Source organism: Nicotiana sylvestris, chromosome 7, assembly GCF_000393655.2.
Source record: "Nicotiana sylvestris chromosome 7, ASM39365v2, whole genome shotgun sequence".
In the NCBI taxonomy this organism is placed as follows: domain Eukaryota; kingdom Viridiplantae; phylum Streptophyta; class Magnoliopsida; order Solanales; family Solanaceae; genus Nicotiana; species Nicotiana sylvestris.
Window position 1 is genome coordinate 90724647 of NC_091063.1, and position 72089 is coordinate 90796735.

At 39.2% G+C, this 72089-nt stretch overlaps 2 protein-coding genes across 3 annotated transcripts; both read right to left on the reverse strand.

The window, feature by feature from the left end:
* Positions 1 to 20516: 20516 nt before the first annotated feature.
* On the reverse strand, positions 20517 to 21056 carry LOC138873423 (uncharacterized). Its single transcript, XM_070151893.1, has one exon. The coding sequence runs from the start codon at positions 21054 to 21056 to the stop codon at positions 20517 to 20519; it is 540 nt and encodes a 179-aa protein (XP_070007994.1).
* A 29517-nt stretch (positions 21057 to 50573) lies between these two features.
* Positions 50574 to 54827, reverse strand: LOC104248717 (probable protein phosphatase 2C 10). 2 transcript variants are annotated; one of them, XM_009805020.2, is made up of 6 exons: positions 54536 to 54827; positions 54336 to 54438; positions 53118 to 53351; positions 52706 to 52982; positions 51127 to 51281; positions 50574 to 51027 (listed from the first exon to the last, which is right to left on the reverse strand). In XM_009805020.2, the coding sequence occupies exons 2-6, from the start codon at positions 54372 to 54374 to the stop codon at positions 50887 to 50889; spliced, it is 846 nt and encodes a 281-aa protein (XP_009803322.1). In that variant the 5' UTR covers positions 54375 to 54438; positions 54536 to 54827; the 3' UTR covers positions 50574 to 50886. The 2 variants fall into 2 exon arrangements, with proteins under 2 accessions (XP_009803322.1, XP_009803323.1); XM_009805021.2 differs by having other exon boundaries at positions 50837 to 51027; positions 51104 to 51281.
* Between the last annotated feature and the right edge of the window lie 17262 nt (positions 54828 to 72089).

The window sequence follows — 72089 nt, forward strand, 5'->3', positions numbered from 1 at the left end:
AGTGGGGGATAAAACCTTCGCCATTTTCAAATGTGTCAGGATCACGGGAGTATGATCTAGACGTAGTATCTCTTGACTGCATCTGCATTTACTGCTGTGTCGGGGTCATTTCCTTCGATATCACCTAAATACAAGGCTCCTCTCGGCAATATCTTCCTTACGATGTATGGGCCTTTCCAATTTGGGGCAAACTTTCCTTTTGCTTCTTCATGATGCGGCAGAATACGCCTTAGTACCAGCTGACCTACTTCGAAATTCCGGGGTCGGACTTTCTTGTTGTAAGCACGGGCCATCCTTCGTTGGTATAACTGTCCGTGACAAACTGCGGCCATTCGCTTTTCATCAATCAACGTCAATTGCTCCAGTCGAGCCTTGACCCAACTGCTGTCTTCGATTTCTGCTTCGACAATGATTCGAAGCGAAGGAATTTCTACCTCTGCCGGTATTACAGCCTCGGTCCCATAAACCAAAAGATAAGGAGTCGCTCCTACTGATGTGCGTACCGTAGTGCGATACCCCAATAATGCAAAAGGTAACTGCTCATGCCACTGTCGGGAACTTTGGATCGTTTTCCTCAAAATCTTCTTGATGTTTTTGTTTGCCGCTTCCACAGCGCCATTGGCTTTTGGCCGATAAGGAGTGGAATTCCTATGCGTTATCTTGAATTGCTCGCATACATCTCCCATCAAGTGACTGTTCAAGTTTGCTGCGTTATCTGTAATGATAGTCGCAGGAATACCGAAGCGACAGATAAGATTTGAGTGTACAAAATCCACCACAGCTTTCTTAGTGACCGACTTGAGAGTGACAGCTTCTACCCATTTTGTGAAGTAATCGATGGCAACCAGTATAAACCTGTGTCCATTCGAAGCCTTCGGTTCGATTGGTCCAATGACGTCCATGCCCCATGCGACAAATGGCCAAGGTGCGGACATGGGATGCAACTCCGTGGGAGGTGCATGAATCAAATCACCGTGCACCTGACACTGATGACACTTCCGGACAAAGCTAAAGCAATCTTTTTCCATGGTCATCCAGTAATAACCTGCTCGAAGGATTTTCTTCGCTAAGACATACCCGTTCATGTGAGGTCCGCACACACCTGCGTGTACTTCGTGCATGATCTTTCTCGATTCCTCGATATCGACACATCTTAGGAGATTGAGGTCCGGGGTCCTCTTATATAACAATTCACCGCTTAGAAAGAAACCACTTGCATGTCGCCTAATGGTCCTCTTCTGATCTCCAGTAGCATGCTCGGGGTATTCTTGCGTCTTCAGGAATTTCCTGATGTCATGGTACCAAGGCTGCGTATTTGATCCTGCCTCGATTACATTGCAGTAACCGTGTCTTTCCTTGATTTGGATTTCCAAAGGATCGACGTGGGCGTTGCCCGGGTATGGTAGCATTGAAGACAAAGTAGCAAGTGCATCTGCCAGTTCATTGTGGCACCTCGGAATATACCTGAACTCTATTGATGTAAAGCGCTTGCTGAGGTCCTCCACATGTTGTCGGTATGGGATAAGTTTGACATCCCGAGTTTCCCATTCGCCTTGAGCTTGTCGGATGATCAGGTCAGAATCCCCCATAATCAGTAAGTCTTCGACATCCTGATCGATTGCCATATGCATGCCCATAATGCAGGCTTCATACTCAGCTATATTATTTGTGCAAAAGAAACGCAGTCTAGCTGTGGCGGGATAATGCTGACCGGAAGGCGAGATCAAAATTGCCCCAATCCCCACACCCTTGGCATTCACGGCTCCGTCAAAGAACATCTTCCAAACATGAGCTTCCTCCGAGATCACTTCTACGGTGTTTACTTCTTCATCTGGAAAGTAAGTATCCAATGGCTGGTATTCCTCATCGATCGGATTTTCTGCCAAATGATCTGCTAACGCCTGGGCTTTCATTGCCGTGCGAGTGACATAAACTATGTCGAATTCTGTAAGCAAGATTTTCCATTTAGCCAGTCTCCCAGTAGGCATTGGTTTCTGAAATATATACTTCAAAGGATCCAACCTGCTTATGAGGAAAGTAGTGTGGGCTTGGAGATAATGTCTCAGCTTTTGAGCAACCCATGTGAGAGCGCAACATGTCCTTTCCAACAGTGTGTATTTGGCCTCGTAGCCGGTGAATTTCTTGCTCAAATAGTAGATTGCTTGCTCCTTCTTTCCGGTTACGTCGTGTTGCCCGAGGACGCAGCCGAAAGAGTTCTCCAAGACTGTTAGATATAAGAAAAGTGGCCTTCCCGGTTCTGGAAGAACCAAGACCGGGGGATTCGAAAGGTATTCTTTGACTTTATCAAAGGCTTCTTGACACTTAGTTGTCCACTTAATCGCCGCATCTTTCCTTAATAGCTTGAATATGGGCTCACACGTGCTTGTCAGCTGGGCAATAAACCGACTGATGTAGTTCAACCTGCCCAAAAGACTCATCACGTCTTTCTTTGTTCTTGGGGGAGGCAGATCTCTGATGGATTTTATCTTAGTTGGATCTAGCTCGATACCTCTCCTGCTTACGATGAAGCCCAAAAGTTTGCCCGACGGAACTCCGAAAGCACATTTGGCTGGGTTTAGCTTCAAGTCATACTTCCTTAGCCTCTCGAAGAATTTCCTCAAGTCTTGGATGTGATTATCCTGCGTCCTGGACTTGACTATCACGTCATCCACGTACACCTCTATTTCCTGATGCATCATGTCATGGAAAATGGCAGTCATGGCCCTCATGTAAGTAGCCCCAGCATTCTTCAAACCAAATGGCATAACCCGATAACAGTAGGTGCCCCAAGGCGTGGTGAAAGCAGTTTTCTCGGCATCCTCTTCATCCATCAGTACCTGATGATACCCAGCGTAACAATCTACAAAAGACTGTATCTCGTGTTTGGCACAATTATCAACGAGGATGTGGATGTTGGGCAGCGGGAAATTATCTTTAGGACTTGCTCTGTTCAGATCTCGGTAATCTACACATACCCGAGTTTTCCCGTCCTTTTTCGGTACTGGAACCACATTTGCCAACCAAGTTGTATACTGGACTACCCGAATCACTCCCATTTTCAGTTGTTTGGTGATCTCCTCTTTAATCTTGTCACTGACCTCAGTTTTGAACTTTCGTTGCTTTTGTTGAACTGGAGGACAATCAGGATGAATCGGCAATTTATGAACCACTAGATCAACACCTAGTCCCGGCATGTCATCATATGACCAAGCAAACACGTCTTTGAATTCAAAAAGAAGTTGAATTATCGCCTCTCGCGTTTTCTTGTCCGTGTGAATGCTTATCTTGGTCTCCCGGATTTCTTCCGGGGTTCCTAAATTTACTGGTTCAGTGTCATTCAGATTTGGCTTAGGTTTATTCTCGAAATATTCCAACTCTCGGTTTATCTCCCTAAAAGCCTCTTCCGCATCATACTCTGGTTCTGGGTTCATTAATTCACAGTTAAATAACTCATTGTGATCTGGGCGTGAAGTCCGCAAGCATGTCATATTTAAAGCCGCATTATTAGGACTGAAAAGAAAGATAAAAGGCAAAATAACAAAAAATTAGAACAAAAGAAAGAATGGGAAAGCAATGATGATTTTTTTTTATTTTCTTTGGAAAGTTGGAAGACAACAATGTTTACAACTAGGGATTCAAAACAACAAAAAGAAGAAAACGTTCAAGTTTTGTCCTGGAGATAACTTGTGACACAGGAAAGGTGGCAGGATAGGTCTACCCGGACTTCCGTCTAGTCGGGAATGGCGTGGCCTCCCAGTTTTGGAGTTTGGCGTTTGGCCCCATGTACATCATCTCAGCAGTGCTTGTGACTTCACCTGGTTGAACCATGTGGACCTCGTAGAGCATTTCCCTCATTGCCCCACATATCTCCTCGATTTCCTCAGCTGTGAAGACCTCATCATCTTCTTCAACGTACCTTGGCCTGATGAAAGTTGCATATAAATCCGGCAGTGGTTGAGGTAACTTCCAACCCTCATTTCTCCTTTTCTTTGCCCACTTCTTCGTCTGCTGGAGTAGGTTTGAAACCTAGTCCAAAAGGTTTCTTGATGACTGGCAAAGTAATGGGTTCTGTTATTCCCTGAAGGGTTCGTCCAAGTCCCTTTCCTGGCCTAAATCCATGCTGGATCATCTCTTTGGCCACCATGACCGAGGCGTTAGACAAGAAAGGCTGGGGCAGGGTATTCTCTCTTCGTGCCGCTCCGCCCATACAATCTCAAAAGCTTGATAGACCGTATGTTCGCTCCCTTCTCTCGGTTCAAGGTACGGGATGGATGGGTCCCGATAAATGGCATGCTCATCTTCCCCATGGACCACGATCTCTCGGTCTTCGTACTCGAACTTCACCATCTGGTGAAGAGTGGAAGGCACGGCTCCTGCCGCATGGATCCAAGGTCTGCCAAGGAGAAAATTGTAGGATGTGTCCATGTCGATCACCTGGAAGGTTACTCGAAATTCGACTGGTCCTATGACCAACAACAGGTCTATTTCTCCCATGGTATCTCTCTTGATGCCGTCGAAAGCTCTTACGCAGACATTGTTGGGTCGGATTCTTCCGGTCCCAATTTCCATCCTTTGTAGCGTGGAGAGCGGGCAAATGTCAACACCTGATCCCCCATCCAACATTACCCGCTTGACATAGTAGTCCTCGCATTTAACTGTTAAATGCAAAGCCTTGTTATGTACCGCTCCTTCCGGGGGTAAATCGTTCTTGCTGAAAGAGATTTGGTTGACAGCGAAGAATCTTTCTGTCATTCGCTCTAGTTGTTCCACCGAGGTTTCAGTTGGTACATATGCTTCATTCAGGGTTTTCAATAGGATCTTTTGATGCTCGGTCGACCTCATCAATAATGACAGCATGGATACTTGTTCAGGGTACTTGAGCAGCTGATCTATCACTTCGTAATCTGGCATTTTCATTTGTTGGAAGAACACTTCCGTTTCTTCAACACTCACGGGCTTCTTTGGCGGGAAGCGCCTTTGTGTGGCGTTGTTCAGTTCTTGGGTATTTGAATACCTTCTGATGAAAGTATTTTCTGGAAGTTCTCCCATGACCTTTTTACCTTTGTACATTACCAAAGTCTTTTGATAATTCCACGGCACTGTGGACGGGTTGGTCATTGGCTTTTGTGGCACGCGTCCGATAACCACTGGCTCATTCAGCCGAGGTGGGTGAATCGTCCCCCGGACCACATCGGCCCCTTTTGGCACGTACATAGGTTTTGTCTTTTTGATCCCGAAGTTCTGCGCCTTCTCAGCTCGACCGCGTGGTATGTAAAGAACTTCATTTTTTACAGGTACCACTTTCTTCTCTACCTTCTTTTCAGGCTTGTTCTTTATAGCCTTGACCTGTTCCCCTTTTTCTGGTTTCTGGTCCATTTCGTGCCTCTTCCCCGTGTCGACAATGGCAATTATAGCTTTCAAAGCAGAATCGAACTCTTTGTCTTCACAAATCATTCCGATCAGCGGCCCATTATTGTGAGCAGGTAATGGATTGTTAGTTACGTTCAGGATTTCTTCGTCCCTTAGCACTATTTTCCCTTGCTCTATCAAATTTTCGACCACTCTTTTCAACGACCAGCAGTCATTTGTATCATGTCCCTCGGCCCCTGAATGATAGGCGCATCTGACTCCGGCTTTGTAAGAAGGTGATGTTGGGTTTTGCCTCGTTTGAGGGATTGGTTGTAAGAAACCCAACTGGACTAGCTTCGGGAACAAAGTAGAGTATTGTTCACCGATGGGCGTGAAAGTTCACCTTCGAGGTGGCTCCTGAGGGCGAAAGTTATTCTGCGGGGGTTGTGGGTTATAGTGGTTGCGGTAAGGAGGCTGATTTCTGGGAGGTGGAGCTGGGCCTCGGTTGGCTTGTTGTGGTGGATGGTTATAAGGTTGGGCATTCATGACCATATAAGGTTGATGAGCATATGCCAAATTTGAGTGGGGGTAGTAGTGTTGTGGGGCTCTTTCCGGAAAATGGGGCCTGGGATGACGATACTCCCTTGCTTCAGAGGCTGCCATAGTCGTTTCTTCCTTCTTCTTCCCCCTTGTCGTTCCTCCGGACCCGCTTTGGACGGCCTGGGAGGTCGCCCTTATGGCTGCTTGACTCAGAATCCTACCTGTTTTCAAACCATTTTCCACCATCTCTCCAATCTTGATCGCTTCCGCGAATGGCTTACCCATGGCTGACATCATGTTTTGGAAATAGTCAGACTCTTGAGCCTGGAGAAAGGTAGTGACCATTTCCACTTCATCCATGGGAGGTTTCACTCTCGACGCCTGTGCACGCCACTTAATAGCATACTCTCTGAAGCTTTCCGAAGGCTTCTTCTTCAAATTCGACAGAGAGTTTCGGTCTGGCGCAATGTCGATGTTATACTGGAATTGTTTTACAAAATCTCTGGCGAGATCATCCCATATATGCCATCGGGACATTTCCTGATCCATATACCATTCCGAAGCTATCCCTACTAGACTTTCCCCAAAATATGCCATTAGCAGTTCTTCTTTTCCGCCGGCTCCCCGCAATTGGTTGCAGTATTTCTTAAGATGTGCAATGGGGTCACCGTGCCCATCGTATTTCTCGAACTTGGGGGTCTTGAAACCCGTTGGCAGGTGCACGTGAGGGAACATGCACAGGTCGGCGTAAGAGACGCTCTTTTGTCCGCTCAATCCTTGCATATTCTTCAAACTTTGTTCAAGGCTTCTCATTCTCTTGGCAATCTCATTTTGTTCTGCAATTCTGGGGTTCTGATCCTGTCCCGGTGCAAGCTCGCACTGAGGCGGTAGAGGATTAGTGCTGGTAGCGAACCTGGTTGGTTCCATTGAGAACGATGGTGCTTGGAATGTAAAGGAGGATGAGTCAAAGCTTGGCTTGTATGTGGTAGGTTGTGCCGTAATCGGGCAAGGCGATGCAGTAAAGATGTTCATGCTTGCATCGGTGGCTGACATTCGGGGATGAGGCTCAGAAGGCGATCCAGCAGAGAAGGCTAAGGTGGCTGGGTACCCGAATGGGGTAGCAGGATAATTTATGGGGACATTAGAAGTCCCACTTGACCTGGAGAATAATTCAGGGAATCCGGGGACGACACTTAGCGGCTCTTTCCCATTGTTCCAGTCGTCCAGCATTTCCAACATGCGGAGTCGTAGGATTCTATTTTCCTCCGCAGTTGCGGACTCAGGTGCGAGGACGGCTGAGATCGAGCTTTCCTCGGAAACAGGGATTGTTTGCAATGGAATTTCTGAAGACATTTCCACCCTTCCTTTTGACCTGGTGAAGTAAGTGTGAGTACTGCTTCTGGTCCTAACAACAGGTAGTTGAACACCTCTCCTTGACCTCGTGAAGTACGAGTGTGAGGCCAGACTTTCACCAAACCAACCGTCTTTTCAAAAAACCCTGGATATACTCAACGACAAACGCTCGGTTAATTTGTAGCAAATAACAGATAGTTAATCTCACGTTGGGCATGATGCACCTATACAGTTAAGTGGATTACTATATGTTTGCTACGAGAGCATGCGTCGTTCCGGTATTTTCCTCTCATTAGTTTTTCTCTTTTTTTTTGTTTTTCTTTTATGTTTTTTTTTTATTTTTGCAGTAAAAGAAATGCGACCGGATCCGATGAGGATTGCCTACGTATCACGATGCCTACGTGAATCAGATCATTACGTAGTTCGAAAAAACCAAATGATCGTAAAAGAAACAACCTCTTTATTGTTGAAAATGTTCTATTACAAACTACATTTGCAAAAGAAAAACGAACTTTGAAAATAGACCTAGATTCAAAAATAGACTAAAAATCACCCGGATGGGAAAAACAAGCAGAAGATGCTAAGATACAGATTTGACCTATGAATGCATTATGGTTTTGAAAATTGGTGTCCGCGGGGCATCGTTCGGCCTTGCCGCGGTCCTAGGCGTGAGATCCCTCTCAAGTTGCTCCAGCTCGTGCATAGTATGCTTGACATAACCCATTACTGCTGAGAGGACGGTAACGCTGGACATGTTCTCACATCGTAGACATCGTCTGGTGATGGCATGGGCAATGGCCTTGACCCTATTTCTGGTTTGCTTCTTCTCTACGAGTAGGCGTTTTATCTGATCGCTGCATATCTTGAAGACTTGAACATCTTGTTCATGCTGATGCTTCAGTCGCCGTACTTCCAACTTCATCTGGGCTATTGAGTCGTACCAGTATGTGCTCTCAATTTGGAAATCCTTGGCCTGATTAGCTGCTTTGATCTCAAGTGTAGCCATCTCTCTCTTCATTTTAGCAATAGTTTTCTCGTAGTCGCCTTCCAATTGATTCAGGTATCGACGATGCTTATCTGCTCTTGTATCCCACTGTGCCCTGAGCTCTGCTATGATGTTTTCAAATTTCTCCAAACCATCTTGCCATTCCCTGATTTCACCTTTTAGCCTTTTTATTAGCTGCTCGTCTGATAGACGCCTTGGTTGTTTATCCGCATCCACCCTTATTTGTTTGATCTGGGCTCTAAGCATTTCATTTTCTTGAATTAACCTGTTCCGCTCTCCTAGATTGGTAGCAACTTGCACGTTGTGTTCATATTTCAAGCTTTCCACTTGTTGTTTTAAACTGCTGATTTCGGCGCAATAGCCTCTTTCCTTTGCTAACCAATCCCACTGCCTTTGTGATGATTCAGTAAAATTCCGGATGTGGGGTCTTTTAGCCGGCCTTTCATGCTCGAATTCCCTTCTATACCATGCAAGGTAACCTGGCGCCGTCTCTCCTTTGGCTCGATCCCGTACGCGAGTATCTGATTTCAAATATTGACACTCACTCCAGATTTGGCGAATCTTTGCTTCTGGGAATTGTCCGTTAGGACTTATCTCAACTGCTTGAGCGCTAAGATCTTCCTCATGAGGTACTGTCTGGCATCTTCCGAACTGTCTCAAAACTTGGCAGGGTGCGTAAGGTTGAATGCTCTTAAGCCCCATCAGCAAGAAATGAGTTTTAGTTGCCGACATATATAAGATCTCATCGACAGGCAACCATCCCAACGTCCATTGTATTTGGCTGGCAGTAAGAGCTTGAAAAAACAAGGTCCATGCCAGGACTCCTTTGGGCAAAATGATCTCTTTGGTTCTCGTGTAAGATTCTTCTATGCGGGTCTTTTCCGGGGAACCATGGCTCAAAATCTCGGAATGATGGCAGAGGTGCTCGGTCATCCATATCTGTAGGAGCAAGTTACAACCTTCGAAGAAATTTCCCCCAGCTTTACAAGCTGTGAGAGCCCGAAAGATGTCAGATACCACCATTGGCGCGAGAGTACTGTCACTTTGCGTGAGTAAAGTGCTGACGACCCCAGATATCTTCAAATCAATGTTTCCATCTTTCCTTGGAAATACCAGAAGGCCCAGGAACATTATCATGAACGCTACCCGTCTGTGCTTGTCCCACTTCTGACGAACTCCTTTGCTGCACAGTTTGTTGATTGGATTATTGAATCCCCCTCGTGACCGTACCTATCATATATGAAGCATGGAGTACAAAATCCGGCTGCCAGATCCGGGTTGTGGACTGTTCTAGGTATCTTCAATGAATCTAGGAACCGATGTACCGTGACGACTCTTGGGGCGACCAAGTATTTTTCCCTCAAGGGAAGTTCAGTATTCCCGATGTATCCGGCCATTTCTTCCAAAGTCGGGGTGAGTTCAAAATCAGAGAAATGGAAAACATTGTGCGCCGGGTCCCAATAGGTAACCAAAGCTCTTATGATATCTCCCCGAGGCTGGATTTCCAATAAACCCACAAGACCTTTCAGATATTTCTTAACCTCATTTTGTCCTTCAACACCTAGATCATTCCACCATAGCCGTAATTTGACAGGGATTTTGGTCATTATTGAAAAATGTTCATTTTGCATCGTGCTCATCCTGCACATTTATTAAGGTGATTTTAACAAAAATGACTGACTCAAAATATTTTACAGAGGGGATCAAGTTTTGAACACGGCCTTTAAACACTTCGGGGACGAAGATTTTAAGGCTGTGTGGGTCCACCGGATAAAAATGCTAAATAAGACCCAAAGGTGGCTGTTTACGCAAAGTCAGCCTTCCGGCGCCCCTTTCGGTAACATTCGGCTATTTATGACAAAACAGCGTCACCCGATTTATTTACGACTCTTTTTTTTTAAGGTTTGAAACGCATTTTTTTTATTTACTTATTGATTTTGTCTATTTTAGCAAAAATGGGGGTTGAACCCGACGAGGGTTGCCTACGTATCTCACATCCGGTGAGAATCAAACCGGCGTAGTTCGGGCATATCAGGAATAGAGAAAATCAAATAAACCTAGAAATCAAGAATAAGTATTTTTTTTTATTTTTGAAAAAAAAAAGATAAAGACTAAAGAAAATATTTATTATTTTTTTTTAGGCAATGTTTGGACTATTAGTCTGAATTTATAAAATGGGTAATATGAAAGAAACAACATTTTTTGAATTATGAATTTTCCGTTTTTTTTTACTTTTAAATAAATACCTTCTTTTTTTCTTTTTTTTTTTGATTTTGGAAATGATAAAAAAAAGAAACTTTTTGTATTATTTTTTGATAATTCAAACTAAGAAGACAAATTTTGTTTTTTATTCTTTTTTTTTTTAGAAAAATTTCGGCGAGGTTTTGACAATACTTGGACATTTATTTTCCAAAATAAGTAATTATCTCCCCTACGCTGCCATTTTTCTTTTTAGGAACCGGTCGACATGCGGAACCGAAGCAAATAAATGCATGAAACAAATAGGATGCAGCAGGAGGGTCTTTTCATTTCAGGTTGCATGTCCTAGACGGGCTCAACCCCTGTGTTGAGCCCCCTAAGTCAAATGCAACATGATGCAAATAAGCGTTCCTACTAGGGATCCGGCATGAAGTTTCATTATACTAGGTTTATAACCTGGGCATTTGTTCTAGACTGTGTACCCGAGCGGACAACTCGAGTCGAGGAGGGGGCTACGTACCGGGGACCCGCGAGATCGTCCGGCTTTGTAACTTGTCCGACCTCTTTCTTATTTCAGGTATAGACACTAACAGAATAGGGAGTCTCGACCAGCGAGCTTCTCCCCGGAGGTAAGAAGAGAAGGATTTCGGCACAGTTTATATACAGTTCAAATAATATCAAAGCGGTAAAAGACAACATTTAGCACGTTATGCAAAAACATGTAATAAAGATCAGATAATAAAGCCAAATATAACAATTGTTCTAAGCTCGAATTCTTGAACCCTGAACCAGTGGTTCTGGGTTTAGTCCCCAGCGGAGTCGCCAGAGCTGTCACACCTCCTTTTTGCGCGCCCGGCCCCGAAGGGTTAAATGCGCGGGTGGAGTTTTTCCAATTTAAGTGACAATATTCGAAATGGGATTATTTATTTAATTCAGAGTCGCCACTTGGGAAAGGTTTGGCTTTTGGTGTCCCAAGTCACCGGTTTATCTTGAATCCCAAATCGAGGAAATTTTCGACTTTTCCAAATGAAGTTTGCGAACCAGAAATTCTAAGTAAGGAATTTTGTTGACCCGAGGGAAGGTGTTAGGCACCCTCGAATCCCGTGGTTCTAGCACGGTCGCTTAAATTGTTATAATGGCTAAATATCTGATTTAAATACATGTTATGACTTACGTGCTTTTATTAAGTTTAAACCGCTTTTATCATTATCACTTATTTTTATAGAATTGCAACGTCGTGAAAATGCATCTCGAACCACGTCACAATCAATGCGCCCGTGATCGTCAACACATTTTGACTTCGTTGAGATTTGGATTTGGGTCACATCAATGTGCACCCGAATTTAAGAATATGATTTAATTATGTCGCGCCTCAAGAGTCTAACGTGTTATTATTTTTGTGGAAGGCCATGAAATTCGCTAAACGGCCTATCCTGGACTCTAAATAATTATTATGGTTATTTATTGAGGGCCACGCAATTTTGCATTTTTGTTTGGCGAGGCTCGCCTCTATTTTAGAAAAGGATATCCTAAAGTGGCTACATTTCTAACTATGTTTGTCTATAGGAAGATAAAGGAGAAAAATACTAAACTTACTTGTTTAAGCAACTAACATACTAAATCCCTACTATATATGATGAATCCAAATTTTTGCTTGATCGCCTAATTGGTTGTTTATGAGGTAAGAACTATCTCATGCCTCGCCTTTAAGGAGTGAATAAGTTTTGTTAATTTGCTAAGGGGATTGCAAGCAACTAATAACGTACACTAAATTTGCATTAAGAAACGACCTTCCAGTTCGGATTGCAGAACTAGCCCATTTGGTCTTGATAAATGAGATTAGTTGTTTATTAGGAAAACCACTGTTGATTGAACTCAGAAAAGTAGTCGCGTTATTTCGAAACGATGAATCTATATTGAAGCTCGTATCGAAACTATGTAGAAAACAAGTAGTCCAGTAGAAGGGTCAGCATACATTATTACCTTGTTAATGTAACGCTGCAAGAGAATTAGCTTGGGGCACATCTTATCTTGGAGTCAAATAGAAACGAATGTAGCAGATTCGATGGTTCAGAAATCTAGGCAAAAATACATACATGTGCTTGCTATGATTCTATGTTTATGGTATCATAACTGAAACAAAGCTAACGATCGCATGCTTTAAAACACATCTGATTTATCAAGCCAATGTTATCTACTTGTTCATCTCGACTTAGAATACATGTTAATTTATACAGAATGTTTGCAGTTTGCAGTTAAACAAATATAGGCCCAACTAACATTCAACCTATTTTTAACACCAATGTTATAACATAAACAGATGTTCATTTCTTTATTTCTGCTTCAACTTCAAACTTTCAACAATACATGGTTTCAGAGGTTGTGTACCTGGAAATATTTGACAATTGAAGAAGAGGGCAATCAGCAGAGTAACAATGACAATAAGTGCAGCAGCAGTAACAGCAGGTAACAAAATCCCAATGCAAGATGCAGTTATAGCCAATGGGAAGAGGTAACAAAATGACAGCACAAGCAGGGGAGTGGGCTCAGAACTCAAACGGTCTAACTCCAAAAGAAAACAAACCAATAAGAACCAAACAGCAGAAACCTGACTGATACTTGAGAGGAAATCAACACTTATTTGAAACAGGTCAAACAAACTGGGGATCGAACAATTAGCAGGAAGAAAAGACAGTTTATGCTTTCTGTATAGCCACCCTCTATCTCCTTTCTTTCCAGAATCCAAAATCAATGTTCAGTTTTGAACTTATGCTTGAATTATCAAAAGAAACCTTTTCCAGTTCCCTCTATCTCCTTTCCTAACATCAGGTGGTATTCTTTTCCTCTCCTCCTATATTGTCTGTCTGTGTCTGTTTGTATGTATTTCAGCTCTCTCTTTCAAAAAAATTCCTCACAGTGTGCTTCTGTCTATGTGTGTATCTCCCCCTCTTCTCCAGGTCTATCCTCCTTTTATAAGCTTTTACATTACCCCTTTTAACAGCCTGTTTAGAATATCACAACACCCCTCCCATGTGCCTTCCATTTTCAGATTCCAATTGGCTAATTAAGTATGAACAAAACCCATGATATTCCCTGGCAGACTCACTTTAAGTAATGTTTATTATTTCTGAGGTTAAAGTAGAGTATGGGCAGCAGAATGTATCTGACAGCATATGCTGTCAAACCATTTTTAAATCCAAGGCCCTTTTATGCAGGAAACAGGCTGTGCATAATGCACATGCTGTGCACAAGTGCACATACCATAAACTCAGATTTAAATTAACAATCTACCCTCAAATTCAAATATAGCAACTATAAGTGAACCTACTTGATCCTTACTTTGATTCAAACAAAGTTGCAGCAAGCAACAGGTGCAATTGTTAACATTTGAACTACTGGAATTAATTGACGACATTTGTCGACTCGACTATACTAGTTATAACTCATACAGTCGTAACCAAAAATTAGATATTTTAACAGTATCGACACATGATTCGAATTATACTGACTGAGCAAAGTGGTACTTGAGGAACCAATTGATCAGTCAACATTTGAAGCTCAATCATTCGCACAGCATATACACACGCATTATCAGAATAAGAGAGGGATAAACACAGTGGTTCAGGCAAAGTGGACAAACAGAAGTTGGTAAAAATTCGAAGACACAAATTGAAACAAAACATGAACAGACCTTTAAATCACTCACATGGATCAACAGAAATAAAGAAAAGAAAGCAAGACTCACCTCAAATCTCGAAAAAAAAATCAAAAATCTTAACTCGGACTCGGTCAGGCCTTTCTTAAGGCTGAACGGACTTTAATCGAAGTGTTTCTCAGATGAGAAACACTTCGATTAAGGTCCATTAGACCTTAATCCTTCGGTTTGAACAAAACAACGGACCAGTGACGAGGAACCCTAAGGTTCGAAAACCAGATCCGGGATTCATGCTTCCCTGGTCAGATTCGGACCAAACCAAGTATGGTTTGGTCACGAGGGGGTCTGGGGAGTGTCTGGTATGAATTTAGGGCAGATCGGTGTAGATTAGGTTCCGACTCGAATCTTCAAATGAAGATTCGAGAAGGTGGGATAGGATTCGAGGTGTGTGGTTGGTAGATTTGGGTTCAGGACGGCAAGGGGGTTCTATGGTGTTAAGGGCGAGGTCACCGGCGTTCATGCCGCCGGTTTTCATGGTGGAGGATACAGGGGCGGCTCTAGGGTTTGATGGGGATGAGGTTGAAGACGGAAGCTGGGGTATCAGACGGGGGGCAGGGTAAGGTTAGAGACTTATATAGTTAGTGGGTGGGCGGATCCTGGCCGTTGGATGAGATGTGATGAAGGGCCAGGATCCTTCAGCTCGAAAGAAACGGTGTCGTTTCAAGGGTAAAGGGCTTGGGTTGATCCGGGTGGAAACGGGTCGGGTTCCTCAGTGGGTTATGGGAATGTGATCTTGGCCGTTGATCAATTTGAGATCAACGGCCCAGATCAACCTGTATTAATACGACGTCGTTTGGACTCTCTGGGTATCAGCTGGTGCGGACCGGGCAGGCCTGGTTTGAACATTGTTTGTTTGGGCCAATTTTAATAAATTGGCCCAATCTGGAAGAAGAAAAGATTTTTCTCTTTTTTTTTTATTTTAAAAACAAAACTAAGCAAAAAATCAAATTAAAATTAAACACACACTCAATACAATTATTTCCACACACACCAAAATATTTCAAAACAGGTAAAATCAAACAAATCAAAATCACGGACGAAGATGCTTTTTTATGATTTTCTATTTAACGACTGGATTACGGTTCGAATTATGCATGACACACACATTTTTTGTATTTTGTTATAATAAAGTAAAAATGGGCAAAATTGTAAATAACCGACCAAGTGCCATGTAAAAATCCAAAATTTGTACAGCAGGATCAATTGTCGTTATTTTTTATTTCTTTTGGAGCGATTGTCCCGTGAAGCAAAAATCACGTGCTCACAACTCTTAGCAGTGATAGCCATGATATTCATAAGACCGGAGACCTATGACTCCTGAGGAGTAGCACTTTTGGTTTGTTGAGAAGAAGAAAGAGAAGTAGGGTTTGCAACACATGGAAGTGAGACAGGGTTTGAAGGAGGAGTAGAGATGAAGAGGAAACCGGTATGGGTACAGTAGTATCAGGGATAGTAAAGAAGTGGGTTTCTGGTGGTGGTGTTAAGGGAGGTGGAGATGTGGGAATGGTGTTAATGGTAGGAGAAGGAGACGATTGTTCGTTGGCCATGGTGAGAGAAGTTGTAGAAAGTTCTGAAGGAAAAATTAAAGAGATGCAAAGGGAGATAATTTTCAGAACTGCTTGGAGTGTGAGGGTCTTATGGAAAAAAGAGCTAATGATAAGAGGGGAGATGAACGGGTTCTGAAGAGATTTTGAAACGACGGCAGGTTTGTGGGAATATATAACGTGCAGAGGAAGTGAAAGGATTTAAGAGACAAGGTGTGTTATGCAGACTCTGAAAAGTCGGATGATGTGGTAGTTGAATTAATTTTGCTATCCTTTTGAATAAGCATGCGAAAAACACATTACTACTAACTTGTGGTATATGAACCAGGTTCCTGACCTATTTTTGTAAAAGGATTTTGTAGCTCTCCTCCGAAGTTCAACACTGTACCTTTAGCTTCTATGATCATCATGTGTGTTTACCTGCAACAGTATAGATGTGAGTTAGGCCTAGTCAGAAAATACTTTAGCCAATTTTACCTTAGTATGACTATCATAGTCATGTTAGTAGAACCAGGTTCTCAATTAGGTTTAAGTAACCTCAGTGACATCCTGTTTCTTAAGGTGTTCCCTGCTCAGAGCTTTAGTGAACATATCTGTAATTTGATCTTCTGTGCAACAAAATCTTATAAAAATAAGACCCTTTTCCATATTGTCCCTGAGAAAATGGTATTTGACATCAATGTGCTTGGTTCTCTTGTGTTGAACTGGGTCCTTTTCCATGACTGGTGTTGTCACATAAAAGCGGTACACAATCAATGCATACACCAAAATCTTCCAATTGTTGCTTGATCCACAGTGAATGAGCATAGCATGAGGCCGCTACAACATATTCTGCTTCAGCTGTTGAGAGAGCTACTGAGTTTTGTTTCCTTATACCCCACGAGATAAAACATGATCCAAGGAAATGAGCCATTCCAGATGTGCTTTTCCTGTCCACCAAATAGCCTGCATAATCAGCGTCAACATAACCAATAAGGTTGAAATTTTCACCTGAATGATAGTTCAGAACCAGGTTCTGTGTGCCCTTAAAATATCTCAAATTCTCTTAGCAGCCTTCAGATGAGATTCCTTATAATTTGATTAGAATCTTGCACATAATCCCACACTAAATACAATGTTTGGCCTACTGGCAGTAAGGTAGAGTAAAGATCCAATGATTCCCCTATACATTGTTTGATTTATAGGTTATCTAGAATCATCCATGTCCAGCTTAGTAGCAGTAGCAATAGGGGTATCGGTCACCTTTGATTCTTCCATATCAAACCTTTTTAAGAGTTCTTTGATGTGTTTATGTTGACTGATACATGTTCCCCTTATGGACTATTTCACTTGAAGACCCAGGAAGACATTAAGTTCCCCCATCATACTCATTTCAAACTCACTTCCCATGATTTTAGCATATTCTTCACTTAATGAGTCAGTTGTAGCTCCAAATATGATGTCATCCACATAAATCTGAACAATGAGCAGGTTCCTTCCCCGTTTCTTCAAAGACAGTGTATTGTCAATCTTTCCTATTGTGAAGCCATTTTCCAAGAGAAACTTGGATAGTCTCTCGTACCAGGATCTAGGGGCCTGCTTCAATCCGTACAGTGCCTTATCCAATTTGAATACATGTTCAGGATGTACATAACGTTAAAAACCTGGAGGTAGCTTGATATAGACTTCTTCCTTAAGAAAACCATTCAGGAAGGCACTCTTCACGTCCATTTGGAATAGGGTGAATTCCATATGTGAAGCAAAGGTAATGAGGATCCTAGTAGCTTCCATGCAAGCTACTGGGGCAAAAGTTTTATTATAATCGATCCCTTCCTCCTGATTGTATCCTTGGACAGCAAACATTGCTTTGTTCCTTATAGTATTTCCATGTTCATCCAGCTTATTCCTGAATACCCACCTGGTCCCTATGATGGTTCTGTTTGAGGGTCTAGGTACCAGGTGCCATACCTTGTTTATTTCAAATTGATGTAGTTCCTCTTACATTGCAATGGATTTCCTTGCACTCCTTATTCTGCTACTTGTGAAGTTCCTTGCACTGCATCTCCAACTCTTTCTTCAGCTTCAGTGGTAGTAATTGAAGTACCAGGTTCCTCTTGAGAAGTGGAAGAGGATGTTGCATTGTCTTCACCTGTCTCCTTCATCTGACTCATCATATCAGCCTTCCCATTTGAAACATCAGATATTTCCCAGGGACCAAAAGTGGTTTTTTATGTTGATCATCATTGTTTCCTCCTTTGTTAGAGGAGGGTGTCTCGTTGAATAGCACGTGAATACTTCCTTCCACAAAGTGTACCTTTTTGTTGTAGACTTTGTGGGCTTTGCTCTGAGGGGAGTATCCCAGAAGGATTCCTTCATCACTTTTTGCATCAAACTTCCCAAGCTGGTCCTTCCCGTTGTTGAGAACATAGAATTTGCATCCAAAGATTCTCAGATGAGTTATCTTTAGTTTTCTTCCATTGAGAAGCTCATAGGGGGTTTTGTTAGGAGGGACCTGATCATACAGCTATTCACCAAGTAGCAAGCAGTGTTTATTGCTTCTGCCCAAAACATTTTGGCAATTCCACTGTCAATGAGCATTGTCCGTGCCATGTCTTCTAGAGTTCTGTTCTTTCTTTCAACAACATCATTTTGCTATGGAGCCCTTGGTGCTGAGAAGTTGTGAGTGATCCTATTTTCGTTACAAAACTTCATCAAATTTGGCGTTGTCAAATTCTGTCCCATGGTCACATCTGATGCATGCTACCTTCAATTCCATCTTCACTTGGATCTTCTTGACAAAGGCCAAAAATACCTTGAAAGTCTCATCCTTTGTTATAAGAAATAGTGACCAGGTGAATCTTGAATTTGGTAGATGACGAACCACGTCCTTCTAAATCAATTTATTCAGAAGTGAGAAGCTTGCATGCCCCAATCTTCTATGCCAAAGTTCTGCGTCATCATCAACTAACTTCAAGCATCTCATATCAGCAGCTTGTAGAGATTCAAAGTCAGCAACGTAGATGTTCTTATATCTTTTGTCTACTAGGACTACTTTGCCAGTTACCAGATTAGTAACTGTGCACACTTTAAACAAGAACTCTACTTTGTTCCCTTTATCACAAATTTGAGAGACACTCAAGAGAATGTACTTCAGGACATCAACATAGTACACGTTCTCAATTGAGTATGAAAGAGACTTTCCAACCTTTACGACACCTAGAATGTACCCTTTTTTTCATTTCCAAAGGATACATTCCCTCCCTGCAGGGCTTTCAGTGAGAGAAAATCCATGGTATTTCCAGTCATATACTTTGAACATCCACTGTCCTTAATCCATTGCAGTCTGCTTCCTCTCACTGTTCCCTGCACATATAAATTATGGGTTAGATTTAGGAACCCAAACTAGTTTAGGTCCCTTGTAATGAGAAAATGGATGAATAAGAGCTTTTCTAATCTATGCAGGCAGCATTCATTTTTTGCGAGTGGTACCTGGTCCCTCTTTAGTAGTCACTTTTTCAGCAAACACTTTATTTTTCTGTACAGATAGAACCCTGGCCTGGCAATTTTCTTTGAAGTGCCCATTGTTCCCACAGTGGGTACAAAGCCAATTATCAGGAACTGTGACGTACTTGATGTGAGGGTTTTAAGGAGTTTTCTCCTTTTGGAACCCGATTCCCTGCCTATTTCCACTATTTTTGAAGTACATGGTAGTGACAGCATCTAAGGACCAGGTCCACTTGAGAGATTTCTCAAGATCAATTTTTACTTTCTTCAATTCAGCTTGAAGCTGCCAATTTTTCTCGAGTTCACCACATAGACTAGTTCTCACAGCATTTAATTCTTTTTCAAGTTTGATGTGTGTCTCACTAGCTACTCCCTTCCCTTTTTCAATACTTACATGCCTATGTTCAGATTAGAGTCCCTCAATGGCTTCCTCTAGATCTGTGATAACCACCAAAAAGTCATCCCTTGCTTGCTTAGTATCAACAATTTTCTCTTCTAGGCATTCTTTTCTTTGCTTAGGTTTTCAATGGTTTCCTTCAAGTCAATAACCACTACCATCAAGTCATCTCTCTCATTTTCTACACTATTTATTTTTTCAGTTAGAGCTTCCTTTTCTTTTTCAAGATTAGTTATGGTCTCATTTAAATCCACCATACAGACCACCAAATCATCTCTAGAGTGTTCAGCATCTCCTAGCTCTATGGCCAGGGTTTCCTTATCATTATCAAGACTATAACATGCATCAATTAAAACATTTGATAGAGATATCAATTTCTTAGAAGAGTAAGACTTCAGATTTCTCTGAACATCCCTGAAATTTGCCTCATCACTTTCATCCTTTTCATCGTCATCAAATTGAGCCATCAATGCAAACAATGAATCATATTCCTTTGCTTCATTTTCCACTGCCGTCATGGAACTGTTTTCTGCACCTGGTTCCCCTTCTGATTCATTGGACGAGTCTCCCCATGCAGCAAGAGCTTGCTTCACAACATTGTCAGCTGCACTTTTTTTGTTGAAACATTTGTCAAGAACCAGGTTCCATTTTGCTGTTGTGTCAGAGTTGTGTTTGTAATGCTCCTATTTCAGAAGTGGGCAGTCTTTGATGAAATGCCCTAGCTTTCCGCACTTGTGACAGAGATCATAGTTTCTTGGTTTGCTTGTGCTATCTCTCTTAGGTATACCACCATTTCTTTGAACCATCTTTTGAAATATTTTGGTGAGTAGGCCATATCACTATCTTCTTCACTTGAGTCATTGTTTTAAGCCTTGAGCACCATGTTCTTCTCTTTCTTCGGCTCTCTTCTTTCACTGTCTCTCTGTTTTTTCATCTGTATGTCTTCAGATTTCCAATCAGCTCATCCATGGCTAGAGTTTGTAAATCTTTAGCTTCGGTGATAGCATTCACCTTACTCTCCCAAGAGCCAGGTAGAACACTGAGAACTTTCCTTACAAGCTTGTTTCTGGGAATAACTTCTCCAAGTGAATAAAGCTCATTTATGATAGATGTGAATCTAGTGTGCATATCTTGTATAGACTCATCATCATTCATCCTGAAGATCTCATACTCGGTGTTGAGTATGTCAATCTTGGACTGTTTAACCTGAGTAGTTCCTTCATGTGTCGTTTGCAATGCTTCCCATATTTCCTTGGTAGAATCACATGCTGAGATTATATTGTACTCATCAGGTCTTATACCACATATCAAGATTTTCTTGGCACGAAAGTTCTTTTCTACAGCTTTTCTGTCAATATCACTGTATTCATTTCTATTTTTTGGCACCATTGTTCTAGTTTCTCCAAGCTTCCTCATAGGAACATGTGGACCATCACAAATGACGTCCCATAGCTTTGAATCTTCTGCCATTATGAAATTATGCATATAACTCTTCCACCAACCGTAATACTAACCATTGAATCTAGGGGGTCTGTAGGTTGATTGTCCTTCCTCAAAGTTAGGTGGAGCAACCATTGAGATCCTTTCTAGGTGTTAACCTTTTAGAAAGAACTGACTCTAATACCAATTGATAATTTATATGAGTCCACCAACTGTAGAGTACCTGGTCCTCTATGAGTTTCCACTGAAAATACTAACGAACTAATCTGTATAGAGATCTGGTCCTATATCAGTTCCCATATTGCTAACTACTGAACCAGTATGTAAATGAGACACATGATTTTTACATGGAAAAATCTCAACTCAAGGGGACAAAAACCACGACCTACTCTGGTAGGATTTCAACTTCACTAACTTGTAAACACCTATTACAAGACACTTTGTAATGACTCCATTACAAAGAATTTAACTCAACTAACTTGTGATACTCTTACCACAAGCCACTTTGTACTCTCGAGTTACAAAGACTTTAATCACTCTAAATATTACAAGCCACTTTGTATTAACTCTATTACAAAGACTTAATCACTCACTAACTTGTAACAACTCTATTACAAGCCACTTTGTAATAACTCTATTACAAAGACTTCACAACTCGACTAACTCTATCCAAGACACAAACCCAGATGGTTTATGATTTTGAGTTTCCTAAAATAAAGCTTCTGATAAAGCAAGATCGGAGTTACAATTAAGAACAAATAACAAAGACTCAACAAACCTAAGGACTTAAGATATCTTCAATCTTTGGATCTGGTCCTTGAGGTTGCAGCAGCTTTGTTCTTGAGAGAGGTGTTTTTAGCACTTGAAAGAATATCAGTGAAAACACTCAAAAAAATCTTGTTCCTTGCACCAGGTTGTTATACTACAAAAAACATCACCATGGTGATGTCAATTCACAATGGTGATGTCAATTCTTGGTTAGTACATGGCTCTTCCTAATGGGAAGTGACTACTGCACTGTCTGTTGCACTATCGTGTGTACAGTTGCAGGTAGTCACTTTTTGCAGTTGCTTTTCAGCTGTATAGTTGGCTTATTCTTCTGACAGGGGAACACCAAGGGATCAAGTCCCTAATCTGGTTCTTGTGAATCTATAGGCACACTGACCAGATTACCTTGAGTTGATTAACTTGATAATGATTGTACCAGGCATGCTTCAAGTCCTTTATCTAGTTCTATACAAAAAGTTTATAGATCATCAAAACATAGATTAAAAGACCTTAATCCCATCACCTTCAGTAGCTCTAACCACCTCCTCTGGCCCAAGTTAAGATCCTTCTGCTTAAACAGATGCTGCAAACTCTGGTGATCCGTATAGATCTCACAAGGAACACCGTACAAATAATGACGCTAGATATTCACAGCGTGAACAATAGCAACTAACTCGAGATCATGGACAGAATAATTTTTCTCATGTACCTTCAACTGTCTGGATGCGTAGGCAATCACCCTACCGTCTTGCATCAATACCGCTCCAAGGACGATCCTCGAGGCATCACAATAGACAATATAAGACCCCGAACCTGTAAGCAATATCAAAACTGGGGTTGTAGTCAAAGCTGTCTTGAGCTTCTAGAAGCTCGCCTCACACTTTTCCGTCCACTGGAACGGAGCACCCTTCTGGTTCAGCCTTGTCATAGGTGCTGCAATGGATGAAAACCCTTCAACAAATCGATGGTACTAACCCGCCAAGCCAAGAAAACTGCGGATCTCTGTAGCTGAGGATGGTCTAGGCCAACTCTGCGCTGCTTCCACTTTCTTTGGATCCACCTGTATACCCTCACTCGATACCACGTGTCCCAAGAATTCCACGGAATCCAACCAAAACTCACATTTTGAGAACTTTGCATATAACTTCTTTTCTCTCAAAGTCTGAAGTAATGTCCTCGGGTGATGCTCATGATCTTCCCGACTCTGGGACTATACCAGAATATCATAAATAAAACAATGATGAACGAGTCAATATATGGCTGAAACACATTGTGTATCAAATGCATGAAGGTTGTTGGGGCATTGGTCAGCCCAAATGACATAACAAGGAACTCGTAATGACCATACCGGGTCCTGAAAGTAGTCTTCGGGATATCTGGCTCCCGAATCTTCAACTGATGGTAACTTGAACGCAAGTCAATCTTATAAAACACTAATGCACCCTGTAGCTGTTTAAACAAATCATTAATACGAGGCAAAGGATAACGGTTCTTCACTGTTACTTTGCTCAACTGGCGATAATCAATGCACATACGACATATAACCATCCTTTTTCTTCACAAACAAGACAAGAGCACCCCAAGGTGATACACTGGGCCGAATAAAACCCTTATCAAGCAATTCCTGTAAATGATCCTTCAACTCAAGAGGGGCCATACGATACGGGGGAATAGAAATGGGCTGGGTACCCGGCAACAGATCAATGCCAAAATCAATATCTCTATCGGGCGGCATGCTCAAAAGATCAGCTGGGAACACATCAGAGAAATCTCGTACTACTGGGACTGAATCAACTGTAGGGGTATCAATACTGACATCTTTCACATAAGCTAGATACGCATCACACCCCTTCTCAACCATACGATGAGCCTTAAGGAATGAAATAACTCTACTGGAAGTATGATCTAAGGTATCCCTCCACTCTACTCGCGGTACACCTGGCATAGCCAACGTCACGGTTTCGGCGTGACAATCAAGAATAGCATAATGGGGCGACAACCAGTCCATGCCCAATATAACATCAAAATCTACCATGCTGAGCAATAATAAATTGGCTCTGGTCTCAAAACCACTAAGAGCAACCAAACAGGACCAATAAATGCAGTCCACAACAAGAGAATCCCCCACAAGAGTAGAAACATAAACATGGGAACTCAAAGAATCCCGAGATACGCCCAATTGCGGGGGGAAATAAGAAGACACATAAGAATAAGTGGAGCATGGATAGAATAGAACCGATGCATCTCTATGACAAACCAGGACAATACCGAGGTCGGGGCCGGGATAGAAGCCGAGGACGCGCACGCGGTGCAGCCAGAGCACCCGCACGAGTTGCCATATAGGAGCCACCAGCAGCTCCCGTCGGAGCCTAGGAACCTGATATTCCTACTGCTACAACTACTCCAGCTCTTCAGGAGACTCTTGCACAGTTTATGAGCATGTACACCACTCTGGCTCAGGCAGGGTTGCTTCCCCTTGCTGCAGCCACATCTCAGGCTGGGGAGGAGCACAGACTCCCGCCACCCGCACTCCTGAGCAGCGAGTTCATGTTGAGAAAGTCCCAAAGATTATACCGGCACAACCTATAGCCCCTGATGGCCCGAGGATAGGGCATCGACTTTTGAGGATGAGCAGCGGAGGCTTGAGAGGTTCAAGAAGTACAAGCCTCATGCATTCAGTGGTCTAGCATTAGATGATGCTCTGGGATTTCTAGAGGAGTGCTACCGTATCCTCCGTACCATGGGTATATCAAGATCGAGTGGGGTTTCCTTCACTACCTTCTAGCTTTGAGGAGCCGCCTATGAGTGGTGGCGTACTTATGAGTTAGACAGTCCAGATGAGGCAACTTCCCTGACTTAGACTTAGTTTTTAGATATGTTCCTGAGAGAGTATGTTCCTCAGAGCCTCAGGGACGCATGGCGCGACGAGTTTGAGCATTTGCGCCAGGGTACTATAACTGTCTCGGAGTATGCTGTCTGTTTCACTAGTATGGCTAGATATGCACCAGCTTTGTTTTCTACTGTTCGTGAGAGGTTTTGCCGGTTTATTGAGGGGCTCATTCCCAGCATCAGTTCTAGCATGGCTCGTGAGTTGGAGATGGATATTTCATATCAACAGGTGTTGAGCATTGCTAGGAGAGTGGAGGGTATGCATGCTCGGGATAGAGAGGAGAGGGAGGCCAATAGGTCTCGAGAGTCGGGCCATTATTTTGGTACCCGTGCTTTAGTTGCAGTTCGTCATGGTAGGGGTTATATGAGTCGCCCCATTCATTTAGCTCTTCCAACAGCCAGTGGTATTCCAGCTCCTCCTAGACCTCAGGAGCCTTATTATGCACCTCCAGTATCTAGTACGCTTCCTACATGGGGTGCTTTCAATGGTCAGTCCAGCAGACCTGGCCCGAGCCAGTTACAACCACCATATCATCCCAGAGCTTGTTTGAGTGTGGTGACACACGCCATATGGTGAGGGGTTGCCCCAAACTTAGGAGGGGTGCACCTCCACAGACGTCTCAGCCATAGTGTGCTCTGCAGAGTTCTCAAGCTATGATCACAGCACCAGTTTCTACCCCACCTGCTCAGCCAACTAGAGGTGGAGGTCGGGGAGGTAGAGGTCGCCCTATAGGGGGAGGCCAAGCTAGTTATTATGCCCTTCCTGCCCGTACCGAGGTTGTCGCCTTCGATTTTGTCATCACAGACAACTCCAGTAGGGGGCGCAGGTGCCTGATCATATCTGGTAGCACGTGTCCTCACCATCTATGAGAGAATAGAAGACAGAAGTTTAGAATTATGATATCAAAAATCTCGCACGACAAGGAAATCAAATGAAGTGGAATTTTCCTAACAGTTACATAGCCTCTCGTAGATAAGTACAGACGTCTCCATATCGATCCACGAGACTCTAATAAACCGGCTTGTGGTTCATGACTCCTATGAACCTAGAGCTCTGATACCAACCTATCACGATCCCAGTTCGCTCTCCGTGAACTATCGTGACGGCACCTAGTCTGTACGACTAGGTAAGCCTAACACTTTGTGGAAAAAGGAAACAACAGATAAAAACTAGTAGAAACTACAGAATAACATAATGAAAAAGTTTAAAATGTCACTCGGCATATACAAATACACACTCTCGACTGAAAAGATCTCTCAAAAATCTGGAATCTCATGAAATCACAAGCTATGGATACTACATGGTGCTCTAACTCCAGAATGTCTAAATCAAGATAAATATAGAAGGGCTATAACTATAAGAGAGAATGGAGAGGGACTCCTCGGTCTGTGGACGCGGCAGATATACCTCAAAGTCTCTGAAGAATCGCCTCGCCTCAAGGATAGTAGAGCTGAGTCGAAGAACCTGGATCTGCACACGAAAAACATGTGCAGGAAAGGGTATAAGTACACCACAGCGGTACCCAGTAAGTGTCAAGCCTAACCTCGTTCGAGTAGTAACAAGGAAGGTCAGGGCCCTACCGTTACATATATATATATATATATATATATATATATATATATATATATGTGTGTGTGTGTGTGTGTATGTGTGTATGTGTGTGTGTGTGTGTGTGTGTAAATATATATATAAAGAAATGAAACAATAAGAAGTAACATAGGATAATAAAACTAATAACAACTACTACAGAGAGAGAAATCACAGAAAGAATATAACTCCACATAGAGATAGAAACTAGGGATCTCCCAGGATACCTTCCTATAGTCCCCAAATGTAAATATCCAATGGATCTCCTGGGTGTCGTCCCGTAGTCCAACTTATAGTGCACGGGGATCTACCGGAATCCCAATTCGTAGTTCCAAATGTAAATACCCAGTACTAGGGGAATCTACAGGGTGCAGTCCCGTAGTTCCAATATAAATGTGCAGGGGGATCTACCGGAATAGAAATCCGTAGTCCCAAAGCAAACATGCAGGGGGATCTCCCGGGATACCATCCCATAGCCCCAAAGTAAACACATAGCAGCAACACGAAGAATATTCAATTCAATCCAAATTTCATACCAAGGTAAAACAGGTATTTCTAACCTAGCATGCCACATATAATTCAAATAAGCAGTTTGAGCAAGTAAAGCAATTAAGTCAATTAGACATGCTTCCTTAAGCTAACAGTAGGCTTAAATTGCAAGTAGTATAAATAGGGAAGAAAACACAGTTATATTTACTTAATGAAAACAGGATTTTCAATAATTAGCACATGCGCGCACTCGTCACCTCATGTAGAAGGCATTTCATATATCAACAATATCAAATCCTAAAGGGAGTTTCCCTCACACAAGGTTAGGCAAGCCACTTACCTCGAACCAGCTCAATCAACTCGATATCACATTCTTGCCACGAGTACCCAACTCCGGATGGCCCAAATCTAATCAAATAAATATCAATGCGTAAATACAACTACAAACAACTAATTTAGCTAAAGGAAACGAAGCTAAGACAAGAAAATAGGAACACGTCCAAAAATCTTCTCCGGGCCCACGTCTCGGAATCGAGTAAAAATTATAAATTATGAACACCCATTCACTCACGAGTCTAACCATACCAAAATCCCTCAAATTCGATACCGAAACCTCAATCAAAACCCCAAAATTAGGCCTAAGAACTTTTCTCAACGTTTTCCCAATTTTCATCCAAAATCCGAAATTAAATGACAAAACTAAGATTAGATTATAAGAATATAACTAGAAAGGGATTAGGAATCGTTACCCACTCATTTCCTCTTCAAAATCCTCCCAAAATCGCCCTCAACTGAGCTCCAAATTATTTTTCCAAGTTTTGATTTCAAACCCTCGAAATTTCCCTTTTTCTGACCAGCGAAACCGCTTCTGCGACCATGGGACCGCACCTGCGGTCCCGCTTCTGTGGAAATAACCAGCACCTATGAATTTTCAGGAAAAGCGACCCTTCCGCACCTGCGACCTCTTTTCCGCAGATGCGGTCCCATTTTTGCGATAACTGGGCCACATCTGCGGCCAATCTCAAAATCACCTCAGACCGCACCTGCGGTCCTCATACCGCTTCTGCAGTGCCGCACCTGCGGTCCCATACACGCAGGTGCGATTATGATAGGTTCAGCCAACTTCAAATTTTCTTAAGTCCAATTCAACTTCTGTTAAGCACACGAGGCCCCCGGGACCTCAACCAAATATGCCAACCAATCCTAAAACATCATACAAACTTATTCCCACCCTCAAATCACATCAAACAACGCTAAAACCACAAATCATTCTCCAATCCAAGCCTAAGGATCAAAAAGTCTATCAAACCTCGTCCGAGTGACCTGAAATTTTGCGCACACATCACATTCAACACTACGGAGCTACTCCAACTCTCGGAATTCCATTCTGACCCTAGATCAAAATCTCACTATCGAACCAGAAACTTCAAAAATTCAACTCTCGGCATTTCAAGCCTAAATAAGCTACGGACCTCCAAAACACAATTCGAACATGCCCTTAAGCCTGAAATCACCCAACTGAGCTAACGGAACTGTCGGAATTCCATTCCGAGGCTGTCTTCACACTGCTCTGAATACGATCCAAATTCTAAAGCTTAAACTCTCATTTAGGGACTAAGTGTCCCAAAACATTCCGAAATCCAAAACGAACCTTCCCGACAACTTACAATAGTAGAAACAAACATGGGGAATGCAGTTATTAGGGGATCGAGGTGTAAATTCTTAAAATGAGCAACCCCTACCTTAAGGGAGTTGTGAAGTATTATTTATGTTGCACAAAGTGATTCTTTAGGCTAAAAAACTTAGGATCACCCCCCCCCCCCCCCCCTTTTTTTGCTTTATATACTTGTTATTCACACTTAGTCATTTAACATAGACCAATGCAGTTGTACCCTTGTAAAATTTAAGATTTGTATTGATCATTTATTTTTATGTGTTGTAATAGCGTCTTCAACTTCTATACCTTTCCTTGCTTATTTGATCACCTAGCTTAATTATCTAATTCGCATAGTATAAAATTTGGCCTGGACCCACTAATATCTTCTCTTCGAGGTAATTTGAGCCCTTACCCAATCTTTGGTGACACGGACTAGCTAAAATAGAGTTATTTGCAAATAGGTGCCCTGACGCACCTTAAAATCGTTAGGTGACGACTCTTTTCCTTTAGTACCTCCTTTAAAAGAGTTGTCACACATCGAAACCCGCTTTCGAGAGAAAATAGGGTGCGACAGTCGAGGGCACATTATTGTTGTGGTAACTCTGCCTAGAAGACTGAAGATCTCAAAATCTAGGTTCAAAGAGATCAAACAAATTCGTTAATGATGGTTCAACATTGTCGAATAAAATAATTTAGTCCATTCCCGTGATGAGATAATGCTTAGTACCAACGATAAAGCACTAAGGCATTTTAATAGTTTTTAAGTTTGATACGAAGATACCAAATAGTGTATCTACGGATAACACGTTTAGGAATCATCTATGTAAGTGTGAAGTGTTAGTCGATTCAAGGAGAATTCTGTACGGCCAGTTCTCTACGCACATATGAACGATGTTCATGGCTAAAACAAACACAACAATGAGAATCAAAGACGGTTAAGGGTTGATTGTATGACTTATGAATGTTTTTATCTATATCTATATATATATATATATATATATATATATCAAAGTTCGACAGTTTAAAGATATAAAATCTATCGATTGGTCGAGTATATCTTATATAAGTTCACTAAAGGAAGTTCAAAAGAATATCTACTTATCCATATGCAATTAATCCTTGCTTGCGAATCACACAGTTTTCATGGATATTTTTGTTTTGTAGCCATTCCCCGTTCAATTAAGGGATTGTTGGGGTTTAAGCTTAAAAGTAGCTTAAAATGGTGTGAATGAAAAATGTAGGGAATAAAAAAATTTAAATCTCCCTTATGTGCAAAAGAGTATTATCCCATATTGGATATATATACAAATGTGCTTCTTCTAGCTCTTAAAGAGTTGAGAAGAAGTAAAATCTCGCGTCATCGTCGCTCGCTCGCTCGCTCGCCTCGACTTCGACTTCGGTTTTCGACTTCGGTTTTAGTCAAATGATATGATTAATTGATTAACTTTTTGAACCAAATTTATTCGTTAAATATTAAGATTATATTAATATTTCTAATCCAACGTTTTTGTAACGGTAATTTAATTTTTTCTCCAGTTTTATTCTTCTTTTTATTTTTTGTGGAAATAACTATTTACGTGATGACCATTTTCGTGGAAGGTCAACTGAAAGGCTGCAACTTTTGAGTTGCACCTCTTTGTTCAACCCAAATGTTTGGCTACGAATACCTGGTCATTCCCTCATATTTTCCTTACGAAAATTTTGAAGTTCTTTCTCTTTCTGCATTTAACGGTAAGTTTTTCAAAGTATGATTGCTTCCTATCTTTGCGTTCATTGGTCACTGGAGTTTGAAGTACCTCTATACCAATGAGGTTGTTCGTTCTATCTTGGGAGAAAATATTCCTAAATCTCGGATACTAGGAAGGAATTAAGTTCCTTAAGGAAACACTGTAGATTCAGTGGGCTCGAATATAATTCTGTTTCTTCTACATTTGTGTTTTACGTTGCTTAAGTTTCCCGAATTTATTTTTTAGATGCAGATTACTAACATTTTCCGCATCTAATGATTGTATCAAACATGAAATTGTTAACTTTCTTTTGCAATTAACGCTAGAACTAGAATTTAATATTACAATGTAAGAAAATTATATTATGGACAATATTAAATAATTTAAAATGTAATTTTATGAGTTATGATTTATTAATTATTATATTTTACTTTCTTCCTTTGATTACAAATTATATTTATAAATTTTAATTGCAATGTATCGTATATTAAGATTTTTTGAACGTTTATTTAAGGAATTTTTACCTCCTATAGCAAAGGTTGATACCCTATTTATTTTAAATAAATATTCTTTTAAAAAATTATATTTCATAGCTACCTTTTAATTTTTATAGTCAAATATCAATTTATGGTCACCTCCTATTCTTAAGCCATAAAATACGCCTTGTATTATTTTTCTCTCTCATTCTTTCAGATTTTTCTCTACTCCATCTCTCTCTCTCAACTCCAGTCTTTCTCCACGAATACAACCATAATTCTCCTAAATACATATCCAAATAATTTGTGTGCCTTCTTCCTTTCTCCCTCCGGTGCGTATCGGGTCGAACTGAATCCGAAGTCCCCAACTCACCCATCTCTCTGATTCTGCCGTTGATTCTCGTTTCGTTAGGTAATCGAAAAATCCGATTTTCAAATTCCAATTTTAGGGCTCATCCATAATACAATGCGGCAACTCAATGTTGTTTTCAAGGAATCCACTGCATTGAACTTAGTATTTCTTTTGCCCTAGTTTGTTTTGCATTTAATTTTTTGCCTTATTTTTGTTTAAAATGAGTAAAGAAGTTATCTTTATTGATAGATTTGCTGGAGGAGAATTTTGAAGCATGACAACAGTAGCTAGACCTACATGGGCGCCAGCTAAAGGTGGGAATGAACAAGGTAGAACTCAAATTTTTGGTCCATCTCATAAACAGTGGCGTTTCAAGTCAAAATCGCGGCCCTCTAGACGAGATGACATTAGGGTTGTTCTTGAACAAAGACGACGGAGTTTGGGACTGAGCAACTTGAATTTTCTGTTAATATATTTCAATGTATTTGGGGCTGAGCAACTTGAATTTTCTATTAATATATTTCAATGTATCTCGCTGTATTTCATTGTATTCATTGTCTTTTTTTCATTGTATTTCAATGTATCGCGTTGTATTCCATGTATTTTATTGTATTCAATGTCTCGTTGTATTCCATGAATGTATTCATATATTTTTTTTAATTAATATAATTTATGTATTCAGATGTATATGTATTCAAATTGCTCTGTTTTTGTTGTATTTATCGGCTGGGAAAAATATTCAGCATATTTTATCTGAAGATTGTTATATTTTTGGGGTATTTTTCGGTTGAGAATCTTTTTTATAAATGAAAATACAAATTTTGTGTGTTATAATTGAGTTTGTTGAGCTATATTAGGAGTCTATTATGTTAATTGATTCACTTTCCGTTTAAAAACAGCTGAATAGACCATGAATTGCACTATTTACGTTATTGTATTCACAAATACATATCGTGAATACAATCGAATACAATAATCTGTCTAGCTGTAATCCTCTATTTCACGCCGTGAATACAGTCGAATACAAAAATCTGTCCAGCTGTAATCCCATGTTTCACGCCTAGAAATGATACTGTGTATTCATAAATACAGTAGCTTAAATACATCTAACACACTCTTTAAAACCTGAAAACATAGTTATAGAAAGTAATATAATAAATGGTAGCTACAACTAGCAAATAACCACTAAAACATAGTGGTTTCTGAAAGTTTCTCTTTATTTAATTGAGTGATGGTTATGTGACAAAGGTTTATGTTGAAAAAGGATGGTACAGGTTATTCATTTATTTTGACGAATCAATTAAGTTAAAATAGCACGGGATAGCCAGTTTTCGAACTGCTCATTCAAAAATAGTCAGCGTTTGCAAAGTCATTGAAAAATAGCCACTATTTTGCTGCAACAGGGACTGGTCCAGCATAATATACTGGAGATCGGTGCACCTGTGTATGACTTTCCAGCATATTATGATGGAACTCCAACACACGAAAAGTTCCAACATAATATACTGGAGATTGGAGCACCTGCGTATGAACTTCCAGCATATTATACTGGACCGGTATATTATACTGGAACTCCAGTATATTATGTTGGAGTTCCACTATACTTATGCTGGAACTACATTATAATATGCTGGAGTTCTAGTATACTTATACTGGAACTTCATTATAATATACCGGAGTTCCTGTATACTTATGCTGGAACTCCATTATATTATGCTGGAGTATTTTCCAGATTTTGAACAGTGTTTTCGTTCGGATTCATCTTTACATGAAAAGTAGCTAAATTTCGATTACTTTTAAAAATGTGGCTATTTTTGAATGACCACTTGTAATTCTAGCTATTTTTGAATTTCTCCCATCAATTAACTGAGTAATTTTTCTCCCCTAATCATAATTAGCTCTATAAAACCAATCTTCAACAATAAATCCTTAATCAACTATAAATATCCAAGGTTCAAGTATAAAGACCAAACTGCAATCTTTTATGCTTATGCAAGTGGCAGAATATGATTTTTGGTAAGATACTATTAAAATTGTATAAGTACATAGTTTCCGAAATTATTCATATAACTAGTAAATTTGCCGTGCTTCGCGCAGTCACAAAAATAAATTAATGTATAAAAAAGTCCTTCATAATTTAATTTATAATTTGAAAAAATTATAGTACATACAAATATTTCTTCAATTAGCTTCAAGACTTTTTCATATAATTATAAATGTGTTTCTTAGCGATAAATATGTCATATTACATGATCATTGCATAAAAAGAAAAAAGAAATGTACGAAATTTTTCTTTTTTTTTCCTTTTATCTCTCGTTCCTTCTTTTCTTCTTTTTCTCCCTCTAACTTATGTTTTCCTCCGTCACTAAGATAAATTCTTGCAAACTACACTATTTCATACAAATCACATGCACAGTCTCTAATTGATATTTTTCAATTTTTTTGGTATTTATGGTAAACCAAAAAAAGAATTAAAAAAGGGAGGAAATTAGAAACATGAAAAAGCAGCTAGAGTTTTTGATATAGAAATGTACGATTTTTTTCTTTTCCTTTTTCCCTTTTATTTCACTTTCCTTTCTTTTTCTCCCTCTAATTTGTGTTTTCCGCCCTCACTAAGATAAAGTACTCCTCTTTTGTTCTCCTAATTTATCTTTGTGACAAACACCTGAATGAATCTGTAAATTACAGTATACAATATAAATACACATGCCCAATCTTTACAAAGGTAAGATTATTGTTAAACATAACCAACTGAAAAAGAAAGATTATACAGGACCAACATATGTTAAGATTTCAAGCCGTAAATATATCTCATGAACCAAGAATAACCAAATATGTTAGGATATTGCCACAAAAGTGAGATTGTAGTTAATCCTGACCAATTGAAAAGAAAAAATTAGACTTGACCAACATCCACCAAAATTTCAGGCTGCAAATATTATGTCTCCAGAACTGAAAAATAATTTGCCTTTGTGACAAACACCTAAATAAATCTACAAACTACACTATTTCATATAAATAAACATGCACAATCTTTACAAAAATGATATTATCATTAAACATAACCAATTGAAAAAGAAAGATTATACATGACTAACATCGGCTAAGATTGCAGGCCATAAATATGTCGCATTAACCAAAAATAACCAAATATGTAGGGTATTGCCACAAAAGTGAGATTGTAGTTAATTCAATTAAAAAGAAAAAATTACACATTACCAACATCATCCAAAATTTCAGGTCGCAAATATTATGTCTCCAGAACCTGAAAAATAATCAAGTATGTTAGAATATGTATTTGAATTCTGTGCAACTAAGATTATGCTATCCTATAAAACAAAACAAAAAACAAAAAAAAATTAAGACATATATAATCATGGAAATGAGTACAAAAAAAATGAGTGAACGAAAAATAAAAAGTATAGAGGGAGATTGGGTGCTGGGGATAAATATATAAAGATGTTTAATTACTAATACTAATTAAATGACAATCACATTAAAATATGAGTGAAGGAAGAAAATAAATACATCTATATTATACTAAAAGCACGAAGGCCCTTAGCGAAATGTCGTTCGCCTTTTTTACCCTTTAAAATTAAAGTTCACACTAGACAAAATAGTCATTTAATTATTCTCCTAATATTTAGTTCTTTGAAATTGACTAAAATTTTTGTTATTAAATTATTTTCCATTGAACTAGGTAGGAAACCCTAAAATTTAGGACTTTAAAGTCAATTAAAACTTTACCTAACTTAAATATTTTCCTTATTTGAATTATATATGTCACATAATTATAATTCTTACATGTTGCTTTCATGGATATATATTCTGTGAAAAAAAGTAAATAACGTGTGGTTTAAATAAAATTAAAGTAAATAACTGATCCATCAATTTTATGCCTAATATTTAAAAAGGCATGCAAGAAATAGTGCATTTAAGTCATAGTTTCGATTTTTAAAAAATGAAAACATTAATGATAATTCATATTAAGGTGGCATGAATTTAGACTTTAAAAAGCAATTGTGACATTCTATTTTCTTTTAACAATAAGGACGTAGAATTTGAAATACACTTACAAGTTTTGTCCATTTTTATTGTCTAAATATTAAGAAATAATCAAATGATAATCGTTTTTAAATGTGACACAAAAATAAGTTGATCAATATATATTTTGTACACAAAAATAGGAATAGAAAAAGAACATATATATATGTAATTGGTCGCGAGTAAAAGTACTTTAGAAAGAAATTATAGGTAAAATAAGATAATAATTGAGCAAAAAATAATAATATAAAAATTGTTAATAATAATCAAGTTCGAAATGCCTATATGATTATTAAGTTATCAATAGAATAAGGTTACAGCTTTAGCAGTACCGTAAAATGAGTAAAGATAAATAAAAAATTAATTGTTGGTAAACTATCTTACATAAAAAATTTAATAAATAACATGAAATATACATGCAATGTACGTACCCAAGTTCTCAAGTAAAATTGAATGATTTTTTTACCTTTCAATCAAACGCTACTCCTATAACTTTTTTGTACAATAAAGCAAGCAAGAGAAACAACTGAAGGAAGAACTATTAGATTAGATCAAACTCCTAAGGCTGGGCTATATAAAAATAAAATAAATGAAAAAATGGGGGGAAAGAAGTCAAAAAAAGGAGAAAAAAGATAAATAGAATTTTTGGCCAAAGAGAGGTGCCAAGTCATCTTCTCTTTTCCCTCAATATATATATATATATATATATACACGAATATAGAGACTAGTATATATATATATATATACTATATTAAAAGTACGAAGGCCCTTAGCGAAATGTCGTTCGCCTTTTTTACCCTCTAAAAATAGAATTTACATTAGACAAAAAAGTCTTTTAGTTATTTTTCTAATATTTAGGACTTTTAAACCAACTATAATCTTTACTATTGAATCTATTTCCTTATTTAAATTATGTAAGAATCCTAAATATTTAAGAATTTGAAATCAACTAAACTTTTCCATATTAAACTTTTACTTATTCCAACTATAACCAACTATGCACAAACACGCTTTGGCTTAAATATTCTCATACTAAATAGAAAATTTTCACTCTTTCTTCCGTTTTCGTTTGAAATGCTTGGACTAAAATAAATTAAAAGATAAATTAAAATTTAAGAATTTATTTAATAACCAATAAAAGAAAGGTAGACATTACTTTTCAATGGAAAGGAACATATTTTACTCCATAATAGTATGAAGGTTTACGTTTATTTTTTTAAATATAATAATCAAGTAACATGGTGTCTTATTTATTGAATCCAAACAGATGATATATTATTTTTAATTGTTAATGATTATGTAAAGTCAATCAAGATATTATCACAGTTTGAAGACGTGCATAACGAAAATTGTTTTCAACTGTTTTCTTACTTATCTGTTAATTAAAATTAAGAAAATAATTTAAGAGGAAGAAGTTTAGCATTTTGATACCAAATATTCAAATGTGATAAAATATTAGAATAATTGCGGTAATTTTTTTCTAATATCTCTAACTTTCAAATCAATAAAAATTTATTTATTATGTCTTTTCTTACTCAAACTATGCAAGATATTATAATATTTAAATTTTCAAAGTCAATTAAAATTTTATCTTACTAAATTATTCTCTTTAATTTGTAACAATAAATTCGTGACAAATATCGGTATCAACATTACGATTGTGATAACGCCAATTCACTTTATAAAAGAGAATATCAATTTTCTTTTTAATTAAGTAAGATTCAATCAGTTGAACTCAAGTGCAATGTCAGTGTATAATATTACTAACAAATAATTTTAATTAATTAACTGTAATTTTATATCATAACTCAATAAAATATCTTAAAATATGTATACAAATAAAAATAAATATTTTAAACACTATTGTAATGATTATAAACTTTTACACCTTTTGAGAATTATATTACACTACAAAATACTTCATGTTAAATAAAATAGTAATCAACATTAATTCTCTACCTTAATTTTTTTTTACAATCATTGTTTTCTTTCAAGATAAAACTTGGTTAGATACAGACAATACCCATACAATTGATTTTGTTGGTACAATAACTAAATCTAATAATATATCTCATTATTTTCCGTATTTTTCAATTTGAGTTTCACTAGAAATAAGATAAAATTCATACTATTAGGTATTTAAACTAACATAATTAATTTTTAAGAGCATGGTTGTTGCATAATATTTGAATACAAGTCGACATATTATTCAACTAATGCATAACTCATATATGTTGAAGTTATGATAAGACATTAAAATACTCTTACATGACATAATTTTTTTTATTACGTCGGGTAAATATGACAATATTCATTATTATTAAGAGCTTGTGCTTTTTTAAAAAATTTATTTTATAATTCAGTCACATAGTTTAACAATATTTGTGTGATTTTAAAATTCATTTTATATTGGACAAAATAGTAATATTATTGTTTTCCTAATATATAGGATTCTAATATCCTACAATTTTAGTTATTAAATCTTTCATTGTTTGAATTATGTAAGAATTTCTAATATTTAGGAACTTGTATGTGAATCTTATCTTATATAAATTGGCAAAAAATAGATTAACCCACAAAATCGTGTATTTAATGCAAAAGCATTATAACAATGAACCACAAGAATTTTTTAAAATTTATATCTAAATAATAAGGTTTAAACTTTAAAGCATATCGGCCACCTTTACATGGTAATATATTTATTCCGACCTTGACATGGTAATGGAATTCACCATTTTCTACTTTGAAACAGTCTTTAAGCACACTTTCACGATTTTTAAAAAATAAATTATTAAACAATTTAAACTAGATCTCTTCAATTGCAGTTCATTTTTTTCTTCCATCAATATAATATCTGATTGAATTAACATATTAAGCTATGTACGCTTGAAATTGTTATATTTATCTAACATTGTCTTCCAGAATGAACTTAAGAATATACAATTTTTCAAAAAAAAAAAAATCTTAAATGTTTAATGATTATATTTTCTTGCTTAAACTTTAAAAGAAGTATGATAACTTGTGAAATTGAAATAATTACATTATAACTGGAATCAATTTTAAGTTATATATTTATGAAGATTATTGAACACTTACATAATAGTTTTCTTCTTCTTATTGAATAACTAAATAGGATAAATAATTATCATTTAAGGAACTTAATTATACTTTTTATTTTATAACTAAATTACAAGTTTTAATGTAATATTTTTATATTCTTATAAAAATAAATTTTATTTGAACAGTGTAGAAACTTTTAGCATTCACAATACTTTAAATAATTAAATTTTAATTACCTTATATAATTATTTTCATATTTGAACGACACATAATTGTAATCCCTTTCATGTTACAATTAAATATCGAAAACTTGGGATGAGCTAATATTAAGAATTTGAATCAACAAAAAATAAATTAGTTCTTTTAATATCAAGGCCAAATAGTTAAGTCAAAAAATCCAATTCAATTATTTGTTAAATTCATCGTATAATTAAAATTATTTTTCAAGTTAACAAAACTCTTAGGATGCCTAAATTTGTTTGCATAAGAATAGTATTTTGGATGAAAAAAATAAAAATAAGATAGAAAAATTAACGTGGAAAATTTTATAGATAAGCCTTTTCAACTAAAACGATATATATTTTAAGGAGTATAAAATAATTTTTATTTTATAATACAAACATACTATATTTATGTCATGACCCGGATTTCCCACCATCGGGTGTCGTGATGGCGCCTACTATCGGAGCTAGACAAGCCAAATATGTAAAACATCTTTCCTGCTTTCTTTCAAACAATAAATAAACGAGACAAAATCTAAGCGGAAGACTTTAAATCTAAAGCGACTGAAAACCAAAAGTGCGGAAGTTTAATACACATCACTACCCAAGGTCTGGTGTCACTAGCTCACAGACTACTACAGAATACTACAAACAATGTCTGAAAGGAAATACATCATGTTTGTCTGATACAAGATGAACAAACGAAAAACATGGAGAGGGACTTCGGCCTGCAAACGCCAGCTAGACTACCTCGAGAGTCCCGGGACTGAAGATAGCTCCCAGAAATCCTACTGCTGCGGTCCGTAAGCTGCTCCCTGATCTGTGCACCAAAAATGCACAGAGTGTAGCATCAGCACAACCGACCCCATGTGCTGGTAAGTGCCTGGCCTAACCCCGGCGAAGTAGTGACGAGGCTAGACAGTACCTACCACAATTAACCTGTACAGATATATATACAACAAGTGCAAGAAAACAATAACAAGATAATACAAAGTAAAACTGGGAGGGGACATGCTATCGGGGAGTAACAGATAAAAATGAAATATCGGAAATAAATAGAAGAAACTCTGGTTTTCATGATATATATATATATATATATATATATATATATATATATATATATATATATATATATATATAGTGGACGGCGTGCCACACGATCCCATAATATCATATATAAGTGGACGGCGTGCCACACGATCCCATAATATCATATATAAGTGGACGGCGTGCCACACGATCCCATAATATCATATATAAGTGGACGGCGTGCCACACGATCCCATAATATCATATATAAGTGGACGGCGTGCCACACGATCCCATAATATCATATATAAGTGGACGGCGTGCCACACGATCCCATAATATCATATATAAGTGGACGGCGTGCCACACGATCCCATAATATCATATATAAGTGGACGGCGTGCCACACGATCCCATAATATCATATATAAGTGGACGGCGTGCCACACGATCCCATAATATCATATATAAGTGGACGGCGTGCCACACGATCCCATATTATAGTTCATAATATCTGACTTCATATAGTAGACCCCTTCAGGGGAGAATAACAACTCAATACCTTTAACCCGGCAAGGGTACAGCTAACAGCCCAAAATATCCCGACAAGGGAGAATATATATATCAGTCTACACATCCCGGCAAGGGAGTATTCACAACACATTCTCCTTTTTAAATCCATTCTTCCTCAACTAAAACATTCATGTTCAAGCTAACGCTCCAAAAGTACACCAATCACAATTTTACCTCAACCGTTCACATTATATGAAACTCATCAAATAAACAAGGAGCTTGTGTCACATTATTCGAATTAAAAGCAATCAAGACTCACGGTCATGCTAGACTCCGGTGCATAGATAACCGTCACCATGCCTATACACCGTACTCCACATTAGCAAGTAGCAAATATCATCCTAATCCTATTCCCTCAAGCCAAAGTTAGAACAAACACTTACCTCGAATGCTCCAAACTCAACTCACGCTTCTAGTATAGCTTTACCTCTTGATTCCACCACCAATCCGCTCGAATCTAGTCATAAGTTACTTAATCACATTAATAATTACTAAATGAATCATCCCCAATGCATGAAAATAGATTTTTCAAGGTTTTTCCCAAAAAGGGTAAAAAATACCCCCGGACCCACGTGGTCGAAACTCGAGGTTCAGACCAAAACCCGGTTACCCATTCCCCCATGAATCCCAATAGATGATTTGTTTTTAAATCGGACCCCAAATTGAGGTCCAACTTCTCAATTTGTAGAAAACCTAGGTTCTACCCAAAACACCCAATTTTCCCCATGAAAATCTTTGATTTGAAGTTGAAATTATGTTAAAAGATGTTAAGGAATAAAGAAATTAAGTTAGAAATCACTTACCAATCGTTTTGGAGAAGAAAAGTTGTTTGGAAAATCGCCTCTTAGGTTTTGGGTTTTTGAAAAGTGAAAAATGACTGAGATTTTCCGAACTTGTATACCTTTCTGAGGACCTGGCGCGGACCGCACAAAAATGTGTTGCGGCCGCGCCGAGTGGGAGAAAAGTGGGGCTTCTCTGAACCCTTCCAGCGCGGACTGCACTGTTTTGGTGCGCGGCCGCGCTGGCTAACCTGAAACCCTAGCCCTCAGACTCAGCCACGCGGACCGCACAAAAATGCATCGCGGCCGCGCGGCTCCAGCGCGAACCGCGCGGAAATGACCGCGGCCGCGCTGGTGTCTGCAACACCTGAACCTGCATTTTCTTAAGTCCAAGACCTCCCGGGCCCCATTCAAAACTCACCCGAGCCCTCGGGGCTCCAAACCAAACATGCACACAACCTTAAAAACATCTTACGGACTTACTCGTGCGATCAAATCGCCAAAATAACATCATATACATAGGATCAAGCCTCAAACACATGATTTTCTTTCTTCAACTTTCATAACTCAAACTCTCCATTTTTAGTCCGAAACACGTCATATGACGTCCGTTTTTAGCCAAACTTTACAGATAGTGCTTAACACATATTTAAGACTTGTACCGGGCGTCGGAACCAAAATACGAGCCTGATACCTATATTTTCTAACTCCTTTTCATTTCAAATTTTCATATCAAATTTCAGAAAAACAATTTCTTTCAAAAATTCATTTCTCGGGCTTGGGACCTCAGAATTTAATTCCGGGCACACGCCCAAGTCCCATATTTTTCTACGAACCCTCCGGGATCGTCGAATCACAGGTCCGGGTCCGTTTACCCAAAATGTTGACCGAAGTCAACATTATGCATATTAATACCAAAATTCATCAAATGTTTCACATAATTCACATATTCTAACATAAAAACTTTCCAGCTACGCGCCCGAACTGCGCACGCCAATCGAGGCAACTAAAAGCGAGGTTTTCAAGTCCTTGGGAGCACAGAACAAGGAAGAATTACGGTGATGACCCCTTGGGTCGTCACATTCTCCACCTCTAAAATAATTGTTCGTCCTCGAACGGACAAAAGAAAGAAGTACCTGAGTCTGGAAATAAATGAGGATAACGGCTCCGCATATCGGACTCGGACTCCCAGGTCGATGCCTCAGGAGGCTGACCTCTCCACGGAACACGCACCGAAGGAAAACTCTTCAACCTCAACTGTCGAACCTGCCGGTCTAGAATAGCCACCGGCTCCTCCTCATATGACAGATCCTTGTCCAATTGGACAGTGCTGAAATCCAACACGTGCGATGGATCTCCGCGATACTTCCGGAGCATAGATACATGAAACACGGGATGCACAGCTGACAAGCTAGGTGGCAAGGCAAGTCTATAAGCCACCTCTCCCACACGATCAAGAATCTCAAATGGACCGATGAACCTAGGGCTGAGCTTGCCCTTCTTCCCAAATCTCATCACGCCCTTCATAGGCGATACACGGAGCAATACCCGCTCACCGACCATGAAAGCAACATCTCTGACCTTGCGGTCTGCATAACTCTTCTGTCTGGACTGAGCTGTACGAAGTCTATCCTGAATAATCCTGACCTTGTCCAAGGCCTCCTGAACCAGATCTGTACCCAATAATCGAGCCTCTCCCGGCTCAAACCATCCAACTGGAGACCGACATCGCCTACCATACAACGCCTCATACAGAGCCATCTGAATGCTGGACTGGTAGCTGTTGTTGTAGGCAAACTCTGCTAAAGGCAAAAACTGGTCCCACGAGCCTCCAAAATCAATGACACAGGCTCGGAGCATGTCCTCAAGAATCTGAATAGTCCTCTCGGACTGACCATCCGTCTGGGGATGAAATGTTGTACTCAACTCAACCTGGGTGCCCAACTCTCGCTGAACCGCTCTCCAGAAATGCGAGGTAAACTGCGTACCCCGATCCGAAATGATAGATAGCGGCACCCCATGAAGGCGAACAATCTCCCTGATATAAATCTCGGCTAACCTTTCGGACGAATAGGTGGCTGCAACAGGAACAAAATGCGCTGACTTGGTCAGCCTATCAACAATGACCCAAACTGCATCAAACTTTTTCTGAGTCATCGGGAGTCCAGTAACGAAATCCATCGTAATCCTCTCCCACTTCCACTCGGGAAGTGCAATCCTCTGAAATAGACCACCGGGTCTTTGATGCTCGTACTTAACCTGCTGACAATTCAAACACCGAGCCACGTGCGCAACGATGTCTTTCTTCATCTTACGCCACCAATAGTGCTGCCTCAGATCCTGATACATCTTCGCGGCGCCCGGGTGAATAGAATACCGAGAACTGTGGGCCTCTGCTAAGATCAACTCTCGAATCCCATCAACATTGGGCACACAAACTCGCCCCTGCAATCTCAATACACCATCATCATCTAAGGTTACTTTATTGGCACCTCCACGCTGCACCGTGTCTCTCAAGACACACAAATGGGGATCCTCAAACTGCCGCTCGCGGATACGCTCTAATAGTGAGGAACGAGCAACCGTGCAATCTAACACTCTGCTAGGCTCAGAAATATCCAACCTCACAAGACGATTGGCCAAGGCCTGAACATCCAAAGCAAGCGATCTCTGGCTGACTGGAATATAAGCAAGACTACTCATGCTGGCGGACTTCCTGCTCAATGCATCGGCCACCACATTGGCCTTCCCTGGGTGGTATAAGATAGTAACATCATAATCCTTTAGCAACTCTAACCACCTCCTCTACCTCAAATTCAACTCTTTCTGCTTGAACAGATACTGAAGACTCTTGTGATCAGTGTAAACCTCACACGTCACACCATATAAGTAATGCCTCCAGGTCTTCAAGGCATGAACAATGGTTGCCAACTCGAGATCATGAACCGGATAATTCTTCTCGTGGATCTTCAACTACCTCGAAGCATAAGCAATGACTTTGCCTTCCTGCATCAACACTGCACCAAGCCCAATACAAGACGCATCACAATAGACCGTATATGGCCCTGAACCTGTGGGCAGAACCAATACCGGTGCCGTAGTCAGAGCCGTCTTGAGCTTCTGGAAACTCACTTCACACTCGTCCGACCACCTGAACTGGGCACCCTTCTGGGTCAATCTGGTCATAGGGGCTGCAATGGATGAAAACCCCTCTACGAACTGACGGTAGTAACCTGCTAACCCCAGGAAACTCTAAATATCCGTAGCTGAAGCTGGTCGAGGCCAGTTCTTGACTACCTCTATCTTCTTCGGGTCTACCTGAATACCTGCTGCTGATACGACATGACTCAGGAATGCAATCGAACTCAACCAAAACTCGCACTTTGAGAACTTAGCATACAACTGACTATCCTTTAGGGTCTGAAGGACCACTCTGAGGTGCTGCTCATGCTCCTCCTGACTGCGGGAGTATATAAGAATATCGTCAATGAAGACTATCACGAACAAGTCCAAATAAGGTCTGAACACTCGGTTCATCAACTCCATGAACGCTGCTGGGGCATTAGTCAATCCAAATGACATGACCAAAAACTCATAGTGCCCATACCGAGTGCGAAATGCTGTCTTAGGGACATCAGACGCCCTAATCCTCAACTGGTGGTAGCTTGATCTCAAATCTATCTTTGAAAATACCCTCGCACCCTGAAGTTGGTCGAATAAATCGTCGATCCTCGGTAGTGGATACTTATTCTTAATTGTAACCTTGTTCAATTGCCGGTAATCGATGCACATTCTCATCGAACCATCCTTTTTCTTAACAAACAACACCGACGCACCCCAAGGCGAAACACTAGGTCTAATGAAACCTTTCTCAAGCAAATCCTACAGTTGTTCCTTTAACTCTTTCAACTCCGGCGGGGCCATACGATATGGCGGGATAGAAATGGGCTGAGTGCCCGGGGCCAAATCAATACAAAAGTCGATATCCCTGTCGGGCGGCATACCCGACAAGTCTGAAGGGAAAACCTCAGGAAACTCCCGAACAACGGGCACAGAATCAATAGAAGGGGCCTCCGCGCTAGAATCGCGAACATACGCCAAGTAGGCCAAACATCCCTTCTCGACCATACGCCGAGCTTTCACATACGAGATAACACTGCGGGTACAATGACCAGAAGTCCCCCTCCACTCTAAACGGGGTAAATCCGGTAAGGCTAAGGTTACGGTCTTGGCATGGCAATCCAAGATAGCATGGTACGGGGATAACCAATCCATCCCCAATATAACATCGAAGTCGACCATGTCCAAAAGCAACAAATCAACACGGGTCTCAAGACCCCCAAACACTACGATACAAGAACGATGAACTTGGTCGACCACAATAGAATCACCCACCGGTGTTGACACATAAACAGGAATACTCAACGAGTCACTAGGCATAACCGAATAGGGTGCAAAATAGGACGACACATATGAATACGTAGATCCGGGATCAAATAGCACAGAAGCATCCCTATCACCGACCAGAATGGTACCTGTAATCACAGCATCTGATGACTCAGCCTCTAGCCTGGCTGGCAAAGCATAACAACGGGGTTGGGACCTACCTCCCTGAATCATATCCCTGAGACGATCTGCTGCTGGCTGACCCCTACCTCTAGCGGTCTGAGCTCCACCTCTAAGACCTCTACCTCCACTTCTATGTCATCTACCCTCGCCTCTAGCCGGCTGGGCAGGCGGTGGGGCAACTGGTGGTTGGATCATCGGGCGAGAACCCTGCTGCTGCGAGGTGCTGGAAGCTCGAGGGCAATATCTAGCAATGTGACTCACATCGCCGCAAGTATAACAAGCCCTCGGCTGCTGAGAAAAACGAAGTGGTGGTGCACTTATAGGTGCTGATGGTGAACTGAAGAGCTGCTGGTCAGAATACTACGGCTGAGAACCACGACCACCTGGTGTACCATGAGAAGCCTGGAGAGCTGACTGAAAGGGCCTCGAAGGATGGCCTCTACCATAAGAATCCCTACCTCCAGACGAGGTACCACTGAATCTACCAGAATGACGGGGCCTCTTATCAGACCCATGACCACCTCCCTGAGCAAGTGCCATCTCTATCCGGCGGGCACCATCTGCCGCCTCCTGAAATGAAATCTCACTATCGGCACTCATGGCCATCTGAACACGGATCGGCTGGGCCAACCCATCAATAAACCTCTGCACCCTCTCTCTATCGGTGGGGAGTATCACAATGGCATGACGAGCAAGATCAATGAACCGGGTCTCATACTGGGTGACCGTCATAGTACCCTGCTGGAGACGCTCAAACTGCCTGCGAAGAGCATCTCGCTGAGTAACTGGAAGAAACTTCCCCAGAAATAACTCTGAAAGCTGATCCTAGGTCAATGATGGCGACCCTGTTGGCCTGGCTAAACAGAAATCCCTCCACCAAGTCTTGGCGGATCCTACCAGGCGAAAAGTGGCGAAGTCGACCCCATTGGTCTCTACAATGCCCATAGTCCGTAGAACCTCATGACAGCTGAATATGAAATCCTGAGCATCCTCTGAGGGGGTGCCACTATATGTGGTTGTGAAGAGCTTGGTGAAACGATCAAGCCTCCACAAAGCATCCGCGGACATGGCCGCACCATCACTGGACTGAGCCGCAATACCTGGCTGGGCTGCCACAGCTGGCTGAACTGCCACGGCTGGCTGAACTGCTGGAACCTGAGCCTGAGGAGCTACTGGCTCTGGAGTACGAGTATCGGGAGTCTGAACTCCTCCCCTAGCCTGAGATGTGGCTGGAGCTACGGAAAGCAAACCCGCTCTAGAAATGCCCTCCATAAAGCCTACCAGTCGGACCAAAGCATCCTGAAGCACTGGAGTGGCTATAAAACCCTCAGGGACCTGAGTTGGGCCCACTAGAACAGCTGGGGCCGGAACCTCCTCCTCAAAATCGACCTGAGGCTCCGTCGCTGGAAATGTTGCTCGGGGCTGAGCTCTGCCCCGGCCTCGGCCTCTGGAACGACCTCGCCCTCTGCCCCTAATAGGGGCTGCTGCTTGGGGCTCAGGCTGTTGCGCGGTAGAAGAGGAAGCACGTGTCCTCTCCATCTCGAAAGAACAGAGTGGAAAGACAATCAGTACTTGAGAAACAAAATCGCACGACAAGAATGAACAAGGTGAAGTTTTCCTAACTCAGTAGCCTCTGCGGGATAAATACAGATGTCTCCGTACCGATCCCTCAGACTCTACTGAGCTTGTCCGTGAGTTGTGAGACCTAAGTAACCTAGTGCTCTGATACCAACTTGTCATGACCCGGATTTCCCACCATCGGGTGTCGTGATGGCGCCTACTATCGGAGCTAGGCAAGCCAAATACGTAAAACATCTTTCCTGCTTTCTTTCAAACAATAAATAAACGAGACAAAATCTAAGCGGAAGACTTTAAATCTAAAGCGACTGAAAACCAAAAGTGCGGAAGTTTAATACACATCACTACCCAAGGTCTGGTGTCACAAGCTCATGGACTACTACAGAATACTACAAACAATGTCTGAAAGGAAATACATCATGTTTGTCTGATACAAGACGAACAAACGAAAAATATGGAGGGGGACTTCGGCCTGCGAACGCCAGCTAGGCTACCTCGAGAGTCCCGGGACTGAAGATAGCTCCCAGAAATCCTAATGCTGCGGTCCGTAAGCTGCTCCCTGATCTGTGCACCAAAAATGCACAGAGTGTAGCATCAGCACAACCGACCCCATGTGCTGGTAAGTGCCTGGCCTAACCCCGGCGAAGTAGTGACGAGGCTAGACAGTACCTACCACAATTAACCTGTACAGATATATATACAACAAGTGCAAGAAAACAATAACAAGATAATACAAAGTAAAACTGGGAGGGGACATGCTATCGGGGAGTAACAGATAAAAATGAAATATCGGAAATAAATAGAAGAAACTCCGGTTTCCATGATATATATATATATATATAGTGGACGGCGTGCCACACGATCCCATAATATCATATATAAGTGGACGGCGTGCCACACGATCCCATAATATCATATATAAGTGGACGGCGTGCCACACGATCCCATAATATCATATATAAGTGGACGGCGTGCCACACGATCCCATAATATCATATATAAGTGGACGGCGTGCCACACGATCCCATAATATCATATATAAGTGGACGGCGTGCCACACGATCCCATAATATCATATATAAGTGGACGGCGTGCCACACGATCCCATAATATCATATATAAGTGGACGGCGTGCCACACGATCCCATATTATAGTTCATAATATCTGACTTCATATAGTAGACCCCTTCAGGGGAGAATAACAACTCAATACCTTTAACCCGGCAAGGGTACAGCTAACAACCCAAAATATCCCGACAAGGGAGAGTATATATATCAGTCTACACAACCCGGCAAGGGAGTATTCACAACATATTCTCCTTTTTAAATCCATTCTTCCTCAACTAAAACATTCATGTTCAAGCTAACGCTCCAAAAGTACACCAATCACAATTTTACCTCAACCGTTCACATTATATGAAACTCATCAAATAAACAAGGAGCTTGTGTCACATTATTCGAATTAAAAGCAATCAAGACTCACGGTCATGCTAGACTCCGGTGCATAGATAACCGTCACCATGCCTATACACCGTACTCCACATTAGCAAGTAGCAAATATCATCCTAATCCTATTCCCTCAAGCCAAAGTTAGAACAAACACTTACCTCGAATGCTCCAAACTCAACTCACGCTTCTAGTATAGCTTTACCTCTTGATTCCACCACCAATCCGCTCGAATCTAGTCATAAGTTACTTAATCACATTAATAATTACTAAATGAATCATCCCCAATGCATGAAAATAGATTTTTCAAGGTTTTTCCCAAAAAGGTCAAAAATACCCCCGGACCCACGTGGTCGAAACTCGAGGTTCGGACCAAAACCCGGTTACCCATTCCCCCATGAATCCCAATAGATGATTTGTTTTTAAATCGGACCCCAAATTGAGGTCCAACTTCTCAATTTGTAGAAAACCTAGGTTCTACCCAAAACACCCAATTTTCCCCATGAAAATCTTTGATTTGAAGTTGAAATTATGTTAAAAGATGTTAAGGAATAAAGAAATTAAGTTAGAAATCACTTACCAATCGTTTTGGAGAAGAAAAGTTGTTTGGAAAATCGCCTCTTAGGTTTTGGGTTTTTGAAAAGTGAAAAATGACTGAGATTTTCCGAACTTGTATACCTTTCTGAGGACCTGGCGCGGACCGCACAAAAATGTGTTGCGGCCGCGCCGAGTGGGAGAAAAGTGGGGCTTCTCTGAACCCTTCCAGCGCGGACCGCACTGTTTTGGTGCGCGGTCGCGCTGGCTAACCTGAAACCCTAGCCCTCAGACTCAGCCACGCGGACCGCACAAAAATGCATAGCGGCCTCGCTGGTGTCTGCAACACCTGAACCTGCATTTTCTTAAGTCCAAGACCTCCCGGGCCCCATTCAAAACTCACCCGAGCCCTCGGGGCTCCAAACCAAACATGCACACAACCTTAAAAACATCTTACGGACTTACTCGTGCGATCAAATCGCCAAAATAACATCATATACATAGGATCAAGCCTCAAACACATGATTTTCTTTCTTCAACTTTCATAACTCAAACTCTCCATTTTTAGTCCGAAACACGTCATATGACGTCCGTTTTTAGCCAAACTTTACAGATAGTGCTTAACACATATTTAAGACTTGTACCGGGCGTCGGAACCAAAATACGAGCCCGATACCTATATTTTCTAACTCCTTTTCATTTCAAATTTTCATATCAAATTTCAGAAAAACAATTTCTTTCAAAAATTCATTTCTCGGGCTTGGGACCTCAGAATTTGATTCCGGGCACACGCCCAAGTCCCATATTTTTCTACGGACCCTCCGGGACCGTCGAATCACAGGTCCGGGTCCGTTTACCCAAAATGTTGACCGAAGTCAACATTATGCATATTAATACCAAAATTCATCAAATGTTTCACATAATTCACATATTCTAACATAAAAACTTTCCGGCTACGCGCCCGAACTGCGCACGCCAATCGAGGCAACTAAAAGCGAGGTTTTCAAGGCCTCGGGAGCACGGAACAAGGAAGAATTACGGTGATGACCCCTTGGGTCGTCACAATTTAATAGTAAAACATAATTTTCTAAAAGATCCTATATTCACTGGTTTAGATACACGCGCAAAGCGCGTACCATAAGACTAGTATATATATATATATATATGGATGAATTTAAGTTCAAATTGTCAAATAATAATGTTACTCCGGCGCATCTTCTTTTTCAGACATTAAAATTTTATTTTAAAAAAACACCTTAATTTTTAGAGAATAAAACTAAAAAAAAGTACAATGATTTAGCACCTTTCTTGCCACTCCAACAAAGTCTTATAAAGTTGTTCTTGATAAACAATACCAGAAGATATTCACTTGCATATGCTGTTTATATATATGTCTTGCATATACACTTTTTACCACCAACGTGATACGCATTATTCGCTTTAGCTTGTAAAGGTTAAGAACAACCACCCAGTAAAATCCCAAAAGTAAGGGGTCTAGGGAGGGTAGTGTGTACACCTTATCCCTACTCCGATGGAGTAGAGAGGCTATTTCCGATAGACCTTCGGCTCAAGAAAACAAAAAAGACGAAAGAGATAATATATTAGTACCATCAACAGAAACCATAAAAATAATAACAGCATTATAAGAAACCAGAAAATAGTTAAAAATCATGTGCAGGTTTTCCCAAAGTAGCTGCAAAAAAAGAGTAGTCAAGCTTATATATGGTTTGGACTTGGAACAAAGCTTGGATCCAGAAACTAAGCGATCTTCAAAATCAAATTGTCTATAAACCATATCATCAAGCCCTTGACCATTTTCATGATTACAAAGGCATTTATGCAAATTATAGAAAAATCCACTCTGATAATCTCTATAAATAGGAAAGAATTATCACACAACCCGAGTAAAAAACTATTACAAAGAAAGAAGGGCCAGGGGCAGGGGAGAGGGCATATATATTTCAAGCTTCTGTGAATCTTGGAGTTGCATCTCATCTTACAAATATCACTCTATTTACTATAGAGTTATACTTTTGTACACGGACAGTATATACTGCACACTGCGATAACTTGTCGTGGATTCACCCCTTAAATCGGACAACAATGCATGAGATATCATCTTTACTTTCTCTGGTCAACGCTTCGATGACTAATTGCTTGGCTGCCTTCTGTGGGTCCTTAACCTTCTTCGCGATGTCAACTGCCTCTTGATTAGACATTACCTGGAGAATCATCAATTAAAGAAAGGAAAAAAGAGAATTGCACTGTACAGAGTGCAAGAAGGAAAAGGGACCAAACTGAATGTTGGAGCAAAATGACACCTTCCATAAACCATCACTTGCAAGGATGAGAAGATCTGTATTTCCATCAACATCGATGTTTCTTACATCAGGATCAGAACGCAGGTGTGATTTCAGGTTCTTGTCTCCAAAAGCACGAGAAACAGCCAGTTGACCATTCACTCTAGCAACATCTCCTGAGATAATAGTATACATTTTAATGAGCTTGTCTCCAACATATGGTAATGTTAAGACACGCTCCACGTCTAGACCACATATTGGAAAAAGATTCTTCTTATAACTATTTCCCCATCAAATATAAAATTTTGCCTGAGATAAATGAAGGTTGACTTCATAGTAAGGTACTAATAGCCAACAACAGATTCAGACACCTTATACATAAAATGTTGGACTGACAGTCAACAGATATCTAAAAAGGGTGTGTATACTTAGCTTAATGTATGGTGGACCACAGTAGCAATGGAGGTTAAACAATATATCAAGAACAAGCACATCTTTGCAGCATGCTGTTAGTCAGCTGACAACTCTCACTAAATTAAAAAATGACATGAAAACATGTGCTTGTGAGGATTTGACGCATAAAATTCATTTTATCCTGGTTAAACACATCATTCATGCATTCAAGTCTATAATTAACACAACCGTTTTCCAAATTCCTCAATAACCTACTACTTCCTACTGCTGAGGACTGCTTCAAGATACCGCACGTGGAGTCCTTGCCAACAGGATAGCTTGACTTAACTAGAGATTTCATTAATGGGATCGTAACTGTAGTATCAGTTGTAAGCCAACCAAGCTGGTTATAAACAAACCTTCAACTTGTTCATGCCCAAGATCAATCTCATCGTTAATGGAAAAGATGGTCGCAACACATGGATCCTAGCTTTTCAAACAGAAATGTTGAACTCTACTCTGTAAGCTTTTCCGGTGTTTGTGATCATAAAAAGCTTTACTTACAACAATAACACTATTATGCCTCAATCCCAAGCAAGTTGGGGTAGGCAATATGAATCCTCGTTGACTATGTTGCTCCAGATCTCAGACCAATAGTATACAAGACAAAAAGTACTAGAAGTTCTATATATTTTTTACTAAGATATAAATCTCTGACATGACTAAAAGGCTTCTAAAAGATATAGGATCTGAGTAAATGACTAAAGCACCATCCCTACTAAAAAGCTTTACAAGTTCTACAAACTTTAAAAAAAAATTAGTTTCCATAAGATACAATTATACAAAATAAATATTACAATGAAGACACATTGGACTCCTCGTTGCCCCCAAGAGACATGGGACGAATCTATCGCATTATTTAGTCAGGTGAGAGAAGTTAAAGTAATTCTCACAAGATTTAATTAGAATCAGAGCACATAATATCCCTAACAAAGGGCCTTGTCAACAGACAATATTAAGAATAATTGAAGAGGGGACATTCAGGCGTGTGATGTGAGATGAGAAGAGATGGGAAAATAATGGAATGAACCAAATATAGGACTTGAAGAAACTATTGATGTCTTCCATTCACAATTCGGTTACAAAACGAACTAAAAAGAGAAGTACTACATTAATAGTAATAAGCCATTAGATGTGGGATAAGCACCTGGCATTTTTGTGACAAAGCCACCTTTGTTTTCGATGCTGCTCCGCTCAGTGTGCGGTTCGTGATCAACGCTCATCTGTATCGCCTGCCCCCTCCTCGAAAGCACTGCTCTGGAATCTCCAACATTTGCTATCCATAGCTTTCGTCCATTTATAAGCATTGCAGTCACTGCAGTTGACCCTCCTTGTCCAAGATCAGGATTATGTGAAAGAATAGCCTCATCTGTTCTCTCATAAGCTTTTAAGATTGAGCTATGAGGGTCGGCCCAAAAGTCCTCCTGGAAAATTCAAAAATATGTGGCAAGAGTAACTAAAAGCAACAAATAAAGGCTCGATCGAAGAAACAGAAAACCCAAGCATCTGTCATAAGCAGTTAAATAAGCTGAGAAAGCTTTTCTGAATCCACAAATCACCTCGTTTATGATATTGGAAAACAAATGCTTCTGTAAATAGGAAGCCACATTATCTCCAGAATGCCCATCATAAATAGCAAAAAGTCCAAGTTCCCCTCCGCGCAACTGAGTGAATTTAGCAACATGATAATCCTCCATCGGATGATTTGCTTTCCCCTTAACGAGGCTGAACCCATACTTTGCAGGCCCTTGATGGCTTCTTCCTTTGCCACATGATGACCGTCCTCCTGCAAGCTAAAGGCAAAAGGAAACTTCAATCTCCTAGTGATATGAAGTCAACAATTCTAGAAATCATGCATTCAAATTCCTAGAAAGAACTGACAGACTATACTATAAAATACACCAAGTATAGAAACGTCAGTAGTAATCCCTGATACTATATTCACCATCTTCACTAAAAATGATTTCCTCTGCTCTACCAGAATCGACCTTTTGATGTCAAAATTGCTGGCTTTTTAATTGAAACTAATTTCAGTTAACTCAATATTTGAAAAATAATTTGAACTAAAGATTATATTAATAATTTTAGTTATAATGGTTATTTTATTAATTGTTTATTAAACAATGTTAACCAGCATGATAAAAATCATATAATTTACCTCAAAAAATCAAATGGTGTCCAATAAATTTAGAAAATCCAGCCGCTTACAATATAAATGTTTAAAGGAAGTATAGTTCGACGAACCCATAACATCCCTTTGATATTTGAATCATTTTTAGCCGAGTCCCCACACCTGCATCCGTACCTGAATTCATACCCTCGAATCTTAAAATTTAGATCACGAAGGATCCAACCTCTAAATCCGCACCCGTACACACGCACCCGAGTCCAAGCAACTTAGTTGAATAAAACTATAGAAACCAAAGGCTTTCTCCGAGTATAATTACCGATTGCATCACATAATCATCACTTCTACTGTCCCCCCATCCTTGGAATACACATATATAATCTTTGATAAATCTTCTTATTCCTCAAAGACAACATTCAACCCACATAATTGATAATTCAGCTAAAACCATAAAACAATACTCATAGAACTGCACAAGCCCCAAAATTTAGAACTCAAATTATTTATTTTGCATCATAAAAAGAAGTCAATCTAAGAAAAAACTACAGGATCATCAGCCTAACCTGAAATACAGCTGAAAAGTAAGCATGAAAGTCAATATATGTATATAAAAAACAAAAGGTAAAAGAAGCTACTTTTAAAGCCTGACCTGTGAGTTTCCAGAATTGAAGCAGCATAAACTATCCATAAAAAAATTAGTCCCTCCTCAGAGGCCTCCACTTGCAATAAACATCTACCTTGAAATTGACAACCTACAGCATCAAAGACAGAATCTTGATCATCAAAACATACCAAAGAATCAGTCTTTTTTACCAAGAATCATCAAAAAATTCGACTTATGGTACTTACCAAGAGCCCAAGGATATATATATATGATAATAAATGTTGGTATGCCTACCAGTTGACTTTTGCGTTGACCAACTTTTATGATTAAACAGAGCTAGAAATGAATTGTTGTGGGGATTTATGGAGTTTCTAAGGTTGTGTTTTTATGTCTGGATTGGATTCCCTGTGCAGGCAAGAATGGCTGACGACAAGCTTTGTGTTTGGGTTTGGGTTTGGGTTTGGCTTTCCCAAATTTGACTCTGTCTTGTGGAGTATATTTCTTTATTTATTGTTTGTTGTTCTAATCTGATGTTACAGCCAGTAGGAGGAGACTAACTTGTCCTATATACTTCTTTTTGGTCGTACATCATTGTTTCTATAATTCATAGGTATTATCAATTTCTTTTTAAATTTCAGAACCGACTAATCCTTAGCATCCTTTTCTTTTTATAATTAAAAATATGATTTACCTTGAGAAAATATTTACATAAAAAATTTAAAAACCCTTACAATTGGACATACATGTATTAGTGAAAAATGGACTCGTCACGTGGGTTTATTAATTAGCGACACATATCAGCAAAGTTATGAGAAAAATGAAGAATGATATGTAAAGATGACATGTGAAACACTCTCAGGACCGAGCATACTCGCACCGTGCATATTAGTCTCGGAACTGACCATCATAGAATAGCTCTAGATCAGTTACGGTAGAGTAGCTCATAATTACAAATGGGGAAAGAATCAATTAATCCCGAATTACATGGGATTTACCATCATTATGCCATCAGTTACAAATAAATTATATAACGTACAATAAATATAATAAAAAGTTGTAACGGTCAGAACAAGGCAATCAATTGCGAGATTGACTCATCAGTTTTGGAATTAACTTATCAGTTACGGAATCCAACATTTACACAACTGTTACAAATCTTCCAAAAGTAACAGATGGATTGAGTAAATGCTCCTAATGAGCCCATAATTCAAGAAGAATGGTTATTTAGAATTAGCCCTATAAATAGACACACTTTTATCAGGAGAGTTTAATTTACTTCTCTACAATTCTATACATTGTAATTCATAGCATCTTGCTCCCAAGTTAGCCATAGTTCGGCCATTCAAGCTTTGTTCGGCTCAACATCCTATAAGGGAGCATTCAATAAGAATTATTTCTTCGCTGGTTTATTTTTATTACATTATCTATCATTGAATTTATTTTTCGCTTCTCTATCACGTTGTATTAACGAAAATTTATATCTTTTAGTTGCTTGTGATCCATCATATAAAATTTATTACTTTAACCTTGAAAATTATTTTTTGGATTAAACAGTTTAGTTCCTTTACTGGGAATTCAAGCAAATTTGCTTTTCATCCAAAGATACTAACAATTTTTGTTAATATTCGCTTGTTTTCAGTTTAAACCTTTGTGGCCGAAATTCGCCAATCAACACAGTTGAGACCAACCAAGTTGGAGATGGTTTTACCATGCAAAATGAAAATAGAAGAATAGCCATGATAATAATAGGTAAGCAACAAACTGAGAAAAATAGAGAATATACATCGGTATATTGGTATCGCAACTATTAGTACCGAAATTGATTATAATGATTTTGCACCAAACAGTTCCAGAACAGGAGGTTTAGATACTTCAGGTAATTTTAATTTACAAAATTTAGTTCTAACTTTACAGAAACATATCGAGGAACAGAACGAGCGGACAGAACATCTCCGAAAATTTCCAACTATCTCATGAGAATGATATGCATAACCGTTACAGCACCGGACTTCAAATAGAGGAAGGCACGGAGGTCCAATCGAAAGTCAAAAATAGGTTCGAAGACCAAACTGAGATGGTTCTTGGGTGATCCGAATCTGAATGTAGAAATCTAAAACACAGGTCCGAGCAAAGAGATACGAAATTTCCTTCATGGGATGAAAAAGATCTGGATCTTCCCGAACAGGTAAGGAATCACCTTGCTAAATTGAAAATTTTCACAGGAGAAGAATGAAAGTTAGGAAAAGCATGGGTAAAAATACCTACAGAATTGCTTACAAAGATACCGCACCTGACAACTGAAAAAGAAAAGATAGGCGTGGGGTGGATAATTAACGACCTCAAGGAAAAAAGGTTCATTAATAGTCATGGACAATTAGACAAATATTTTCATAAATAATTATTGAGACAAAAGAATCAGAAGACACGAGGTCAAATGCTGAAGAACTAAAAACTATCATTGACTTCCCAAATAGGATGGTTTACGTTGGTCGAGACTCGACACCGAATTTAAAGGTAAGTTGATTGAATTTTTACATGTTAAAACAAATTGCTTTGCTTGCCCCATGCTAACATAACAGGTTTACTACCGGAGGTAATGACATGTATGCTCAATCCCGCTATAATCTGGTCAAGCAAAAGAAAGAAATCAGAGTCAGTAATAAAAAATAAAGTTACAAAACTTCAAAATATTGGTTTAGACCGTAAAATCGAATTACCCGGACTCACTAGCTAACATCAGTCTATCATTACTTTCAAAATTTCAAGGAGAAAGATGGTTGTTGGTACACCAAATTATCTCGGAGGTCTCAGTAAATACAATCTTAATTCAACAAGATAAATGTACACAATCTCCTATCTATGTTTTGAGAAGTTGGCATTGATAATAGTTGCCCTAAATCTAAGGCTTTATTTTTTATGTCATCTAATTCCCGTAGTCACTATATTTTTATTACGCAATATTTTACTTAAGTACGAAATGTCAGGAAGGCTAGCTAAATGGGTAGTCTAACTTAGTGAATATGATATTATTTATCAGCTATGTACGGCTATAAAATCAAAAGTTTAATAGATTTCATGATTAATTTTAGCTCGAACATATTATCCGAAGCTAAAAAGGAAGTACATTTTATTTCTAGGAATCGGATTTGGACCTTCTACACAATTAGGTCCGCACGTATTAAAAGTCTCAGGTTAGGGACAATGCTTAATGCACCTATAGGAGAAATTGTTGGACAATTCATAAAAGTTATTTCATTACTAATAATGAAGCCAAGTATGATATGTTATAGGGCTTGAATTAGTGGGAGTGGGGGAGCTCAAAGAAAAAATGTTGTAACGATTGATCAAATCAAAGACATCTATGCAGCCAGAGAAAACTGAGCCAGATGTGCTAGTCTCGGATCTACTGCTGATATCACTGACTTTGGAAGCAACTCCGGGCTCTTATTGAGACATATCGTTTCCGGATTAAACATTCTCGAGATCGAGTCATCCCTTATTTGGGTGATTCCTGATCTATTATCAATTAGAATGAATATGAGGTAAGCTCGAATAATTTAATTTGAAATTGGCTAATAAATTCATTGATTACTTGCAGAATGGGACTTTACTCAAATGCAAGCCTGCTCTCGATAATTCTGACTACGTCTCATCCTGTACTGCCTTGTTGAAGGAGAATTATATTTGAGAATATTCAAGTGTCTCAAAGCTAAAATGTCATATGGACCCAGGCAAACAGAATATATGATGCGAGAAATTTATAAAGAGAGCAGTGAAAATTACTCTGATAATAAGGCTTTAAATTGAAAACTCATCAAAGCCAGTATGAATAGCTCAAATCAAGATACGGCATGATCCTCGACAACATTTTGGAACCTCCATAGTTCCCCGCCAAAGAAAAATATATTTGATAAAAAGAGCTCTGGTACCATCCCTATGTTGGAACTGGACCATTTAAAAGTCCATCAACATCGAAACTAGCTATCATATCGGGACTATTAAATTGGGGACTGTCCAATTATGATTCTAGTATTTCAGTTCTCATACCTCAAAACTCGAAGAATAGGGAGATTACTTATACTTGAATATTAGTCAATTTGACCTGACATTTTAAGAAGTGATAAAACAGTTGATTGCCTTGGGAGATAAAATTCCTAAGAGTATTCCGACATTATTTACCACCATGTCAACTCGGTTAGTTGTCTTGCTCGTATCAAGCATAAACACTTCAAATATATATATATATATATATATATATATATATATATATATATATATATATATATATATATATATTACATGTACACAAAAAGGATCGAGAACTCCATGTCAGAGTCAAGAATCCCACAATAAAAATGAAAGATTTATATTCAAGTCAAGATAAATATACGCAAATATGCTACCAGAATAAAGTTCACTTTGAACAAACACGTGGCTTATATTCGATCCAACAACGACCATTCAAGTTAAATATATAAGCCTTTCTTAACAGCTGATTATATTATGACTCGGATTGATTATCCCGTATATATTAATAAAAATCTCAAATATTATTTCGAACATGTGTCCCTCTCTACTTGGAAGTATATTCATATACTCCAATTTGGATTCAACATCCAATCATATTAATGTCTCTTTGGGACAAATCTACTGTCACGACCCAAAATCACAAGTGTTGTGATGGTGCCTACCATGATACTAGGCAAGCCGACAACTCACACATACCAACATATTGAAATTTAAAATATACGGAAATGAGCTTAAGTAAATAATAAAAGTCTCATAAAACTGGATGAAAACGTCACAACTCAATACAGAATTTCCCAAAACCCGTGTGTCACTGAGTACATGAACATCTATACGATAACATAGTCTGATACACTGTCTAGAAAAGTAGAACTTAATAAGTAAATATGAGAGATAGAGGAAAGGAGAGTCAAGGTCTGCGAACGCCAATGCAGCTATCTTGATAATCTCTGAACGGCTGAAACTCCAAGATTAGCAACCGTCGTGCCCAAAATCACCTAGATCTACACATGAAGTGCAGAGTGTAGCGTGAGTACAACCAACTCAATAAGTAACAAGTCTAATCTTTGGATTGAAAGTAGTGACAGGCTCGAACAATACAGTCCACATACAGAATTTACGGTACGGAAATTTACAGAAAAATTATAGTAATATCTCAGAGAATTCATAATTTGCAGGTAACAGTACATGAATGTAGACATGCTTTCAGGCTAAACAGTTAAGCTCAATACAGGAAAAATATGCCAAGTCTGAATGATATGAGAAATATGACATCTCTATATCTACATGTCAATATACATGTCGTATGTGATGCAACATAATGAAAGCATCGCATACTCATACTCTTAGAGTACTCAACCTGACTATCTCTGTGAGCACGTAATTTTTGCCCTATATGAGAATTATTCCCAAAATTCAAAATAAAATAGTTTAGTGTTGTTTGCAATTTTTGTGAATTTTGTGTTATTTTTCTTGTATTGTTTGCATTTGTCTGAGCATGTTTTATCCGTTAAATTAATAAAAAAATAAAAAAATATATCGCATTTGCATTTAGGATTTAATTTTACAATTAGAAGTAATCAAGTTTGTTTTACAAAAATGAAAAAATCACAAAAAAATAATTTACTTTGCATTTTTAGCATTTAATGTCAAATTATGTGATTTTATTTTTAATTGATATTTAATTTTGTGTGATAATTATTATTAAGGGTTAATTAGTATTTTTAAGTTTATTTTGGTTTTACAATTTAATTTAGAATTTTTGGTAATTAGGAATTAAAAAAAAGGAAATAAAAGAAAAAAAATGAAAGAAAGAGAGGAGGAATCGGAACCAGGCCAAATTTCTTTAGGCCCAAACCAGAACACACCAAATCCAGCCCAATCCTGTCCTTGTACTCGGTCCAGCCCAAACCCGCCCCAGCACTTAAACAAAATGACCCCGTTTCGCTTGGGCTTGATCACAGCCGTTGGATTTTTTGTAATCCAACGGCTCACATTAATCCCTTCAATCTAATATACCAAAATACCACAGACCCATTACCCCCTCTCATTTCCAAACACCCCCCCCCCCCTTCAATCATCTCTTTCAGAGAGACCAAACAACCAAAAACCCTAATAGCCGCCACCATACTCTACCGCCTGAAACCCGGCGGCCAATGCTCCGTTCACCACCAAATTCACACCCCAGCCTCCCCACGACCTCCTAAACCTAACCCCTCTAACCATTCCCCTCGAATCCTGATCAGGGCCTTCGAATCTTCAATCAAAGATCGACCAAAAAACCCTAACTAATCCAATCGATTCTAGGCTAACACCTAACGTCCACCTGACTTCCCTCGTCCCTAAACCACCCCTACTTCCCCTCGAATCAAATCGGAGTTTGTCGAATCTCAATTCGAATGAACGAACGCTGAGTTTTCAAATCAAGAGCCTGTATTGAAGATTTGAGGCCGAAATAGGTTTTATTCGTGTGTTCTCGTTTGAGAACTCGTGATTAAGACCTATTCCGACCAAAATCAAAAGATGCCGGATTTTGTTCAAGCCGAGCTGGTCGTTCATCTTAGGTATTTCCCATTTCCATTTGGAGTTTGTCATTTAGCTTTCATCTTCCTCATTTTCTCTTTTTTTTTTCTCTATTCTCTGTTTCATCTCATTTTTTTGGATTCATTCGATATGTGTCTTTTCGGATTAATTTCCTGTCATGTCAATTTGTTTTGGTTTGGTAATTGGTGTTGACTCGTTAATTTTAGTCAATTGTTGAAGCTAGTCAGTTTGTCGATTTGTTAGAACATTTCCGATTTTGCAATCAATAAACTAAGTTTGTCCTTTTGCTAAAATTAAAGATTAGTTCATCACAATGTTTGAATCGCTTAGTCGGTCGTCACATTGTTTTGAATTGCTTGGTCAGTTGACATGCTTTGAAAATACATGAACTGTTATTTTGGTTGTCACCTGAACCTACTGTGTCATTCCCTGTAAGGGTGTTCTGAATCATTAAAATCCTTGGCCTTTATTTTGTTGCTATTTGATTCAACCTGGTTCAAGCTTAAACTGTTGTTGAGTTTGATGAATTGAATCCTACTGTTTAAGGTCTGAAATGAATCTGACATTGGTTTGAATTCAGTGTTGGTATGATAATGTTAATTAGATAGTAGTGAGTTATAAGGTTGCATTCAGAACTTAGGAGAATTGGTTATAGCTGCAGTCACAGGGTCTTCAGGGGTATTTTGGGGGTTTAAAAGTTTGGCAAATGGTCTTGCTAAGTGGGCTTTCAGTAAAGTACTTAATTAACCATTAATCTAATGTGTTAGTGGGGGAACAAAACATAATGGTATGGGGAGACTTAAAAGGAATTGATTAAAATATGTTGCACATACCTGCTTGAACTTTAAATAAAGAAAAGACAAGGGTTAGTGGGGAACAAGTGAATTAAATAAAGAAAAGACAAGGGTTAATGGGGAACAAAACATACTCTAGTGGAGTTCTAAAGAATATCATGGGCAGAATTAGTTTCTTAATTCTGCCTGAGTGCTCTTACGAGCTGGCATGGTCAATGTTTGGGTATAAATGGAGGGACTTAGGACAGAGTTAGGGGCTGATTTTTTAGAGAAGGGAGATCAGTCTTTGATCAGTTTTTTTAGAGAGTTAAAAGAGTTCAAAAGGTTATGAATTTTGAGACCTTAGGAATTTGAGAGAGGTTCTGCTTTTGGTTCCTCTCTAATCAGTCTTAGAGAGCAGTTTTGAGGGTCCAAAAGATCAGTTTTATTTGAGGGCTTTTAGGATCAGTTTTCAGAGGTTAAATTTAAAAGAATCTTTGAGGAGAGTTGAGGCCAGTTTTTGAGAGTTTTAAACAATCAGTTTCTTTTAGAGAGTGCTGGAGAGTTTAAGAACAGAAAACCAAAAGAAAGATATTGTTTCATTGCATCCGTAGGTGTAATTCGAATTTTGGATAGTGATTCTTATTCCTTTTGATTGCTTAAGTGGTTCAGTGGTCTACTGGTTCAGTTTTGGGTTTAATACAAGCTTGGTTGAATATGTTTGTCTTGGTATTTGTTGTTGCTGTTGGTTTACAACCTTTCTGGGTTTTTCTGGAGTATTGATTGAGTCGCTGCTGCTGGTGTATTGCTGTTGTATTGACTGCTACTAGCCTGTTGCTGGCCTCCTTCTCTTCTCATTGTATTGCCATTTCCAGGATCCCTTGAATCCATAGAAGATGAGATACAGAAATATGTAAAGTTGTAATTACATGAAGCTTGATGAATGAATGATCTTTGGCCTTCAGTCTTCAATAACAACTTGTTTGGAATCCAGTAGCATAATGTGAAAGTAGTTAGTTTAGTCTGTTTTATCCTAGTACAAGTAGTGTATTCTGGGAACCATGTTGCTCTTTCTTTCTTATCTGAATATTTGTGGTATGTAAAGTTAATTGAATACTTGAGATACTGTGTATATGGACTATTAACCTATGCCTATTCTCTTCAATAGAATCGACTTTAGTGTGGTTCAATTTTAGTATAGTCCAAGTATGGCACCCTGTTCTATAAAGTATTAAAACTGGAATATGATGGAGCCTAAAAGGTTAGGAAGAATGTCTATGTTCGTACAAGTAATTTCATGTATAATAGATAGTAGAAATGGTTTATACTTCATTGTTTAGTGTTAATAACCCTAGCCTGGATATCATGTAGTTATAGTTCAGAAGTTGCATCTCTTCTAGCTTCGATATTGAGTTATTATGATTCGCCCACTAATTGCATATTGAAGGAAAGGATTGAGGCATTAGTGTAAGTTCGTTTGGTTAAAGTCTGAAATTTTTGGACCATGGAGATTGGGCTTGAATGCGTGGCAAACAAACCCAAAGATTTCCAACCCACAGAAAGGTCTCCTAGGTGAGATTAAAAGAACGTTGGGCTCTAGAACTGATCCACGACTTTGAGCCCAAATGCTGGTGGCTGAAATGCCGGGTTGCTGCAATCGTGCACAAGCAAATTAATTATTTGGACTTGGCTGGAAGAATTCAATTCATAGTTCAACGTATTATAATTCAATACATAATTAACTAGGACTCTTTCTTTTATTTTAGAGACAAATAAAGTAGAGAATCATAGTTGCTCTTAGGTTTGCCCTTTAAATAATGAACGAGATGAGCCTCGCCAAATAAAGCACCTAGATTGCGGGGCCCTCGATAATTGTATATATTAAAATACTTAGATTTCGGGATGGGCCGTTTAGCGAATTTCACGGCCTTCCCCAAAATAATAACGCATAGTCTCTTTAGACGCGTATTTTAATAACATTACCTCCCTAAACTCGGGTGCACATTTATGTGACCCAAATCCAAATCCCAACGATGTTAAAGTATGTCCAAAAACCATGAGTGCATTTATGTGACGTGGTTCAAGACTTGTTTTAATGACGTTGTAATTTTCTTTAAAAATGAATAAAAGCGGTTAAAGTTAAAATTTGCACATAGGCTCATAATTGTTAAAATCAGATAATTTAAGCCAAATATAATAGTTGAGCGACCATGCTAGAACCACGGAACCCGGGAATGCCTAACACCTTCTCCCGGGTTAACAGAATTCCTTACTCAGATTTCTGGTTCGCGGACTGTAATACAGACTCAAATCGTTTCCTCGATTCGGGATTCAACCGGTGACTTGGGACACCATAAATCTCCCAAGTGGCGACTCTAAATCTTTAATAATAAATCATGTTTCGATTGTCCTTTAATTGGAAAAACTCTCTTATATCACCTTCGGGTGTAGGTAAAAAGGAGGTGTGACAGCTCTGGCGACTCTGCTGGGAACCAAGAACCCAGAACTTTTGGTTCAGGGTTCAGAATTCGAGCTTATAATAATTGTTATATCTGGCTTTGTTTATTATCTGATTTTATTACATGTTTGGGCCTAATGTGCTAAATGTTGCTTTTATCGCTTTGATATTATCTGAACTGTATATATAAACTGCTACGAAATCCCTCTCTTCTCTCTCTTGAGGAGTGCACGATGGTCTTGACTTCTTTCTGTTAGTGTCCTATTCCAAATAGAACGAGGTTCGGACAAGTTGCAAAATCAGATGATCTTTTGGTTACCGGTACGCAGCCCCTCCTTGGCTCGAGTTGTCCGCTCGGGTAAGCCAGGTCTAGAACAAATAAACCTAGGTTTTAAACCTAGTATAACAATACTTCATGCCGGATCCCTAGTAGGAACGCTTGTTTGCATCATGTGCATTTTGACATTGGGGACTCAACACAGGGGTTGGGTCCGTCTAGGACAAGTGTACCCAAAATAACAGACCATCTTGATGCATCCTATGTGCTACATGTTGCATTTCTTCGAGGGTAAAAGGGTCATTTGGCGGACTAATGATAGTTGAGGGCAAATGAAAAAAAATGAAAAATAAATAAATAAAAAGAAAAAAAATAGAGGGTGAAGTGTGAAAATAAAACTAGTGGGGACTAATTATGTTTTCTGTTACATTTTGTTAAGAGAAAAGAAAAAAAAAGAGCTTGGAAAATTCAAAAGATTTTTATACTTTTTCATCATTTTTCAAAAAAAAAACATATTTTCTCTAAATTAGTTGTTATTTTTACTTCTCGCCCGTATCCTATCAGCCCGAACTACGCGAACCTGATTCTCGTCTCTCGGGGCGGGATACGTAGGCAACCCACATAGAGTCCGGTCTTACTAGTAAATATTATGTTCTTGGCTTTGCGGGGTCTTAGCCAAATTTTGCACTTCTAGCTACTTTTTGGCCAAATAAGTCATTTTGCAAAAATAGCCTCAATCATGTCTTGCATGTGTCCAGTAGGAAGTGTTATTGTCTCACATAGTGTTGGTTTAAAATTTTCTCATAAAGGTGTGGATTTATTTACAGGAGTTTGAGCATGACAGACACCCCGTGACCATCCAGTCAGGATCGCTCAATCAGGAGTTGCTTAAGGAGATTTGTTTTATTTTTATGTTTTGAGTCCGTTCTTCATTTTATGTCGTCTTTTACTTTCTAGTTTTGTACAGTAATGTCAAGTCTTTTGTTATTGTATTTTTTCTTTATATTTGAAAAAATGTGTTGTAACTCAAAAATCCAAAAAAAAGAGATATTGTATTTTATATTTCTGTTATAAGTTTTCTTTAGATTACTAATTCTAGAAATGAAAAAAAAAGAAAAATTTCTGAGGTTGTTTTTCCTTTAGGCAATGAATATCTAGGACTTAAAATGAATTGTTTTTATGTTTCCTTTAAGTATAGTAGGACCAAAATTCAAAAAAAAAAAGAGAATTTTCTTTTAATATTTCTTTAAAAGCTTTATTTAAGGTGTTAATTCAAAATCCAAAAAGATTTTCTTTTGAGAAGTTTCTTTGGGAAATTAGTGAAAAATGAAAAAAAATTCTTTTCATTAGAACTTTAGGATATTGTACATAGAAGAAAAAAAAAAGATAACATACTTTATCTTTGATTTATTTTCAGAGTTTCTCTTTTAGGCAATCAAAATTGAAACCCAAAAATATTATTTTTTTTGCTTGTTTCAAAATCTTGCGTCAAGATATCAAAGGAAAATTCAAAATAATTTTCTGTGGTTTATTCTTTAGATTTTCTTCCTAAAAAACAAGAATCAAAAAAAAAATATTTTTCTCTTCTAGGATATTTCCTTAATAGAATATTTGTTTCAAAAGGATAAAAAAAAACATGCCCGTTAAGCTTGAGTTTAGAATAGATCATAGAACGTTAAGTCTAGAAATTCGAAAAAAAGGATTTGCTAGTTTTATTTATCTTTTCTCATCAGAGTAGTTGTGGAGGTAACAAAAAAGGAGAATGTCAGTTTGTTTACTTTATTTTCGTTCTTCCAAAACTACGCAAAGATCTGATTCATGCGGCGTCATGATACGTAGGCAACCTACATAGGGTTCGATCAAATCATTTTATTTTTTTAAAAGAAAACAAAGAAGGAAAAAAAGGGGGAAAAAAGAAAAGAAAAAAAGGGTGAAATTATGGGACGTGAGAAATGAGAGGAAAGAAAAGAGTGATAATTAGAAACAAAAAAGGAAGGAAAATGATCAAGCAAGTGCTAGAAAAGCAAAGAAAAGGGAGGTTGAAATGAACAAATTGGGATGATGCCAAGTGACCTTATGACCCTCGAAGTCATTCTAGAACCGTTAATTGTGGCTAGGTGCATTTCACGCAATATGATATTTTGTTGTTAAATGCCCTAACGCTAACGTGATGGCCTCATTTTGTTATATTCATAGCAGAAGGGCGGTTGGTTTGTGGTTTTTAAAGTGGTAACTCTTTTCTACAACACAAAGTCAAAAGGCAATGGCAGACAACAACAGAACTGAGTTGGTTGATACCGGTGCCCGAAAGCAGTTGGTTGAACAGGACAATGGGTTGGTTGAAGAGGTAGAGATGTTAAGACAACACATGGCGGACATGTATCAGGCTTGGATGACTGGGAAGGCACCACCCCCGCCACCACCTAGCTTCCTAGATGCTGCCCTTACCCAAACTCCAGACACAATGTCAGATGATCCTCCATACTCTCCAGATCTACCCGATTATCACAACTTTCCCAACCACCCTAGTAGCTCCATCACTCGTCCTCCAACTATCTTTTCCCAAAAGTGCCCTCCTGTCATATCCACTATTCCCAACAATGAATATCCACTCAAAGCTCATGACCAAAACTACCCCGTAGAGGTTGTCTACAAGGTTCCTGACTCATACAAGAAGAGCCCTCGGGATAAGCTTCATGTTGAAAATGAAAGGTTCACAGGAAGAGAAGGGAAAGAAGGGATACCTAGGAGGCTGAAAGGCATAGAAAAATTCTTGAAGAACAAACAAGGAAGGGAAGACCAGGGTAGCATGGCTTACAAAGAACTGTCTGTGTCCCCTGACGTTCGCCTGCCCGCGGGGTTCAAAGTGCCAAAATTTAACTTGTATGATGGGTGTGGAGATCCGGTAGCTCACCTGAGGGTCTATTGCGGTGAAATGAGAAGCGTTGGAGATAAAGATGTCCTATTGAGGGCATATTTCGGTAAGAGCCTAACTGGGGCAGCTTTGGACTGGCATATTCGTCAAGATGTTGGTAAGTGGCCTACATTGGGATACATGGCTCAAGATTTTGTTTGATACTTTCAGTACAGATCAGGCGTTACCCCAGACCGCTCCTCCCTATCTAAAATGGAAAAGAAGCCGGAGGAAAGCTTTAGAGAGTTTGGGCTCAGATGGAGGGAACAGGCTTCTCGAGTCAATACCCTGATTGGTGAAGAAGAAATGGTTGAGCTTTTCCTACGAGCCCAAGGGCCCACCTACTTCAGTCATTTGATCCCGGCCTTGGGAAAGCCTTTCAATGATGTGTTAAAAATGGGGGAGCTAGTAGAAGAGGGAATCAAGTCAGGCAAAATCATGAGTTGTTCGAAAGACATTCAGAACATCCCAGTAAGCTTGGGTGGAAGAAAGAGAAACAAAAAAGATGATCCCATGGGCTTTCCCGATCAACACTTCCAGCCTCGACATCGTCCCCATGGATATCCTGATGCACCTGGTGATCATCCCCAATGCCACTTCTCTCCACGGAACTCCCAAAATCGTACATCACTCTCTCAGTACCCAGCTCCACAAAATGCCTATCCACCCCCACGAGCCTATCGAAAACCCCCTGGATCAGGTTTCCGGCCCAATCAAACATTTAAGAATGAGAGGTTGATGAAAAAAGAATAGGCTTTCACCCCATTGGGAGTGTCATATGCAAGTTTGTTCCAAAAGTTGAAGCAATTGGACATGTTGAAGTCGATCTAGATAAAAATGTCGAACCCCCTATCAAAGAAGTTTGATTTTTTTCAAAGGTGCGCATATTGCTCAGATGCCCCGGGGCATGACATAGAGAAGTGTTGGAATTTGAAGAATGCGATTCAGAAGCTTATTGATGCAGGCGACATTGTTGTGCAAAATCCAGATGCAGCAGACACCAGCCAAAGTCCATCGTCTGTGCATAATGAGACGCATATGGTGGGTATGATTTATTTTGAAAAGGAATGTGAGAATTCTTCTGGGAGCCTCGGAGGCTCACATGCTACTAAGCTTTCAACGCTGTCAGGGGTTGATCTTAAGAATGAGCCGGCGGAAGGAACCCAAAAGCAATTTGTTAAGAACAATGTGATGAAGACGTGTGAAGTTCCTAGTATTATTGATGCAGAAGTCAGTGGCTAAGATGTTGAGTTTGAGGATTGGAAAGATGCTCTTTTCTTGGTGAGCCAGGGAGGAGCTTTGGTGGCTTAGTTTGTTATCATTTCTGTTGTCCGGGTTATTTCAGGGTTGTAATCCGGATATTGTCTTGTGACTCAAACCCTTCTATCCTTTTATTTTGTCTAGTTCCTTTAGTCGTAATATCTCATTTAGTGTTGTCTAGGTTTGTTCCAGGGTTGTATCCCAGTTTGTTTTACTTGTTTTGTTATTCGAACCATTTCACCGTCTGTCTAATGCAATGTCTTGTCTTTTGTTATTTCCAATCGTTTTCTTTGTTTAGTTCTTTTCTATCCTTTCATTTTGTCTTTTGTCTAATGCTGGTTCTAGTGACATGACATGCATGCAAAATTCTAGGCCTGGTCTTAAAGTCAGTTTAGTTATGAAGCAATGGAACAATTTTGAAGATGATAGGGACATTTGAGGGAAATAAGTAAAGGCATTTTGAGATCACTTCTAGCCCGAATTGTGTGAAACTGGGGCAGGTAGAACGTCAAGAAAACCCTACTAAAATGCATCATGCCGCATCGGGTTGAAGCTAAAGTCAAGTTTGCCCAAATTGACATGAGTCGTTCGTGGTAATGAGGGTGAGAGTGTTGTCCAATGGTGCTTTATATTTAACAGATGTAGAAGGCGAATGTGTAGATATGGTTATCAAGTCTGGTACAATCAAAAGATGTTACGATTGTTTTCCTTGGTTTGTATAATTGTGTTGTTTGTACTTGACATGTTTTGAAGTTTGGAATGACGAAGGCATTTTGTTTTGCTATTTAAACATCTTATCCTTCGTTACCCCTTTGAGCCTCATTTATTTTCTTTCATACCCCTCTTTCGGAATCAGTAGCAAAGATCAGAAACACAAGCGTGAAGATAAGTAAAGGAAAAGGAGAAAAGAATAGAACGAAAAGGGAGAGAAGAAAAATGAAAATTGAACAAAAAAAAGAAGAGAAAAGAAGAAAAAGAAAAAAAGAGGAAAAAGAAGAAAGAAAAAAACAACAAAACAAAAAAAAAGAAAAAAGCAGAAAGAAAAGAAAAGAAAAGAGAAAGAGAAAAGAAAAATCACAACAACAGAGCAATTCCTATGTCATGAACTACGTTCGACCTGATTCCTTTTAAGGATACGTAGGCAGCCTCACGGTTCGGTCCCATCAAAATAAAATCCAAAAGTCCCCAAGCAAAGAAACTGGGGCAGAAGTTGTGTTTGCTGTAAGAAATCTGATTCCAAAAGTTGTAATTTTAAACTCATGTCGAATTGTTTTGAGCCTTTGATACCCTTTATTTCTAACCCCATCCAAAATCCCACATTACAGTCCAAATAAAGACCTTCCGATCAGTCTTCGAGAGATGCCAAGTCGAGCAAATGGAGTGATTCATATCAGGGTAACACTCTGGTCCAAGCAGGAAAAGTAATGAAAATGAGAGAGTCTTATCGGTGAAAACCCTCACAGGCACCGTAAGGCTATGGGAGTTGAGAGAAATAAAAATGAGAGAGTCTTATTGGTGAAAACCTTCACGGGCACCTTGAGGCGACGGAAGTTGATAGAAAGAATCAAATGAGAGAGGCTTGATGATGAAAACCCTTTGGGCACTACAAGTCGAATAAGGATTGTAAATCAGATTGGATAATCGGAGCATTGAAGCCCAGTTTCACGGCTTAGAGGGTACAACAATAGTTGAACATCAGACTTGCTTGACAGAATATGCCACAGGTGCATGTCATGGTCGTTAGAGTTGGTATCCAATCTGATAGGTTTCTCATTTGTAGTTTTCTTTTTAGGAATCATCTCTTTCCCTTGTCCTTTACTTTGTTTCTTTTGTCGTGTTTACTTCCTTTTTCTGAGTCTGTTTGGTCCAAACAAGTGAGAAATGACTTCAAAATTTACCACCAGCTTTCCAAGTGCACAAAATAAGATCTGGCTAGCACATCAAAGCATCATAAGTCAGTAAAGAACAACAAGCACACTGAACTGGTAACAATCAACTTGCTTTGGGATCCTTGTGAAATACAAAGCTTTGGTACATATCAATCCATAGACAATGCAACAAATAGAGGGTGTTAGGTGAACGGATCAAATGTATCTTCTGTGTTAAGATTGACAAAAGTGGTTAACTAGTGGCAAGCGAGGTCTTCCAAGCAGAAATCAAAGTTATCATGGCAAGCGAGGGAGCAGTAGACCTCAAGGCCAGGGCCAGTGGTTTAAGTCAAGGAAGAACAACATATACACTGAGTTGGTAACAATCAACATGCATTGGGATCCATGTGAAATACAAGGAAAAAAAGGTGGTAAACCAGTGACAAGCAAGATCTTCCATACAGAAATCAAAGCTATCATGGCAAGCAATGGAGCAATAGACCTCAAGACCAAGTCCAGTGATTTAAATCGGGAAAGAACAATGTGTGCATTGAAGTTGGTAATAATCAATATACCGTGGGGATCATGTGAAACACAAAGGTTTGGTAGATGTCGGTTCATGAGCAATGCAACAGATAGAAGGTATTGGGTCTGAATGGATCAGAGGTATTTTCTGTGATAAGGGTGACAGAGAAAGTGGTCAGTTAATAAACAGGCAAGGTCTTTCAAGTTGAAACCAAAGTTATCATAGGAAGTGAAGGAGCAATCGCCCTCAAAGTCAAGGCCACAAACCAACCACCATATTTATAAACTCACACATTTTCTTTGTTTGAAACAGGGACGAAAATTGTGTCCAAATCAAAGCTTGGAAGTTTGAATTTTTTTTTCAAGTGTCATGCCCAAATTTTGTCAGCACAAAGGCGGTTGGAGAAGGGGAAAGGAAAATTTGTTCGATCTGTAGGAACCCTCAATGAGGAAAATCATGGTTCAGAGGCAAGGAATTTTATTCGTTCTGCAGAGATCCTCCAGAAAGAAAGCATGGCTTAGGTAAGTTCATTCTCGGCTCTTCAAGACCCTCCTGGATAATGGGATTTAGTTTTAAGTGTTCAGGACCCTCCTGGATAATGGGATTTAGTTCTAAGACCTTCATAGAAAATAAGATTTAGCGTAAGTTTTACCTTTAGGAAATATGATTTAGCTTTGAAGTTGTCACTCTTAAGGTGAGATTTAATTTGAAATTTTTAGGACCCTCCTGGAAAATGGGACTTAGTTTAAAATTCAAAACAATCATGAGTAGTAACATCTAGCATAAATGTACCCCAAAAGAATATAAGTTGGTTTCAAATTTTTTTTCTGTAGATAGAATTCAGCTAGGAGTTGTCAGGACCCTCCTAGAAAATCGGACCTAGTTTAAAAAAATGAAACAATCATAAATAGAAAAATCTAGCATAAATGTACCTCAAAGGAATATAAGTTGGTTTCAAAGATTGCATGTTTAAGATAGGATTCAATTAGGAGTTTTCAGTACCCTCCTGAATAATAGGACCTAGCTTTAAGATTTCCATTAGATAATAAGATTTAGCATAAGTTCTGTTGTAGGGTAATATAGTTTAGCCGTAAAATTGTCACTCTTAAGATAAGACTTGATTTTTGATTGTTAGGACCCTCCTGGATAATGG

Bases quoted from the DNA above. Each gene is read 5' to 3' on its own strand.
- LOC138873423 (XM_070151893.1), bottom strand. From the start codon at position 21,056: ATGGCAGAAGATTCAAAGCTATGGGACGTCATTTGTGATGGTCCACAT.
- LOC104248717 (XM_009805020.2), bottom strand. From the start codon at position 54,374: ATGGATAGTTTATGCTGCTTCAATTCTGGAAACTCACAG. The intron at 53,352-54,335 runs GTCAGGCTTTAA...TTTTGCCTTTAG, and splicing joins TCAATTCTGGAAACTCACAG to CTTGCAGGAGGACGGTCATC. The intron at 52,983-53,117 runs GTGATTTGTGGA...TGAATTTTCCAG, and splicing joins TTTCCAATATCATAAACGAG to GAGGACTTTTGGGCCGACCC.